This window comes from Ochotona princeps, chromosome 2 (assembly GCF_030435755.1).
Source record: "Ochotona princeps isolate mOchPri1 chromosome 2, mOchPri1.hap1, whole genome shotgun sequence".
Lineage (NCBI taxonomy): Eukaryota > Metazoa > Chordata > Mammalia > Lagomorpha > Ochotonidae > Ochotona > Ochotona princeps.
The window spans coordinates 7,943,045-8,013,471 of record NC_080833.1 but is presented as its reverse complement, the minus strand read 5'-3'; the positions used below and the strand labels follow the sequence as shown (position 1 = coordinate 8,013,471).

The following is a 70,427-nucleotide window of genomic DNA, read 5'->3' as shown; positions in this document are numbered from 1 at the left end:
TCCCAGCCACAGCTCCCTCAAATGTCAGGTGGGGTTCTGTCAAGTGGGATTTGTGGTCCAGCTTGGCTCAGCCCATCACCACTCCCAGCTCTCTGCACAAATCAGTGGGTGCTCTAAGCCCACAGTCCCATACAGAATCTGCCCCCAGGTCTGGTGCTCTCCTGTTATGGTGAGTGCTGTGGTACAACCTGACATGGCCCACTCCCTGTCTCTATACTCATGGATAAGTACTGTGGCTTAACCCAGCAATGCATGCCTCCACGCTCCAGCCTTTGTGTGCACCAGTAGGCTGCAGGTAATGCTGTTTAATCCAGCTTCGGTCTCCCATGTGAGTGGGTGCATTGGCCTGAACAACATGCCCTCCACCTTCTCCACTTCAAAACACTCCATCCCCGCTCCCTCCCCTACCTACAATTGCCGTGGTCTGGTTTGTGGAAGATGCTAGAACTCACTCCTGCCCTGTCAAACGCCCTCAGTCACTCCCACTCCAATGCTTCTCCATATCCCCTTCCCTGGGCAATCTACAGCACCTCCCCACCCACTCTGGGGGCCAAGCTGACATGTCCTGGCCAGCATTCCACAACTTCCATACTTAATTTTTTTTAACTTGGGTTTTTTTTTTTTTTGTTTTTGTTTTAAGTAAGACTGAGCATAAGCAACTAGGCTGGGATACTGTTATAGTTAACACTAATTTGGCATTAAGCTGGCCCAGAATGCCCACCAGCTACTGGGGCTTTTCTCCCAGCAGTGTCACACTTGCCTACACACAAGGCAACCTTGGCAGCTTTGCACAGCTGGAGTAAATCTGAAAGAGCCAATCACAGGGGCAGATGTCATGTTAGGGACCAGTCTGTGGCAGAACAGGCTAAGCAGATGTATCCCAATGGCTTGCTGTTGTTGTTTTTCAAAATTTACTACAGCAACAATAAGCCAACATTGTTGCTGCAAACATGATATCTGCCCTCATCGGATTGGCTGTATCAGACCTTGCTTTGTAGCCTGCGTGCTTGCATTGTGTTGGGAACCAGCCCTGTGACAACCTGAAACACCTGGATCCTCTATGAGCACCAGTTCAAGTTCTAGCTGCTCCAGTTTCAACTCAGCTCCCTGCTAGCACACCTGGAAAAGCAGCAAAGGATGGCCCAAGTGCTTGTCCCCTGCCAGATTCTGGCACACCTGGATGACATCCCAAGATCCTGACCTCAACCTGGCCCAGTCCTGGTCACTATAGACAACTGGGAAGTGAACCACTGGGTGGAAGGTCTCTGTGTGTCTCTCTCTCTCTTTCTCTGTTTCTCACTCGTTCTCCACTCTGCCTTTTAAATAAACAAGTAGATTTTACAAAAAAAAAAAAAGAAGAGGAAGAAGAAGAAGCAGCAGAAAAAGACAAACCGAAAGTGAATAGCACTAGTTTTCAGGTAAAGCAATTTTTTAAAATTGTATTTCGCCTCCATTTATTTCAAGATTTCTTTATTTATATATAGAGAGGAGGAGAGACAGACAGGAAGATCTTCTGTCCGATGATTGACTGCCCGAGAGGCCACAATGCCAAGAGCTGAGCCAATACAAAGCCAGGAGGCAGGAACTCTTTTGGGTCTCCCACGCAGGTGCAGGGTCCCAAGGCTTTGAGCCGTCCTGGACTGCCTTCCCAGGCCATAAGCAGGGAGCTGGATGCGGAGTAGGGGGGGGTGTCTCCAGTGGCAGCACACTATGTGGGAGCCCCTTTGAGTCCTAATTGTTCTACTGCTGATCCAGATCTCCACTTATGGATTGGGAAAACAGCAGAGGATGGTCCAAGTTCCTGGCTCTCTTCACCCATGTGGGTGACTCAGAGGAAACTCCTGACTCCTGGCTTTGGTCAGGCCCAGCCCCAGCCATGGTGCTATTTGGAAAGTGAACCAGTGTGTTGGAGGACAATGAGTGGATCTCAAAGTAATGGGAACAATTGATTAGATACACAAAGCTAAGAGACAGATTTTCAAGCAAGGATGTAGAAACAATTGATAGGTTCCCTAGACAGGCTTATGAGAACTAGGTGAGCTCCTCAATATCTCCTCCCTTATCCTATGTGACCCTCAGTCTATAAAAGCCCGAAGCCACTAACAAGCTTTGGCCACCGACCACCGACCACACTCAGTAGTGTGTTATTGTGGGCCCCATCTCTTTCTGTCTCTCCATGGGATTCTGCTTTTCAAATAAAGACATCTTACTCTTTTTTAAAGATTTCACTTATTTTATTGGAAAGACAGATTTACAGAGAGTGAGAGAGAGAAACAGAAAGGGTCACATTCCTGGACCTCTGTGTGCCTCATCCTGATTGGGCTGTGGTTTTCTTCAGAGGAAGCTGATTGGATGAGACACAGAAGGAGTTAGGGGTGGCCTGGAAAGCAAAGACTCTGAGCCCACACCACCAACTGGGTTTTACACTTGAGTGACACCTCAGAGAGGAACGGAGAGAAAACGCTGCGGCCCCTGCCTTCACACTGCACCTGTTCCCTCTGGGGCTGACCCTTGCTCAGACCTGCAGGCAGATGTGTGAATCCTAGAGGAGAGCTGCACGCAGCTGGAGGTTTCTACAAATAGGTCCCTGCCTGGAGGATTGTTCTTGGGAAGGTCTTAGAGGCTCTGCTCCTGCACAGCTGCATCTCCAAAGCCAGCCAGCCCAGGACAGAAGGAGCATCACTCCTCATGGGTGGCTGCTGTCTGGCCCATCTGCTCCCTCCCCGCTTCCTGCCGCTGGGACCTAACCATGCCTCCCACAAGGCAGAGACAAGATGTTTTCCTAGACGACTAGTCTTGCTGGCACTATGAACAAATAAACTTGTTTTCTCCAGTGGCTATAATGCCTCACTCTCAAGGTACTGGCTTTCTCAAGCACGCAGTTAGTGAACCAGTCAAGAGCAGGCTACTCTGCTGAGTCCAGCTGGGTTCTAGCAAGTGCTGGAACTCTCTTTTGTTCTGAGGCCTTTCCTTCAAGCTCCCTGAAACAGTGACCCTGCCCTAGCCCCACTCTGTTGCTTCCCTGTTGAGGCAAACGTCCCTGTATCTGGGGTCACTGGAGCCACCGTGAAGCCTCTGCCTGTGATGCTGGCATCCCACACCTGGCCCGGCTCCCTGACGCTGCATCTGGGCAAGCAGCACAAGATGGCCCAAGCACTCGGGTCCCTGTACCCGCATGAGACCTGGATGGAGTTCTGGGCTCCTGCTTTCAGCCTGGCTCAGCCTCGGTCTCTGAGACCATCTGCAAAGTGAACAAGCAGGTGGAGGATCCTTCTCTCTCTGTCTGCTTTTTCTGTGACTCTGAAATGTGGGCTCCATGGGCCATGTGACACCCCAGTGAGGAGGGGGAGGGACCTCATGGGGTCCCCCAAAGAGCTCCTACCCTCCCTTTGGGTCACCAGTTGGGGTGCATCACTGGTCCCTGACGAGCTGAGGGGTTCAGGCTGGGAAAGGTGTAGAGTTTGCATGCTCTTTAGATGCTCATGTTATTTAACACTATTCGTCTAGTGAGTACTTTTGCTTTCTCGATGACTTATCTAGAACCAAACCTATTTCTTTCTCCCAAGGCAGGGAGGAGCAGTGCAGGATGGGCACCTGTGGTTGTCTCTGCTCCCTCACAGACCCTCCTTTGTCACACAGGGGCCAGTGTTTCCTTCGGAGCAGTGCAGCTTCACCCAGGTGGCCTGGGTCTGAGGCTGAGTGGGGCCTGCCTTGTTTGATCTGGTCATAGGGAGGCCAGCCCTGAGGCGTCGGCTGTGTTCATGGACCTCAGGGTCTCCTGGCCTGGGCTCACTCCCTCTGCACTGGCACTGCAGCGAAGGCAGGGATATCCGGGGTGTTGTGCCATTTGAAGACTCCCAGCTGGGAGCATCCTGGAGATAGACCAGATGCACAACTTGAGATTGGCGCTATGATGCTTTATTTATTGCCACTGAGGACAATGCAATGTTGAGAACATAACATGAAATGCAATAGATAGCCTTCTCCACATGAAAACACAAGAACAACCTGGGCTCTGGCCAGATTATCCCATTCCAACTTTCCCAGCAACCCTCCCTGCCAGAGTCCAGCTCCAGCTGAGTTCGGAGCTCGGGAAGGGTGCTTGGAGTCGGCGATAAAGAAAGACACAGACACTGACACTTGCTGCGTTCCCACCACAGCCCAAGAAAAAGCTGTCCTTTTTATTTACTCAGATACCTCACACACCTCTGCACAAGCAACTAATTATTTTATTTTTACTTCATGACTCAGGGGGCATGTACAGACATTTGTTCACTCCGTCTGCACTTCAAGGCTAAGCGGTGTCTCAAAAGATAATTCTGCAAAATACTGTATTCATATTTTTTAAAGCAAGCCATCATTCACTCTTTAACAGTAGCTATGGAGCAACAGCCAGGACTCCAAGGCCAAGGCGCACGCGACCATCCGCCAACCAGTGGCACATTCTCACCACATTTTTCACTTCCACAATCCATCCATCTTCAAACAGGCCACAAGGGACAAAACCTAAAATCCAAAACAGAAATCCCAAATACAGAATCCCCCCATAACTACAGACTTCACAACCCCACAAACAATGAGACAACAATCAAAAGTATCCTTCCCTAACAAGAGCATTCCCATCCCTCCAGCCAAAAACCACAGAAGTGGCTAAAACAGTTACACTATCCATGCTCCAAAAAGTTGCAAAGACAGGCTAGCCCCTGAGTCAACAACAACCACATTCATTGCCATAGCAGCCTCAGCTCTCACTCCCATCACTTCCATTACTTTGTAAAATTCTTATCAAGCCATTTCCCAGAAGGCATGCTGTATATCTGGGCCCGATTTCAGGGCAATGGGTAAGTACACAATAAGGTGTCCAGAAATGTCATGGGTTTACTTGTACTCCTATGCGCAGTTAAAGGCCCACTCACCAAAAATATTATCAATAACATTAACTCTGAAGCTCACATTACTTGCCAAAGCCATCTCACATGGGGCAAACAATGCCTCAATAAATTACAGAATTTTTTTTTTAAGATTTATTCATTTTATTACAGCCAGATATACACAGAGGAGGAGAGACAGAGAGGAAGATCTTCTGTCCGATGATTCACTCCCCAAGTGAGCCGCAACGGGCCGGTGTGCGCTGATCCGAAGCCGGGAACCTGGAACCTCTTCCAGGTCTCCCACGCGGGTGCAGGGTCCCAATGCATTGGGCCGTCCTCAACTGCTTTCCCAGGCCGCAAGCAGGGAGCTGGATAGGAAGTAGAGCTGCCGGGATTAGAACCAGCGCCCATATGGGATCCCGGGGCTTTCAAGGAGAGGACTTTAGCCACTAAGCCACGACGCTGGGCCCGATTACAGAATTCTTAATGGGGTGCTTGAGTGTCCATGCAAAAAGGAGGTGAGATTGCATCAAGGGGGTGAGAGAGAAATCTGCCGGGCCCTGCCAAACAGCTGGAAGCTCCCCTGGGCCCTGCCAAACAGCTGGAAGCTCCCCCGGGCCCTGCCAAACAGCTGGAAGCTCCCCCGGGCCCTGCCAAACAGGGGAGCTGTTCTCTTCAGACCTTTGTGCCGTCCACACCTACTGCACGGACGCCAGCACCTCCCTACTCAGGTCAACCCATGGGCCTGGCATGCCCCGCATCCCAGGCTGCTTTGACCCTTCTCGCTGCAGCTAGAGTTTGAGCCTGTCTGAAACACACTCATCCCAGTTCTTTGTTGGAAAAAATCTGGAGAGAAGATCTTGACATGTCTACCCAATTAGTCCAGCAGGTAGCAATCACACCAATTATGGTGATTATAGCCAAACACCATTTGTTGTGCACAATTCCCGCAGGGTTCTGTGCTAAACACAACCTTCTTAGGCTCTCTAATTCTTTCCAGGATGCCCATCAGCTGTGTACAGAGATGGAAAAACCTTCCCCGCTGGACAATGCCCTGGGTGTTGCAACTCTCCAGTGGAGCTGGGTACTGCTCCACTCTCAGAGCACTGAGGTTGCCTGTGTGCTCCAGCAGCTCCTCCATCATGGCTATGGAGATTCTGTTCCCCCAAAAGACTTAGGGTGGTGAGCTGGTAGCACTGGCTCAGGGTAGGCAGGATGGCATTGAGATGGGAGTCGTTGATCTCACAGTCCATTAAGTTCAGGGTCATGAGGTTGGCTGCCACTCTCTCCAGCAGAACTCGAAGGGGCTCAGGGCTGATGTGGGTCAATGGGACACGACTCAGGTGCAGGTGTTGGAGCTTGCTGAGTTTTGGACACTGGGACAGATAGCAGACATCAGCTTCAGAGAGCTGGCAGGCCGTTACAGAGAGAGTCTCCAGGGGGCTCTTCAGGCACCTGGGGAGACACCAAGAATGAGTCCTGCAGCATGACACCAAGGTGGGAGACATCTGTTTGGGCCAAACCCCAAAGCATCAGATCCCACTCACACCCACCCTCACCAACACCCAGTGTGTTCCAGCCCGAGTGCAGACCCATCCTTCAAGTTAACCACTCTCAGGCTGAGGCCTCCCACCATCACTGGAGTGACTGGGTCCAGCTCACAAAACCTCTCAAGGTACCTTTGCTCACCTGTCCAGCACAGTGCCACTTGTCTGGGCTATGAGTGCCCAGGGGAGACATGGATAAAGCTCAGGTTCAGGTCAGGCACAGCATCAACCCTGTGGGTGCCCTCCCAAGAGGCCTCACTCACAGCCCTGGACCCCAGGACGACCTGTCACCTTCCACATGCATTTCTCAGAGGTCACACACCTCCCTGGGGCCCAGGCACCAGACACAGGCTCACCCTGTCCACACAGGTGCTGAGTGGACAGCTGACATTTTAAGGTGCCTAATTCACTGACTTACTATTCCAGACACAATTCTTGAAGAATTCCCAAACTCACCCTTATGATCAGAACCTGCTCCCACCACCAGGCTGCTGGCTTTCTGTCTAAGCCATATGCCCACTGGTACCCTCTTCTTCTGTACTCAGCCTCAGGATGAAGTAGGAAGCCTCACGCATGGCTCGCTGGCATATGGCTGGTGGCTGAACAACGATCAAAGCCCACTCTGCCTTTCCAAACAATTTGCCTTTGATTCTCACCTGAGCACCTGGTCCAGGTTGTCCTCCAGGAAGTCGACAGAGTCCATGTGAAGGCTGCGAAGGTGGGGCATCTTGGCTAGCTTGGAGCTGAAATGTGAGTTGAACTGCACCTTGCCCTCTAGGGTGATAGGGGTTGGGAACCAGAGGTGGCAGAGATACAATGTGTGAAGGCTGCTCATCCGGCCCAGGTAGGGAGCAAACTTGGCCAGGGTGGGGAGTTGCCAGACAGAGTTCACATGCACCTCCTGGATGCAGCCAAGCTCCAGAATGTCCAGAAATTTACTCATGCTGTGGGTGAGACTTGCCGAGATCATCAGGTTGTGACAGCACAGGTGCACCAGGCTGGCTCTCTCCTTCACCCACTGAAGCAGGTGGGTGAGAAACTCCTGGAGGACCAAGGTAGATGTGGCATGGACTAGGCAAGGTCTCAACCCCTACTGAGTCATTTGTGAGTCGTATGTGGGTATGGACGAGCCATGGCTGGGCTGAAACATCCAATAGCAAGAACCAGAATGGGTTGAAGGCCAATCCCGAAAAGCCACTGTTCCTGCTAGGACAGGAGGTGAACTGAGTAGGGCTGGCTCATGGACCCCCTGGTATGCACAAAATCTGGCATTGGGAGGGGTTCTGATGAAGGAGCCTGGGCAACTCCTCTGGCAGGACACAGTCCCTGCAGGTAAGCTCAAGAAGCATGATAGGAAACAGCCCAGAATAGGCCATGGAAAGTTTACCACTGGCTTACATTTGGCATGGGTGGGGGCAGACCAGGCTGAATCAGCTCATGCCACTGGCAAATCCAAGCATAAGAACAGAGTGTGGGTCAAGCCAGGTTCGGTCGCGACAAAAACCAGTGCACAATATGAAATGCCAAGGTGAGGTTGCCTGTACCAGATGTGACTGCAGCACCCAACAGCACATGTGAGAACCAGGAAGGGAGGGGCAGAGCTGGCAGGGGGAATATGGGGGTGGTTCCCTTGCTGGACACCTACTCCCACTGGAGAGCGTGAGCTGGAATGGGGGCAGACCAGACTAAGCAGGGCTAAAACACCTGTGCGCCTCATGTGGACTAGATTAGGGAAAAGCCAGGCTGGGCTGATTATTCCTACTGGTGCAAGCATACATTAGAGTGGGTGAGGGTTGTTTGAGCTTAGCCACAGCATCAGCTGGCAGAAGCTGGCACTGGGGGCTAATTCTGTCAAGTCTAACCACAGAACCACCTGAAGAGTACATAATCCAGCAGTGAGAGAAACATGGGAGGGAAATAGTGGGCTCCTCCCTCTTGGGTTACTACTCCCATGGGAGGGCATGAAAACTAGGACGGGGGCTGGGGTGGCTAGACAGAGAGGCACTCAACAACATTCATGAGGGCTGGGTAGTTGAGCTGGTTAGATAGAACTAAGCTGCAATACTCATCAACATGTACGAGAGTCGGGTGGGATGTGGGACAGACTGGGCTAGTCTGCTGCACATGCTGGCAAACCAGGGTAGGGGGCGGGCCTGGTGGGGGTTATTGCGGGTCACTCTGACTAGGTTACAGCTCCCACTGGTTTATGTGAGGGCCGAGCATGTGCTGGGCAGAACCAGGCTCGACTGCAACACCCATTGGTTCCAGTGGAAGTCGGGACTGAAACCAGAACCAACCCAGCAATTGCGACCACCAGCTGATCGGCGTGATGAACTGTGCCAGGCCCTATGCTTGCTAGAACACACAATAATCTGGTCTGGGAACACCTCAGACTAAGTTTCTTTGGGTATCTCCCCAATCGAAATGCCGGACTCAGAACGCTAACCAAGAAAGGACAGAAGACAGAACAAGTCAATCAATCACCTTAGCTATATGTTGGCAGCGAAATACTCGGCAAACGGAGACTCTATGATGGACTATGTCAATCAGTGGATTCTTCAACGACCTCATCATGCTAGGAGTGGTGAGATTGGCAGCAATTCATATCTGGTGAACTGTCAAAACCACTTGAGCAAGGATCTCAGAGCGTGCCCCACATCCGGGACTTGGGTTGGGTGGGAAACCAGGTGGGGCTTTTCCCTTGATATCCCCCTTTGCCTCAGATACATGAAGAAAACAATATGGACATAATAGTCTTACCCACTTCCCTATAGCCCTTGAACCTGTTTCCCCCCAATCAACTATGTAAAGATTGTCAAAAATAAAATTAGAAAAAAAAAAAAAGGCACCTGACCTACCACTACTACAGTTCTTGATCTGCTGGCCGTCAGCTCTGAGGGCTACCCAGACCTGCCTTGGGTGGAACCTGTAGAATGCCACATCATTGCGGTTCACTTAGTCAGAAATGAGTTCACTCCCAGCTCAACATATGCTCAGTCTTTCCCTTGCCTTTGTCTCCTTATGCAAAATGGCGCCCAAGTCAGCTCTAGGGGATGATTGGGCTGTGAAATCCACCCTGTTCTCGCACTGCCCATCTGACATCTGCTGCTCTGTCTCTGCTCCTGGTCAAATTAAACAGACCAGCGGGACGGACAATTGTTTGTCTGGGTTCACCTCCCAAGCTCCCAGTGAAAGTCCCTTCCCACCTGGTTGCTGGTGGAGTTCCGGCTGCTGGTGGAATTCAGATTGCCTGTTAGCTGAATGCCGCTGGAGTATCAGTCACTGCAACACCACACCGTTGTGTTTGCTGCTTTCCTGTGTCTGTCAGTCTCCAGGTACCCCTCTGTTGATGTTCTGTCCTTTTCTATTTCCTGAAATATGTCCTCTCTGCTTCATCCTGATTAAATGTTTTTCTGTCCGTTTAAACGTGCCTTTGCCCTATTCCGCCATCTTGATTCTTCTCAGGTACTCCATTTTTCAGAGTCATCTTCTATTTCCTTTTTAAATGTCTTACAGTTTTCGTCATAGAGGTCTTCCACATATTTATTTAGCTTAATTCCTAGGTATTTAAGATTTTTCTCCTCTATTTTAAAGGGGACTGTACTTACAATTGCCTTCTCATCCATGGAATTATTTGTGTACACTAGTGCCATCGATTTGTGTTCAGTAATTTTGTATGCTGCTACTCTAAGGCAGTAGGATTAATAATGATAACAGTTGATAAGTCTTTACACTGCTTTACAATGTAATGGGATCCCAGTGATCTTTCTTATTCTGAATGTTAGTTTGGAACTTTGATTAACTGACCAACATTCCATTATTGTCATCACTTAAAATAATTCATATATTTTTAAAGATTTACTTATTTTTATTGCGAAGTCAGATATGCAGAGAGGAGGAGAGACAGAGAGGAAGATTTTCCATCTGATGGTTCACTCCCCAAGTGAGCGCAATGGCTGAAGCTGAGCCAGTCCGAAGGCAGGGGCTTCTTTTCAGTCTCATGTGGGTGCAGGGTCCCAAGGCTTTGGCCCGTCCTTGACTGCCTTCCCAGGTCACAAGCAGGGAGCTGACTGGGAAACAAGGCCACTGGGATTAGAACCAGTGACCATATGAGATCCCGGCGCATGCAAGTTGAGGACTTTAACCACTACGCTTTGCGTCAGCCCCCAATAATTTGCATTTTGACATTAGCCCACAGTATTTTAAAACGTGGTTTGCTATTCTGAAGCTTCTTATTTATTTATTTTCAAATAAGTGAGGAATTGTAAAGTTTGGCGACTTACCTCTTTCGAATTGTGAAAATAAACCTTTATAATGCGATGTGAAAGGAATTCCTACTTCTTGGAATTGAATCTATGTTAGAACATGTTATACGGTGATGTTATATCGGAAATCTTGCGTTGTAAAAGTTATTGTCACTGAGTGCTATGTTTAGCTCCTACTGGCTTCTTAACTTATCCGGCGCTCATCATTTCACCACACATAAAGTCTTACCATTCTCGGAACGTGAACGACTTCTCAAGCCTTGTTATCATGCACTTGTGCTTCTGTTGCTGAAGTAGAGGCGGGTCTGTGGGGTGTTCTGTGCTGGAGCGGTGCAGAGGCACAGCGTACATTGAGGTTCATCTTAAAACCCAGTTTCCAGAATTCCTGAGAAACACACTGTCTGAATTGTGGAGAGAAACAAAAAATAAATTCTTTTCCCTTTTTGGAAAAAAAAAAAATTAAAGCAAAACTTTGGTTAAGCCATAGCAAGTCGGCACATTTATAGGGTTGCAGTGTGTAGCATTTCACCAAATAGCACTGCCTTGTGATTTCCTCCTTGCTTTTTCTTCCTTTTTCTTGAAAGATCCATTCATTTGGAAGGCAGTTACGGGGAGGGAGAAACTTGTGTCCTTGCTGGTTCACTCCCCCAATGAGATAAGGGTGTTGCAGTTGGATCTGTGTGCTGGCCATATTCAATTGGATGATTTGGTTGTAGTGTTGGGTCTCTCAGGGTTATGTAGTGGATAGTAACACTTTGGTTTGGAAATGCTTTCTTACATGATCTTCGCTGCATTTCCATGAGTGATGTTTCCCAGCTTTCCCGAGTCCCATTGTCTATTTTTGCTTTTGTTGCCCGTATTGTTGTGATCTGATCCAGGAACCACTGCCTAATCCCACGCCTTGAGTTGTTTCCCCAGGGTTTGACACTTCTGGTCTTACATGTAGGTCTTGGAGCATTAAATTATCTTCTTCTTCTTTTTTTTTTTTTTAGTTTCCTTAACGTTTGCATTTATTGGAAAGGCAGATGTACAGGGAGAAGGAGACACAGAAAGAATCACTAGTTGGTTCTGCATGTGGCCACAATGGCCAGAGCTGAGCCGATCTGAAGCCAGGAACCAAGAGCTTCCTCTGGGTCTCTCACACAGGTTCAGGGTCCCAAAGTCATGGGCCATATTCTACTGCTTTCCCAGGCCACAAGGAAGGAGCTGGATGGGAAGGGGAGCAGCCTGGATACAGAGCAGAGCCCCTATGGGATCCTGGTGTTTGCAAGGCAAGGATATGGACACTAGGTTACTGTTGCTGTTGTTATTATTAGTATTAACTGTTTCACTTGAAAGCCAGAGAAAACAGTCATATATTCAGTCCCTTAATCCCCACTAACTACCTGAACAGTTGGAATAGAACTAAATTCAAACCTCCCACATGAGTGGCTGGGACCCAGGAAGCTGGGCTATATTCTGCAACTTTACAGAACTCAGTTACTAAATCACTTTTTTGGCTGGAGTCTTGTAATTACTTATTGTAGCATTTTGTATTTGTTTTATTCTTGAAGCACTATTAGGCTAATTTAAGGTCGTCCTATTTTGTAAACCGTATTTGTATAGGGATTTATTTATTTTTATTAGAAAGTAAGATGGGGCCTGGCGGCGTGGCGTAGCAGCTAAAGTTCTCGCCTTCAATGTGCTGGGATCCCATATGGGCGCTGGTTCAATTGCTGCAGCTCCACTTCCCATCCAGCTCCCTGCTTCTGGCCTGGGAAAGCAGTCGAGGATGGCCCAAAGGTTTGGGACCCTGCACCTGTGTGGGAGACCTGGAAGAATCTCCTGGTTCTTGGCTTTGGATCGGCATAGCACCGGCCGTTGTACTAACTTGGGGAGTGAATCGTTCGATGGAAGATCTTCCTCTCTGTCTCTCCTCCTCTCTGTATATCTGACTTTGTAATGAAAATAAAATCAATCTTTTGTTAAAAAAAAAAAAAGAAAGAAAGAAAGAAAAGAAAAAAAAAAGAGTAAGCTGTGCATTGCCCAGCGCAGTAGCCGAAAGTCCTTGCTTTGCAAGGTCCGGAACCCACAAATTCGACAATTTTAATCTCAGTGGTCCCACTTTCCAAAAGCTCCCTGCTTGTGGTCTGAGAAAGCAGTGGAGGATGGTACATAGCCTTGGGACCATGCGCCCGTGTGAGACTCATGGAAGAAGCTCCTGGCTTCTGGTTTTGGATCAGCGCAGCTCTGGCTGATGCAGGTGCTTGCGGAATGAATCATTGTATGGAAGATCTTCCTCTGTATCTCCTCTTGTCTGTATATATAATTTTTCAATATAAAATAAATCTTTAAGAACAAAGAAAAGAATATATGCAAAAAGGGGGGGGGACAGGAAGATCTTCTGCCAGCTGATTCACTCCCCATGTGGCATCAATGTCCAGACCTGAGCTTATCCATAGTCAGGAGCAAGCGGCCAGGAGCCAGGGAGTTGTAGAGGTCTGCCATGCAGATGCAGGGTCCTAAAGCTTTAGGCCATCTTCGACAGTTTGCCCAGGCCAAAATCAGGGATCCGGCTGGGAAGTGGGGCATCCATATGGGTTTTTGGTGCGTGCAAAGACTTTCGCAACTAGGCTACCACGCCAGGCTGTAGACACTTTTCTTATTGACTTCCCTCCTAGTCTTCTATGGAAGAGACCACATGAGGCACTGCCTGTGCTATGATGGGGAAAAAAGACAGTCCTTAGCCTTTCAGGCCTGAAGAATTAGTATTGGAGGGCCGGGCAGCGTGGCCTAGCGGCTTAAGTCCTCGCCTTGAACACGCCGGCAAACCATATGGGCACCGGTTCTAACCCAGCAGCTCCACTTCCATCCAGCTCCCTGCTTGTGGCCTGGGAAAGCAGTGGAGGACAGCCCAATACATTGGGACCTTGCACCTGCGTGGTACATCCAGAAGAGGTTCCTGGTTCCTAGCTTTGGATTGGTATGCACTGGCTGTTGCGGCTCACTTGTGGAGTGAATCATCGGATGGAAGATCTTCCTCTCTGTCTCTCCTCCTCTCTGTATATTTGACTTTGTAATAAAATAAATAAATCTTTTAAAAAAAAGAATTAGTATTGGAGCCCAACATGGTAGCCCAGCGGATAAAGTCCTACCCTTCCAGGCACCAGGATCCAACCCAGGTTCTAATACCGGCTCTAATCTAGGTTCTAATCCCAATGTCCCACCTCCCATCCTGCTCCCTGCTTATGAGCTGGCAGAGCAGTGGAGGACAGCCAAAAGCCTTGGGACCCTGCACCTGCCTGAAGACCAGGAAGAAGCTCAGACACCTGGCATTGGATCAGCTCTGCTTCCACCGTGACAGCCACTTGGGGAGTGAATCAACGGACTGAAGATGTTTTCTCTGTCTCTCCTCCTGTCTGTTTATCAGAGTTTCCAATAAAAATAAATAAAAATTATAAAAAAGGAAGAATGTTAATCAGTTTGACTTAGTCATATTTAACATGCATGTTATGGTTATTGTATCAGGTCATCCACACAACACGGTAATGAATCAAAAACTGTTTTTACCTACACCCCTTCTTAACTTCTTACCTTTTTTGTTTTTTATTTTTTCAGTTAAGTTTTAAGTATATTTTATTATTTGATTGTCAAGGTAACTGTTGTAACTTGTCTACAAGTTAAGGCAGTGCTTGGGATGCCCACATGCCCTGAGTGCCTGCGGTGGAGTCCCACCTCTGCTTCCAGTTGAACTTCCTGCTGGGGCACCTGGGAAAGAGCAGCTTCAGGCCCCAGTGCTTGGAGCCCTAAGACCAGCTTGATGAAGACTGGGGTGGACCTGGCTCTCAGCAAATCTGTCTCTTCCTCCTCTCTGCCACTCTGCCTTGTCAAAAGTGTGTCTGAGTGGATTGGCAGTGTGGGCCACCTGGCATGACTGATTCTGTTGCTTTAGGGTCTTGAATGATGGTCAGACAGGTTCCTTCCAGGGAGAGGGCATTTGCAGGCTGCCTCACTGGTCCTCACCTTGGTGACATAGTACAGATGGACTCTGGACTCATTACAGCCACCTCAGGGCCTAAGGACTGTCGGAGTGTTAGGTGAGGCTGAGGTGTGAAGTGTGGTCAAGAGGCACAGAAGAGAATTGGGGTGACTCAGCAGTCCTGCACATCCGTGACGGCAGTCTGAGATGGGGTGCTACACTTGGCGACTCAGGGCTTGCTTGGAGCTCTCCTGAAAGGTCTTTTCTCCCCGGATGTTTCCCCAGGGTTGTCACTGAGCACTCAGCAGGATGAGTGACATGTCCCCACCGAGACTCCTGCACTTGGCACAGAAGAGCCTGCTGGGTCATGAGGCCTTGGCCATCCTTAGTCTGGAGCAGCTTCCCAGAGAGATGTTCCCTGCACTGTTCCTGGAAGCCTTCAACAGGAGGCTCCTGAGCATGCTGAAGGCCATGGTGAGGGTCTGGCCCTTTGAGTTCCTCCCTCTGGGCGCCCTCATGAAGAGGTCACAAGTGGACATCTTGAAAGCTGTGTTGGATGGCCTCTATATGAAGTACACCCAGAAGTCTGACTGCAGGTAACTGACACAGAGGTCCAGGAAAGAAAGATGGGCTCAGGAAGGGTGGAGGGCTGCACGCTCCAGAAGCTTCTTTGGATAGCAAGGGAGTCAGGTGATATAGGTCAGGTCCCCTAAAACCCTTCGGTTAAAGGCTTCCTTGAGGTGCTAGAGCAGATACATACTTGCTTCTTCCCAAAGGTACTTCAAGGTTCTGGGTAGTGGGGTCCAAGCTGGAGTTGACCAGAAATGGGGATGAATGAAAGACAGACATAGAGGAGAGGAGAGGGCCCCTTCCCTCCCTGCAGACTCAGGGCTTTCAGCCCTCCTCCCCTCCCTGAGCCTCTACATCCTTACCAGAGGCCTACAAGGGTCTGCAGTCACCATCTCCTCACCTCTGCAAGGATCAAGAAAAAGGATAGATGGCAAAATATATGATTAAGTATATAAATCAATCAAAGAAGAAAGCCAGTCGCAACGGTGTGAGGTGTGGGCTCCCCAGCTCAGAAGTCCCCTCTACCTACTCTCTGAGTCTTCCCTGTTTTACCCCCAGGAGAGGGAAGCTGCACGTGCTGGATTTACGGGATGCTGGTCTGAATTTCTGGAATGTGTGGGCTGAGAGCATGGATGATGCCTGCTCTCCTGAGCCCAAGATGAGGAGACAGCCAGTGGAGCACTAGGGGCCCAAGTCAGCCTTGAAGGTCATAGCCAACATCTACCTCACCACAGCCACCCCCGATGAGTTCCTCACACACCTGCTTCAGTGGGTGAAGGAGAGAGCCAGCCTGGTACACCTGTGCTGTCACCAGCTGAAGATCTCGGCAAGTCTCACCCACAGCATGAGCAAATTCCTGGACATTCTGGAGCTTGGCTGCATCCAGGAGGTGCATGTGAACTCTGTCTGGCAACTCCCCACCCTGGCCAAGTTTGCTCCCTACCTGGGCCGGATGAGCAGCCTTCACACATTGTATCTCTGCCACCTCTGGTTCCCAACCCCTATCACCCTAGAGGGCAAGGTGCAGTTCAACTCACATTTCAGCTCCAAGCTAGCCAAGCTGCCCCACCTTCGCAGCCTTCACATGGACTCTGTCGACTTCCTGGAGGACAACCTGGACCAGGTGCTCAGGTGAGAAATAAAGGCAAATTGTTTGGAAAGGCAGAGTGGGCTTTGATCATGGGTCAGCCACCAGCCATATGCCAGCGAGCCATGCGTGAGGCTTCCTACTTCATCCTGAGGCTGAGTACAGAAGAAGAGGACACCAGTGGGCATATGGCTTAGACAGGAAGCTAGCAGCCTGGTGGTGGGAGCTGGCTCTGATCTTAAGGCTGAGTTTGGCAATTCTTCAAGAAGTGTGTTGAAATAGTAGGTAAGTGAAGAGGGCACCTTAAAATGTCAGCTGTCCACTCAGCACCTGTGTGGACAGGGTGAGCCTGTGTCTGGTGCCTGAAGCCCCAGGGAGGTGTGTGACCTCTGAGAAATGCATGTGAAAGGTGACAGGTGGTTGTGGGGTCCCGGGCTGTGAGTGAGGTCTCGCGGGAGGGCACCCACAGGGCTGATGCTGCGCCTAGCCTGAACCTGAGCTTTATCCATGTCTCCCCTGGGCACTCATAGCCCAGACAAGTGGCACTGTGCTGGACAGGTGAGCAAAGGTACCTTGAGAGGTTTTGTGAGCTTGACCAATCACTTCAGTGATAGTGGGAGGCCTCAGCCTGAGAGTGGTTAACTTGAAGGATGGGTCTGCACTCGGGCTGGAACACACTGGGTGTTGGTGAGGGTGGGCATGAGTGGGATCTGGGGCATTGGGGTTTGGCCCAAACAGATGTCTCCCACCTTGGTGTCATGCTGCAGGACTCATTCTTGGTGTCTCCCCAGGTGCCTGAAGAGCCCCCTGGAGACTCTCTCTGTAACGGCCTGCCAGCTCTCCGAAGCTGATGTCCGCTATCTGTCCCAGTGTCCAAAACTCAGCAAGCTCCAACACCTGCACCTGAGTGGTGTCCCACTGACCGACATCAGCCCTGAGCCCCTTCGAGTTCTGCTGGAGGGAGTGGCAGCCACCCTCATGACCCAGAACTTAATGGACGGCAAGATCAACAACTCCCATCTCAATGCCATCTTGCCTGCCCTGAGCCAGTGCTACCAGCTCACCACCTTAAGTTTTTGGGGGAACAGAATCTCCATGGCCATGATGGAGGAGCTGGTAGAGCACATGGGCAAGCTCAGTGCACTGAGAGTGGAGCAGTACCCAGCTCCCCTGGAGAGTTACAACATCCAGGGCATTGTCCAGCGGGAGAGGTTTTTCCATCTCTGTACACAGCTGATGGGCATCCTGGAAAGAATTAGAGAGCCTAAGAATGTTGTGTTTGGCACAGACCGCTGCGGGAATTGTGCACAACGGATGGTGTTTGGCAATAATCACTGTAATTGGTGTGAATGCCAGCTCCTGGACTAATTGGGTAGACATGTCAAGATCTTTCCAGATTTTTGCAACAAAGAACTGGGATGAGTGTGTTTCAGATGGGCTCAGCCCCTAGCTGCAGGAGGAAGGGACAGAGCAGCCTGGGATGCGGGGCTTGCCAGGACCAGGGTTGGCCTGAGTGGGGAGGGTTGCTGGGAAAGTTGGCATGGGTTGGTCTGGAAGGAGCTCAGGTTGTTCTTGCGTTTTCATGTGTATTAGGCTATCTATTGCATTCCATGTTCTGATCTCAACATTGCATTGTCCTTGGTGCCAACCAATAAAGCATCATAATGCCAATCTCAAGTTGTGTATCTGGTCAACCTTCAGGATGCTCCCAGCTGGGAGTCTTCAATGGCACAACACCCCGGATATCCCTGCCTTTGCTGCAGTGCCAGTGCAGAGGGAGTGAGCCCAGGCCAGGAGACCCTGAGGTCCATGAACACAGCCGACGCCTCAGGGCCGGCCTTCCTTTGACCAGATCAAAGCAGGCCCCACTCAGCCTCAGACCCGGCCACCTGGGTGCAGCTGCACTGCTCCAAAGGAAACACTGGCCCCTGTGTGACAAAGGAGGGTCTGTGAGGGAGCAGAGACCCCCACAGGTGCCCATCCTGCACTGCTCCTCCCTGCCTTGGGACTGCCAGCCATCAGTGCCCTGGGCAGTTCAGGAATGCAGCCAGCCCAGGCTGCCTGGCTCCTTGTTCCACAAGATGCAAGAAACAAGGCTTTTCCCTGCCAAGGTGGGAGGCTCACTAGGCTTTAGGCCAGCAGACCTGGTCTGGGTTCTATAGCAACTCCTCCCGCAGCTTTTTGGGTGTTTGAGAACATTAGCTCTCTGCAATATTGACAACAATTTGATGTGCCTGTGTAACCAGCTGAGAATGGCCCAAGATGCAGGCAGAGTTCTGGGTGTCAGGCTTCCGCTAGTCTATCCCTGGCTGTCTGATCATTTGAAGAGTGAGGCAGCCCATGGAAGATCTCTCTTTCTGTCTCTCCCTTTCTCTCTCCGTCTGTCATTCTCCCTTACAAATAAAGACCTATAAATCTTTGTAGAAAAGGGATGGGGTTGGATGTGGTGCCTGAAGTCTTGTGGCGCGCTGCCCACCCCTCCCTGGTAAGTGTTCTTTCTGGTTTTCCTCTTGGTTCTTGTGCTGGAAGGTGGCGCCATCTCTGCCTGTGTTCAGCCCAGTGTAACAGCATAAATGCTGACACCTGGTGGATTCATCTTAATAAATCTTGGCAGGGCAGTGTGGCATGCCCTAGCGACTTAAGTTCTCGCCTTGAACATGCCGGGATCTTACATGGGAGCCAGTTCTAATACAGGCAGCCCCACTTCCCATCCACCTCCCTGTTTGTGCTCTGGAAGGCAGTCAAGGTCAGCCCAAAGCTTTGGGACCCTGCACCTGTATTGCAGTACTGGAAGAGTTTCCTGGTTTCTGGCTTTGGATTGGCACGCACCGGCCATTGCCGTCACTTGTGGAGTTAGTCATCGGATGGAAGATCTTCCCCTCTCTCCTCCTCTCTGTATATCTACCTTAGTAATAATAAATAAATAAATCCTTAAAAATAAGAAAATAAAAAATATAAAGATGAAAAAAGATAATAAAATTCCTGAGTTTTGGTGACGTCATACTGTATCAAGCAATTATTGGGATATTGTTCATTGAGTCTCTAACATATGGAGGAAAGGCTTGGTACCACAAGATGATGTCTCTCTTCCCCTTGATTATGCTTTTAGCTGTAGTCACACCATTTACCACACTGGGCTCTCCTGAGACCTGGGAATAGAGTTCCTACCCTGGTTCATACTTGAAAGTGAAAATGCAAGAGAAAGAAAGAGGTTTCTTCCTAGATAAGTCATCAACAAAGCAAAAGTAGTCACACAGAGAATTTAGTCTGAAGTAACATGAGCTAAGCATTTTAACAGCTGAAAACTCTATTCCTTCCCCAGCCTGAACCCCTCAGAATGTCAGGGACTAGTAATACACCCAAGTGGTGACCCAAAGGAACGGGTAAGAGCTCTTTGGGGCATCCACCTCCTCACTGGGGTGTCACATGGCCCATGGAGCCCACACTTCAGAGTCACAGAGAAAGCAGACAGAGAGAGAGGGATCCTCCACCTGCTTGTTCACTTTGCAGATGGTCTCAGAGACCGAGGCTGAGCCAGGCTGAAAGCAGGAGCCCAGAACTCCATCCAGGTCTCATGCGGGTACAGGGACCCGAGTGCTTGGGCCATCTTGTGCTGCTTGCCCAGGTGCAGCGTCAGGCAGCCGGGCCAGGTGTGGGATGCCAGCATCACAGGCAGAGGCTTCACGGTGGCTCCAGTGACCCCAGATACAGGGACGTTTGCCTCAACAGGGAAGCAACAGAGTGGGGCTAGGGCAGGGTCACTGTTTCAGGGAGCTTGAAGGAAAAGCCTCAGAACAAAAGAGAGTTCCAGCATTTGCTAGAACCCAGCTGGACTCTCCTAACCAGTTCACTAACTGAGTGCTTGAGAAAGCCAGTACCTTGAGAGTGAGGCATTATAGCCACTGGAGAAAACAAGTTTATTTATTCATAGTGCCAGCAAGACTAGTCGTCTAGGAAAACATCTTGTCTCTGCCTTGTGGGAGGCATGGTTAGGTCCCAGCGGCAGGAAGCGGGGAGGGAGCAGATGGGCCAGACAGCAGCCACCCATGAGGAGTGATGCTCCTTCTGTCCTGGGCTGGCTGGCTTTGGAGATGCAGCTGTGCAGGAGCAGAGCCTCTAAGACCTTCCCAAGAACAATCCTCCAGGCAGGGACCTATTTGTAGAAACCTCCAGCTGCGTGCAGCTCTCCTCTAGGATTCACACATCTGCCTGCAGGTCTGAGCAAGGGTCAGCCCCAGAGGGAACAGGTGCAGTGTGAAGGCAGGGGCCGCAGCGTTTTCTCTCCGTTCCTCTCTGAGGTGTCACTCAAGTGTAAAACCCAGTTGGTGGTGTGGGCTCAGAGTCTTTGCTTTCCAGTCCACCCCTAACTCCTTCTGTGTCTAATCCAATCAGCTTCCTCTGAAGAAAACCACAGCCCAATCAGGATGAGGCACACAGAGGCCCTCCAGGAATATGACCCTCTCTGTTCCTCTCTCTCTCTCTCTGTAAATCAGTCTTTCCAATAAAATAAATAAATGAAATATTTTAAAAAGAGAAAGGTTGGCATGGGGTTTTGCTCCTTTGCAGGAGAGTTTTTGGTAATATTCACTGTGCCTTTGTCTCTTCTTTTGCTCTTGATCATTGTACTTCTGCTTAGCAGAGTCTTCTCCTTGGGGCAGGTTTCTAAGCTGTGTCACCCACAGGTCTACAATGCGATTTTACTTATTGCGGTTGGTGTACAACTTATTGCTTGCAGCCACTTGTGCCACAACCTCCAGCGAGTTCCAGGTCCTGATCCGTATGTTAGATTTCCACCGTGGTCTCCACAGCCCCAGCTCCTGGCTCACCACTCTCCACCTCCTGTGATACCGTGCTAAGGCTGCACCATTGTCTATACAACCTTTCTCCCACATCTGGTTGGAGCAGGTCCCAGGATTAGAGAGACAACAGGTGTCCTATAAAATTAGGTTGTTGGTGGCTCTGATCTTGCCAGAACCTGTTGGAAATTAGGTCTAGGTGTCACATGCACCTATTTTGACCAGTACGATGGCACAGTCTGTATTATTTTCCTGCGGGACCAGTGCAATCCACGGAACTCAGCAAGTTCTCCCGAGCACAGCACATGCACAGTTCATTGTTGTCCCCTGTAGTGCTAAAGCTATTGCCAGGATGCGCAAAACGGCACCTATGTACCACTACTTCAGTTCTTGATCTGCTGGCCATCAGCTCTGAGGGCTACCCAGACCTGCCTTGGGTGGAACCTGTAGAATGCCACCTTCCTGCAGTTCACTGAATCAGAAATGAATTCACTCCCGGCTCAGCCTTTGCTCAATCCTTTCCCTTGCCTTTGCCTCCTTATGCAAAATGGCGCCCAATTCAGCTCTATGGGGCTGACTGGGCTATGAATTCACCCTGTTCTGGCACAGCCTGTCTAGGATCTGCTGCTCTGTCTCTGCTCCTGGTCAAATCATCGGACCAGCAGGACGGACAGTTCTTTGTTGGGGTTTACATCCCAAGTTCCCAATGAAATTCCCTTCCCACCTGGTTGCTGGTGGAGTCCGGCTACTGGTGGAGTTCAGATTGCCCGTTAGCTGAATGCCGCTGGAGTATCAGTCACTACAACACCACATCATTGTGTCCGCTGCTTTCCTGTGTCTGTCAGTCTCCAGGTACCACTCTGCTATTGTTCTTTGCTTTCCTATTTCCTGAAATATGTCCTCTCTGCTTCATCCTGATTAGATGTTTTTCTGTCCTGTTAAACATGCCCTTACCCTATTCTGCCATCTCGATTCTCCCTCCATTGGCATTCTTGAGGCCTTGTAAGAATACCAAGGAATTGCGCCCGGCGGCATGGCCTAGCAGCTAAAGTCCTCGCCTTGAACGCCCCGGGATCCCATATGGGTGCCGGTTCTAATCCCGGCAGCTCCACCCCCTATCCAGCTCCCTGCTTGTGGCCTGGGAAAGCAGTCGAGGACGGCCCAAAACTTTGGACCCTGCACCCACGTGGGAGACCTGGAAGAGGTTCCTGGTTCCCGGGTTCGGATCGGCGCAGCACCGGCCAGTTGCGGCTCACTTGGGGAGTGAAACATCGGACGGAAGATCTTCCTCTCTGTCTCTCCTCCTCTCTGTATATCTGACTTTGTAATAAAATAAATAAATTAAAAAAAAAGAATACCAAGGAATGCCCTAGAGTTTGAAACTTTTCCTGATGTCCTTTAAAAGATTACTGAAAGCATCTTTGCTATAGAAATTCCAAGAGGTTTAATACAATTCTGAAAAAGTTGAAATCCTAAATAGTTAAATGGAGAAACAAGTTGTATTTTTCTGGGTTTATAGCTAATCTTGCCTCAACTGAAAGGAGAGACGTTGAAGTAGCTCCTGTAAATCTTTCACAGCTGCACCCAGATCTAATGGCGCTGATGGTACAGGCAGCACAGAGGGCTCCAGGCCTGGCTTGGCACACGCTCTATGGGCACATGCTCTACAGGTGGAGGATCCTTGGCAAACTCACTTCTGTCCTCTTCCCTTTCCTCCTCCTCAGAAGAGAACCACAAATCTTTGCGCAGTTTCTCCAGGCATTGTCTGTTCTGAGGTTCCTGCTCTTTTTTTTTTTAACCCTGGTTTGGGGTCCCCTCTGTCTTCTTACTCTGGTTTGGGGTTCTTTCTTTCTTACCCTGGTTTGGGGTTCCCTTCCGCTTCTTACGGGTAATTTTTCAAGGAAGGGTTGCACCACCACTTGAGGGGATGACAAAACAATTTTTACCAAGCACCAGAGGAAAAAAGTGGCTACAAGGAGAGCAAACCATGGGGATACATCACAGACAGTTTCAATGAACTTCTGCAAGGCCTTAAGCTTAGTGTTGGTGTTTTGTGATTGGAGCAGAGCTTTGATTTCCTTAATCATCTGCACTTTTATGAGTTGTTGCCGCATGATAAATTTTACTTGTACCCCTGCAAAATATTTCATTCTAAATTACCTCCAGATTTCTGGGGTCACTCAGATCATCCCTCATGCCCCAGGATGGGGAGAGGGTCTGGGGATGAAATCATTAATGCCCTTGCAAATATTTTTAAGCTTGCCTTTGAGGGTCCAGGGAACCCTCAGATTGTCCCTTGGTCTGGACCCCCATTGGGCACCATTTGCTCTGGCCAGCAGCGCCAGTAATGTGGACAGGGAGAGGGTCTGGGGATGAAGCACCAACAGGAGACCAGTGATGGTGGAAGTCTCTGTGAAGTCTCACTCTATTGTTCTTTCACCTCTCCTTATATACTCCCCCCCTCCACCCACATCCTCATTTAGCAGGATATTGGCCACAGATGAGTCCAATTAGTCTAGGTGTTTTAAGCCAGAAGCCCAGTTCCTGTTCCTGCCCAGGCCAACGAATGCTAATCAACTCCTTAGCCCACAACACTGATATGAAGCCAGGAGCCAGCAGCCTCTGGCTCCTGGCTTCACATCTGCTGAGCTCCAGCCATTGTGGCTGCTTGGAGAGTGAATCACTGGATGGAAGATTTTCCTCTCTGTCTCTGCTCCTCTCAGTATATCTGACTTGCAATAAAAATAAATACATCTCTAAAAAAATTATTTTCAATGGAATGGCTAATTTATGGAAAGACACGGAGAAGTCTTCAATCTGCTGGTTCAGTCCCCATGTGGCCACAATAGCCGGAGCTGAGCTGAACTGATGCCAGCAGCCAGGAGCTTCTTCTGGGTCTCACATGCAGGTATAGGATATCAAGGTGTTGGGCCATCCTCCATTTCTTTCCCAGCCACAAGCAGAGAACTGGATGAGAAGTGGAGCAGCTGGGACACAAACCGGCACCTCTATGGGATGCTGGCACCACAGAGTAGAGGATTAGCCTATTGAACTGTCGTGCTGGTCCCAGGAAACAATCTTGTGAGAAAGGACTATGTGAAAAGCTGACCACAGGACTAAGTTTGTATTATAATTAACTTTCATGGGAAAGGCTGATTTACACAGTGATGGAAGATTTTTCCATCTGTTGGTTCACTCCCTAGATGGCCAAAAAGACATTAACAGGAAGTTGGACTAAAAGTGAAGATTCAAGGACTTGAACTGGCACTCTGATAGGGGATGGCAACCCCCACTGTGCCAGAATGCTGCTCCCCAGTAGTAAGTCTCAGCTCTGACCAGGGGTTCCTCAGTTTTCAGCTGAGACAGTCTGAATTGCAACGATTGACAAGCACATATAATCCTGCCGTGTTGAAAAGCCTATGTCATACATGTCTTTTTCATAAATATACATGTATACACATAATGGTATTTAACTGAATTATATATGCATGTAACATACGTACTTGTAATACATGGATATATATGAATATATGTATATAGATATATATTGATACAGATATGTATGTAAAACTTGTAACCAAAAGCAGATTTGCAGAGCAAAGAGCTCAGGCAACAGATTGCTTGTTTCTAGGTGCAAATCTTCAGTTTGATGGCTGAGAAAATTCTGATTTTTCAGGTGGAAGTGGGGTGAGGTGTGATGTGGTAGGTAGCTCTAAAGGCTAATTGCCCTTGCGGCGCCAGCATCCTGCTGGGCACTGGTTTCAGTGCCACTTGGTGCACTCTGATCCAGCTCCCTGCTAATGGCCTGGGGAAGGAGCAGTTGAGGATGGCTCTAATCCTTGAGACTCTGCACCCATAGGGAGAGCTGGAAGAAGCTCCTGGCTCCTGGCTTCAGATTGGCTCAGCTCAGCACCTGCCCATATGGCCATCTGGGGAGTGAACCAGTGGATTGAAGATCTCTTAGTCTTTGCTTCTCTAACTCTTGCCTTTCAAATAAAAATAAGTAAATCTTTAATTTTTAAATTTATTTTTATTGCAAAGTCAGATACATATAGAGAGAAGAGACAGAGAGGAAGATCTTTCATCCATGATTCATGCCCATGTGGCCGCACTGCTGGAGCTAAGCGTATCTGAAGCCAGGAGCCAGGAGCCTCCTCAGGGTCTTCCACACAGGTGCAGGATCTCAAGGCTTTGAGCCATCCTTGACTGCTTTCCCAGGCCACAAGCAGGGAGCTGGACAGAAAGCAGGGCTGCCGGGATTAGAATCAATACCAATAGGGGATCCTGGCGAATGCTAGGCAAGCATTTTAGGTGCTAGGGTATCACGCTGGAACAAATCTTTAAATAAAATAATTTTTTTAGCAGAACTAGATCATTTCAGTTAACTAAAATGAAGTTACAATAGATTTGATTTACCAGCTATGAAAAATGACTAAACATACCAAACCAGTGAAACTGAAAATATGAGGGGACTTCAAAAACTCCTCTTTACAAGGAGCCTTTCAAATCATAAAAAAATCCATGCATAATTATGCACTAAAGAACTTTCCAGCAAGTAACCAAAAACATGTCATTTATTTATTTTTTTTAAAGATTTATTTCTTATATTGCAAAGTCAGATATACAGAGAGGAGGAGTGACGGAGAGGAAAATCTTTTGTCCAATGATTCACTCCCCAAGTAAGCTGCAACATCCAGTGCTGCTCCGACCCGAAGCCGGGAACCAGGAACCTCTTCCGGGTCTCCCTCGCGGGTGCAGGGACCCAGTGAGTTGGGCCGTCCTCTTCTTCTTTCCCAGGCCACAAGCAATGAGCTGGGTGGGAAGTGGAGCTGCTGGGAATAGAACGGGCACCCATATGGGATCCCGGGGCGTTCATGGCAAGGACTGTAGCCGCTAGGCCACGCTGCCAGGCCCAAAAATGTCATTTTATAACAACTTCTGAAGTTTTATCACTCATGGGACCAGCATGGCAGATTGGGACTGTGTCTGAAGTGAACGCATCTCATGCGTGCTCTAGTTTGAGTCTCAGCTGTTCCACTTCAGAGCTGGCTCCCGGCTAACGCACCTGGGAAAGCAACAAAAGATGGCCGGAGCCCTTGGGCTCCTGAACCCACATGGGAGACCTGGAGGAATGGCTCAGCGTGGCCAGTGGAGCTACTCGGGGAATGAACCCACGGATGGAAGATGAATCTCCCTCTGCTTTGTCTTTCAAATACATTAATTAATAATCCTTTTGTAAAAAGCCTTCCAAAATAAAGTAATCTTTAAAAACCACATTTGTCATCAAAACACTCTAACGCTTCCAGTCTGATTTGTGCTATTCATTGATTGTTGGTGTACAGACTCTAGATTTCTTCTTGTATTTCCATTTTGTCTTGCAAGTTATAGAACCCTAAAAACAGTTGGGCTAATGGGATTCAGGTCACATTTTGGCAAGATTCTTTATTCTTTTGTGGTTTTCAAATTATTTTGTTTATTTTAAAAGATTAATTTATTTTTATTGCAATGTCAGATACACAGAGAGGAGCAGAGACAGAAAGGCAGATCTTCCTTCCTATGCTTCACTTCCTTAGCAGCTGCAATGGCTAGAGCTGAGCAGATCAGAAGCCAAGAGCCTGGAGCTTCTTCCAGGTCTCCCATGTGGGTGCAGGGTCCCAAGGCTTTGAGCCATCCTCGACTGCTTTCCCAGGCCACAAGCAGGGAGCTGGATGGGAAGAGGGTCCAGTGACATTAGAACTGGTGCCCATATGGATTCCTGGGGCATTCAAGGCAAGCACTTTATCCACTATGATATGGCACCTGGTCCAAGTACCAATACTCTTCAAGCTCAAGGTGCACAGGTGGCAGCTGCCTTGACACTGGGGTCGAGCCCTCACCCAGGCTGGTGACTCTGTGGCATCCTCAGGAGCCTGCACCTGCCAGCATCAGTGGCTTTCAGTCTGGAGAAGGGCTGACACAGTGCTGCCTGTCCAGCTCCCAGCAGCCCAGCTCTCACTGCCTTGCCTCAGGGCCGCTGTGAGGTGAGGAGTCCCCATGGTCTCCTGTGGACCACTCCCCTCATATTCTCATCACTCCATGCAGCTAGAGCCTCCTGACACTCCACTCCTCACAACCACCACCCAGAAACCAAGTGCTTGGCACTTCCAGAGTGTTGCAGAAGAACCTGGAGCTGCAGTGTGAAGTGTGGTCAAGAGGCTCAGAGGAGAATTGGGGTGACTCAGCAGTCCTGCACATCCGTGACGGCAGTCTGAGATAGGGTCCTTGACTGGGCGACTCAGGACTTGCTTGGAGCTCTCCTGAAAGGTCTTGTCTCCCCGGATGTTTCCCCAGGGTTGTCACTGAGCACTCAGCAGGATGAGCAGCATGTCCCCACCGAGACTCCTGCACTTGGCACAGAAGAGCCTGCTGGGTCATGAGACCTTGGCCATCCTTAGTCTGGACCAGCTTCCCAGAGAGATGTTCCCTGCACTGTTCCTGGAAGCCTTCAACAGGAGGCTCCTGGACACCTTGAAGGCCATGGTGAGGGTCTGGCCCTTCAAATTCATCCCATTCGGTGTCCTGATGAAGAGTCCTCACGTGGACATCCTGAAAGCTGTGTTGGATGGTCTCAACATGCACCCAGAAATGTCATTCCAGGTGACTCACACAGAGATCCAGGGAAGAGAGTTGGGCTCAGGAAGGGTGGAAGGCTTGGACGCTCCAGGAGCTTCTTTAGATATCAAGGGAGTCAGGTGAGAGAGGTCAGGTCCCCTGAGTCCGTCTGGGGAACGGTTACCCGCGTAAACAGAAGTGACATGTACCTGCCTGTTCCCAGGTGTACCTGAAGAGACTGCGTAGTGTGGACCAGGCAGGAGCTCTGCGCAAATGGGGATGAGTGACAGACATAGAGGAGAGGGGAGGGCCCCTTCCCTCCCTGCAGACTCAGGGCTCTCAGCCCTCAGCCCCTCCCTGAGCCTCTCCATCCTTACCACAAGGGTCTGAGGTCCCATCCCCTCACCTCTGTAAGCATCAAGAAAAAGACTGAAGTGTAAATTAACACACTAACTAACTAAATGAATACATAAATAAATAAATAAAATTCCGAGTCATGGCAAATGAGTCTGTCCCTTTGCCACCATCTTGCCTGTCCAGATGGGAATTCCTCCTGTCTCTCCTCCTCCAGATCTAAATACCCTTTCGTGGAAAATACAAACCAGCAACAACAAGAAAAACCCTACAAAGGTGAATCCTATCAGCCGCATTTCCCTCAGGCAGCATACTTGACAGAATCAAGGCAGACAGAGTCAAGGTCCAATCAGGAGCAACTGGGTGGGTCAGGAGGCCCTAAAGAGTCATCTAGTGATTGGAGGCAGCAATGGGTGTGGCAGCAAGGAGGGGCCAGGAGGAGAATATAAGGCCCAAAGGAAGCCACCACCTGGTGAAAAGCACTACTCACAGCCAAGGGTCCCAGCACCTGTGCCTGCTCCCTCCAGAGCTCAGGGTGCTCTCCCAGTTTCGTCCACAGCCAGGAAGTTGCCGCCCTCCACGGGGCTCCCCAGCAGCCTAGGCTCCATCTCCAGGGAGGACACAGCGCCAGAAGGTAAGAGCCATTTCTCCCTTGGCTTCCTTTGACCCCAATGCTACAGGTCTCTTTGAAACATTGTCCCAAGATTCTCCTGGATTTCAGCATGTGGTTGGGAGTGTTGGGGCTGGGAGGGCAATCTTAGAATTGGATATCTTAGGGCTTAAATCAGTTGCCTGAGATAGGATGTGTTCTGCTTTTCCAATTCCTTAATAATCTGTTCATGTATGTGAAAGGCCAAGTGTGAGAGAGAGAGACAGAGAAATCTTTCCATGTGCTGGTTCACTCCCCACATGTCCACAAGTGTGGCCGGGTCAGGCTGAAGCCTGCAGCCCAGGAATTGTGTCCCAGTCTTCTTCCCATGTGGGTACAGGACACCTAAGCACTTGGGCCACGTTCCTCTGCTTTCTTAGACACACTAGCAGGGAGCTTGCTGGCAAGTGGAGCAGCCGGGACCTGACAGCAGGTGGGTCAGAGGACTTGCTGGTGTTGCAGAGGGCTGCCTATCCTGCTGCTGAACAATATTGGCCTATAGTTTAAGAAAATAATAATAACCTTTTTTGTAAAGATTTATTTGCATTAGGAAGTCAAATATACTGAGAGGATGAGATTTATTCCCCAAGCAGTTGTAAAGGCTCAAGCTGTGCACATATGAAGCCAGGAACCAGGAGCCTCTTTCAGGTCACCTGAGTTGATGCAAGGTCCCAAGGCTTTGGGAAGTCATGGACTCCCCTCTCAGGCCACAATTTGGGACCACAATTGAGAGTGAGACACTCATATTAGAACGAGTGTCTATATGGGATCCTGCCGTGTATAAGTTGAGCAATTTAGTTTGCAAGGTACTCCAGTGGGTCTTTCATTTTTAAATTTATTTTTGTTGTTTTTTTTTAAAGATTTATTTTTATTACAAAGTCAGATATACAGAGAGGAGGAGAGACAGAGAGGAAGATCTTACATCCGATGATTCACTCCCCAAGTGAGCTGCAACTGGCCGGTGTGCGCCGATACGAAGCCGGGAACCAGGAATCTTTTCCAGGTTTCCCACACGGGTGCAGAATCGCAATGCATTGGGTCGTCCTCGACTGCTGTCCCAGACCACAAGAAGGGAGCTGGATGGGAAGTGGAGCTGCCGGGATTAGAACCGGTACCCATATGGGTTGCCGGCGCGTTCAAGGCGAGGACTTTAGCTGCTAGGCCACGCCGCCAGGCCCGTATTTTTAAAATTTTTCAGAGAAACTTTGGTTAAGCCATAGCAAGTGGGCACATTTGAAGAGTTGCAGTGTATAGCAGTTGAGCAGTTGTGTACAGGACGGCCTGGCCTGGTCAGGGTAACGAGAATTTCTCTGTGTTTGGAGCCCTTGAACTCTTCTCTTGCGGGGCTTATGTACAGAGTCCCTCACTCTGAACTTGAGGCTCCCATCATGCTGTGGGACACTGTGACTCCTTCCCTCCTCTCACTTTTAGCACTTGCTACCCAGCCTCCTCCCTCACCCCTACCAGCCTCTAATCATTGCTCTCACACACCTGGACTCACCTCCCTGAATCACCACAGCTGATTTCTGGGTCTGGCTCATTTTACTTTTCGAGTCCATATCATAGTTGTCTCCATGGTGTTACAAATGACAAGATTTCATTCTTTATCACCAAATAGCACTCCCTAGAGATTTCCTCCTTCCATTTTCTTCCTTTTTCTTGAAAGATCCATTCATTTGGAAGCAATTACAGGGAGGGAGAGAGACTTGTTTTCTTGCTGGTTCACTCCCCCAATGAGATAAGGGTGTTGCAGTTGGATCTGTGTGCTGGCCCTATTCAGTTGGATGATTTGGTTGTAGTGTTGGGTCTCTCAGGGTTATGTAGTGGATAGTAACACTTTGGTTTGGAAATGCTTTCTTCTTGTATGATCTTCACTCCAGTTCGTTGAGTGACATTTCCCAGCTTTCCAGAGTCCCATTGTCTATTTTTGCTTTTGTTGCCCGTATTGTTGTGATCTGATCCTGAACCACTGCCTAATCCCACGCCTTGCGTTGTTTCCCCAGGGTTTGACATTTCTGGTCTTACAGGTTGGTCTTGGAGCATTAAATTATCTTCTTTTTCTTCTTTTTTTTTTTTTTTTTTAGTTTCCTTAATGTTTGAATTTATTGGAAAGGCAGATGTACAGGGAGAAGGAGACACAGAAAGAATCACTAGTTGGTTCTGCATGTGGCCACAATGGCCAGAGCTGAGCCGATCTGAAGCCAGGAACCAAGAGCTTCCTCTGGGTCTCTCACACAGGTTCAGGGTCCCAAAGTCATGGGCCATATTCTACTGCTTTCCCAGGCCACAGGGAAGGAGCTGGATGGGAAGGGGAGCAGCCTGGATACAGAGCAGAGCCCCTATGGGATCTTGGTGTTTGCAAGGCAAGGATATGGACACTAGGTTACTGTTGCTATTGTTATTATTAGTATTAACTGTTTCACTTGAAAGCCAGAGAAAACAGTAATATATTCAGTCCCTTAATCCCCACTAACTACCTGAACAGTTGAAATAGAGGTGAATTCAAACCTGGCTACGTGAGTGGCCGGGACCCCAGTAGTTGGGCTATATTGTGCAACTTTATGAATCCATTCATGAATTCTTTGGGTAGATTCTTGTAATTACTTATTGTAGCATTATTGTGTTTGATTTGTTCTTCAATCCTATTAGTCTAATTTAAGGTCCTTCTATTAATAAAAAATTCTATCTTTAAAGATGTATTTATTTTCATTAGAAAGTAAGAAGTGGGCCCAGCGGCGTGGCCTAGCGGCTAAAGTCCTTGCCTTGAATGCGCCAGCAACCCATATGGGCGCTGGTTCAATTGCTGCGGCTCCACTTCCCATCCAGCTCCCTGCTTGTGGCCTGCAAAAGTACGGCCCAGAGCTTTGGGACCCTGCACCTGCATGGGAGACTTGGAAGAAATTCCTGGTTCCCGGCTTCAGATTGGCGCAGCACTGGCCATCGCAGCTCACTTGGGGAGTAAATCATCAGACGGAAGATCTTCCTCTCTGTCTCTCCTCTCTGTATATCTGACTTTGTAATAAAAATTAATAAATCTCTTAAAAAAAAAAAAGAGTAAGATGTGCAGGGCCTAGCACAGCAGTCTGAAGGATAAAGCCCTTGCCTTGCAGGCTCTGGGATACCAAATGTTCAACGGCTTCTAATCCCAGTGGCCCCGCTTTCCACCAGCTCCCTGCTTGTGGTCTGTGAAAGCAGTGAAGAATGCCCCAAAGCATTGGATCTCAAGGCAAGAGACCCAGAGGCTCCTGGCTTCTGGCTTTGGATCAGTGCAGCTCTGGCTGTTGCAGCTGCTTGGGGAATGAATCATTCTATGGAAGATCTTTAATCTGTCTCTCCTCCTGTATGTATATACAATATTCCAATATTAATAAATGTTAAAAATAATAATATATGCAAAGAGGGGGAGAGACAGGAGGATCTTCTACCAGCTGATTCACTCCTCACATGGCATCAATGTCCAGAGCTGAGCTGATCCAGAGCCAGGAGTCAGGGATTTGCACAGGTGTGCCATGCAGATGCGATGTCCCAAGGCTTTAGGCCATCCTCGACAGCTAGCCCAGGCCACACGCAGGGATCCGGTTGGGAAGTGGGGCATCCATATGGGATTCTGGTGTGTGCAAAGCAAGAACTTCTATCACTAGGCTTGAGTGCTGGGGTGTAGACACTTTTTGATGTAGACTTTTTTCTTAGTCTTCTATAGACGAGACAGTGGGAGGCACTGCCTGTGCTCTGATTTGGGGAGAAAAGATAGTCCTTGGCATTTTAGGGCTTAAGAATTAGTATTGGAGCCTGGCACAGTAACGTAGCGGCTAAAGTTCTTCCCTTGATGGCACCGGGATCCCATAGAGCTAATTCTAATCTAGGCTGAGGCACTTCCCATCCTGCTCCCTGCTTGTGTGCTGGGAGAGCAGTGGAGGACAGCCATAAGCAGAGAGCTGGATGAGAAGTGGAGCTGCCGGGATTAGAACCGGCACCCATGTGGGATGCCGGGGCGTTCAGGGTGAGGTATTTAGCTGCTAGGCCACACCGCCGAGCCCAATTTTAGGTAGATTTTAAAATTTGACTTTCAAGGTAAGAGATGAAGCTTGCTTGCCAGTTAAAGCACTGCTTGGGATGCCCACATGCTCTCTCAGTGCCTACAGTGGAGTCCCACCTTTGTTTCCAGTTAGGCCTCCTGCTGGGGCACCTGGAAAAGAGCAGCTTAAGGCCAAAGGACTTGGATACTCATGGCCCGCTTGATCAAGATGGGAGTGGATCCTGCCTCCCGGCTTTGGCCTGGCACTGCTCCAGTGTTGTTGGCATTCAGAGAACAGAGCAGTTACCAGGAAAGTCTGTCTCTTCCTCTCTGCCACTCTGTCTTTTCCAAGTGTGTCTGAGTGGATTGGCAGTGTGGGCCACCTGGCATGACTGATTCTGTTGCTTTAGGGCCTTGAATGATGGTCAGACAGGTTCCTTCCAGGGAGAGGGCATTTACAGGCTGCCTCACTGGTCCTCACCTTGGTGACACAGTGGTCAGTACAGATGGGCCACTTGTCACCCTTACAGCCACCTCAGGGCCTGAGGAGTGTCAGGTGAGGCTGAGGTGTGAAGTGTGGTCAAGAGGCTCAGAGGAGAATTGGGGTGACTCAGGAGTCTTGAAGATCCATGAGGCAGTCTGAGATGGGGTCCTTGACTGGGCGACTCAGGGCTTGCTTGGAGCTCTCCTGAAAGGTCTTTTCTCCCCGGATGTTTCCCCAGGGTTGTCACTGAGCACTCAGCAGGATGAGCAGCATGTCCCCACCGAGACTCCTGCACTTGGCACAGAAGAGCCTGCTGGGTAATGAGGCCTTGGCCATCCTTAGTCTGGAGCAGCTTCCCAGAGAGATGTTCCCTGCACTGTTCCTGGAAGCCTTCAACAGGAGGCTCCTGGACACCTTGAAGGCCATGGTGAGGGTCTGGCCCTTTGAGTTCCTCCCGTTGGGCGACCTCATGAAGTGGCCACAAGTGGACATCCTGAAAGCTGTGTTGGATGGTCTTGACATGAATTACACCCAGAAGTCTGACTGCAGGTAACTGACATAGAGATCCAGGGAAGAGAGATGGGCTCAGGAAGGGTGGAGGGCTTCTTTGGATAGCAAGGGAGTCAGCTGAGAGAGGTCAGGTCACTTGAGTCCCCTCTGGGGAAGGGCTTCCTGAGGTGACAGAGGGGACACATTCCTGCCTCTTCCCAGGTGTACAGGAAGACATTGGGTAGTGGGGACCAGGCAGGAGTTCTGTGCAAATGGGGGTGACTGAGACACAGACATAGAGAAGAGGGGAGGGCCCTTTCCCTCACTACAGACTCAGGGCTCTCAGCCCTCCTCCCCTCCCTGAGCCTCTCTCTCCATCCTTACCAGAGGCCCACAAGGGTTCTTCAGTCACCATCCCCTCACCTCTGCAAGGATCAAGAAATATATCAAGACAAAATAATTAAATAGATAAATCAATCAAAGAAGAAAGCCAGTCGCAACGGTGTGAGGTGTGGGCTCCCCAGCTCAGAAGTCCCCTCTGCCTACTCTCTGAGTCTTCCCTGTTTTACCCCCAGGAGAGGGAAGCTGCATGTGCTGGATTTACGGGATGCTGGTCTGAATTTCTGGAATGTGTGGGCTGAGAGCATGGATGATGCCTGCTCTCCTGAGCCCAAGATGAGGAGACAGCCAGTGGAGCACAAGCAGCCCAAGTCAGCCTTGAAGGTCATAGCCAACATTGACCTCACCACAGCCACCCCCGATGAGTTCCTCACCCACCTGCTTCAGTGGGTGAAGGAGAGAGCCAGCCTGGTGCACCTGTGCTGCCACCAGCTGAAGATCTCGGCAAGTCTCACCCACAGCATGAGCAAATTCCTGGACATTCTGGAGCTTGGCTGCATCCAGGAGGTGGAAGTGTTCTGTGACTGGCAACTCTCTGCCCTGGCCAAGTTTGCTCCCTACCTGGGCCAGATGAGCAGTCTTCGCAAATTGAGTCTTGCTAACATAAATGTTACATCGCTCGTCACAATAGAGGTAATGATGGAGTTTGTCTTCCTATTCGCCTCCCAGTTTGCCAAGCTGCCCCACCTTCGCAGCCTTCATATTCGCTCCTTTTACTTTGTGTTTAACCACCTGGATCAGGTGCTCAGGTGAGAGACAAGGCAAAGTGTCCTGGGAGGGCAGAGTGAGCCTGGCTCATGGACCAGTCAGAAGCGGCGGATTAGTGAAGGACAAGCAAGGCTTGCTACTTCATCCTGATCATGAGTACTGATGTAGCAGGCCCAGTGACAGGAAGCTAACTGCCTGGTGGAGGGAGGGAGCAGGTTCTGATTTTAAGGGTGAGTTTGGCAATTCTTCAAGCAGAGTGTCCAAAAATGTAGTTCAGTGACCTGGGCAACTTAAAATGTCAGCTGTCCGCTCAGCACCTGTGTGGACAAGGTGAGCCTGTGTCTGGTGCCTGGAGTTCCAGGGAGGTGTGTGACCTCTGAGAAATGCATGTGAAAGGTGACAGGTGGTTGTGGGGTCCCGGGCTGTGAGTGAGGTCTCGCGGGAGGGCACCCACAGGGCTGATGCTGCGCCTAGCCTGAACCTGAGCTTTATCCATGTCTCCCCTGGGCACTCATAGCCCAGACAAGTGGCACTGTGCTGGACAGGTGAGCAAAGGTACCTTGAGAGGTTTTGTGAACTTGACCCAGTCACTCCAGTGATGGTGGGAGGCCTCAGCCTGAGAGTGGTTAACTTGAAGGATGGGTCTGCACTCGGGCTGGAGCACACTGGGTGTTGGTGAGGGTGGGCATGAGTGGGATCTAAGGCATTGGGGTTTGGCCTAAACAGATGTCTCCCACCTTGGTGTCATGCTGCAGGACTCATTCTTGGTGTCTCCCCAGGTGCCTGAAGAGCCCCCTGGAGACTCTCTCTGTAACGGCCTGCCTGCTCTCCGAAGCTGATGTCCGCTATCTGTCCCAGTGTCCAAGCCTCAGAGAACTCAAACACCTGCACCTGAGTCGTGTCCCATTGACCCACATCAGCCCTGAGCCCCTTCGAGTTCTGCTGGAGAGAGTGGCAGCCAACCTCCTGACCCTGGATTTGATGGACTGTGAGATCACTGACTCCCAACTCAATGCCATCCTGCCTGCCCTGAGCCAGTGCTACCAGCTCACCACCTTACGCTTTTGGGGGAACAGAATCTCCATGGCCATGATGGAGAAGCTGCTAGAGCACATGGGCAACCTCAGTGCACTGAGAGTGGAGCTGTACCCAGCTCCCCTGGAGAGTTACAACATCCAGGGCATTGTCCAGCGGGGAAGGTTTTTCCATCTCTGTACACAGCTGATGGGCATCCTGGAAAGAATTAGAGAGCCTAAGAAGGTTGTGTTTGGCACAGGCCACTGCTGGAAGTGTGCACAACGGATGCTGTTTGGCCTAAACCACTCTAATCAGTGCCACTGCTACCTGCTGGACTAAGTGGGTGCACATTTCCACATCTTCCTGCCAGACCCTTGCACTGAGGACCTGGGATGGGAGTGGGTAGCATGGGCTCAGACTCTAGCTACAGCGGGAAGGGGGAAAGCAGCCTGGGAAGCAGGAATTGCCAGGAACAGTGAGTTGGCCTGAGTGGGGAGGGTTGCAGCAAGTCAGAATGGGATGACCTTAGGTTCTTGTGTTTTAATGTAAGTAGGCTCTCTATTGCATTCCATGTTCTGATCTCAACATTGCATTGTCCTTGGTGCCAACCAATAAAGCATCATAATGCCAATCTCAAGTTGTGTATCTGGTCAACCTTCAGGATGCTCCCAGCTGGGAGTCTTCAATGGCACAACACCCCGGATATCCCTGCCTTTGCTGCAGTGCCAGTGCAGAGGGAGTGAGCCCAGGCCAGGAGACCCTGAGGTCCATGAACACAGCTGACGCCTCAGGGCTGGCCTCCCTATGACCAGATCAAAGCAGGCCCCACTCAGCCTCAGACCCAGGCCACCTGGGTGCAGCTGCACTGCTCCAAAGGAAACACTGGCCCCTGTGTGACAAAGGAGGGTCTGTGAGGGAGCAGAGACCCCCACAGGTGCCCATCCTGCACTGCCCCTCCCTGCCTTGGGACTGCCAGCCATCAGTGCCCTGGGCAGTTCAGGAATGCAGCCAGCCCAGGCTGCCTGGCTCCTTGTTCCACAAGATGCAAGAAACAAGGCTTTTCCCTGCCAAGGTGGGAGGCTCACTAGGCTTTAGGCCAGCAGACCTGGTCTGGGTTCTACAGCAACTCCTCCCGCAATTATATGGGTGTTTGAGAACATTAGCTCTCTGCAGTATTGATAACAATTTGATGTGCCTGTGTAACCCACTGAGAATGGCCCAAGATGCAGGCAGAGTTCTGGGTGTCAGGCTTCCCCTGGTCCATCCCTGGCTGTCTGGTCATTTGAAGAGTGAGGCAGCCCATGGAAGATCTCTCTTTCTGTCTCTCCCTTTCTCTCTCCGTCTGTCATTCTCCCTTACAAATACAGACAGATAAATCTTTGTAGAAAAGGGATGGGGTTGGATGTGGTGCCTGAAGTCTTGTGGCGCGCTGCTCAGCCCTCCCTGGTAACTGTTCTTTCTGGTTTTCCTCTTGGTTCTTGTGCTGGGAGGTGGCGCCATCTCTGCCTGTGTTCAGCCCAGTGTAACAGCATAAATGCTGACACCTGGTGGATTCATCTTAATAAAACTTTTCAAGGCCCCGTGGCTTGGCCTTAGGACTTAAGTCCTTGCCTTGAACATGCCAGGATCTTATATGTGTCCGGGTTTAATCTTGGCTGCCCCACTTCCCATCCAGCTCCCTGCTTGTGCCCTGGGAAAGCAGTTAAGGACGACCCAAAGCTTTGGGACCCTGCACCTGTGTGAGAGACCCCAAAGAGATTCCTGGTTTCTGGCTTCAGACTGGCACAGCACCAGCCATTGCCATCACTTGTGGAGTTAATCATCGGATGGAAGATCTTCCTCTCTCTCTCCTCCTCTCTGTATATCTACCTGTAATAAAAAAAATAACTCTTTTCAGAAAAGCTCTGATTTTGAGTGACGTAATACTGTGTCAACCAATTATTGGGATATTCTTCACTGAGTCTCTAACATATGGAGGAAAGGCTAAGGTACCACAAGATAACATTTTTCTTTCCCTATATTATGCTTGTAGATGTAGTCACACCATTTACAGCACTGGGCTTTCCTAAGACCTGGGGAATACAGTACCCACCCTGGTTTACACTTTAAAAAGCAAATGCAAGAGATAGAATGAAGTTTCATTCTAGAGAAGTCATCGACAAAGCAAAAGTACTCACTACAGGATTTATTCTAAAATAACATGAGCTAAGCATTTACAGAGCGAGTTCACCATTCAGGGAAAGTCCTGCTAACTATACTACTAACCAGACGGGACCCCTCAGCACGTCAGGGACCAATAATCCACCCGAACTTGTGACACAAAGGGAGGGTAGGAGCTCTTTGGGGGACCCCATGAGGTCTCTCCCCCTCCTCACTGGGGTGTCACATGGCCCATGGAGCCCACATTTCAGAGTCACAGAGAAAGCAGACAGAGAGAGAGGGATCCTCCACCTGCTTGTTCACTTTGCAGATGGTCTCAGAGACCGAGGCTGAGCCAGGCTGAAAGCAGGAGCCCAGAACTCCATCCAGGTCTCATGCGGGTACAGGGACCCGAGTGCTTGGGCCATCTTGTGCTGCTTGCCCAGATGCAGCGTCAGGGAGCCGGGCCAGGTGTGGGATGCCAGCATCACAGGCAGAGGCTTCACGGTGGCTCCAGTGACCCCAGATACAGGGACGTTTGCCTCAACAGGGAAGCAACAGAGTGGGGCTAGGGCAGGGTCACTGTTTCAGGGAGCTTGAAGGAAAAGCCTCAGAACAAAAGAGAGTTCCAGCATTTGCTAGAACCCAGCTGGACTCAGTATGAGTAGCCTGCTCTTGACTGGTTCACTAACTGTGTGCTTGAGAAAGCCTGTACCTTGAGAGTGAGGCATTATAGCCACTGGAGAAAACAAGTTTATTTATTCATAGTGCCAGCAAGACTAGTCGTCTAGGAAAACATCTTGTCTCTGCCTTGCGGGAGGCATGGTTAGGTCCCAGCGGCAGGAAGCGGGGAGGGAGCAGATGGGCCAGACAGCAGCCACCCATGAGGAGTGATGCTCCTTCTGTCCTGGGCTGGCTGGCTTTGGAGATGCAGCTGTGCAGGAGCAGAGCCTCTAAGACCTTCCCAAGAACAATCCTCCAGGCAGGGACCTATTTGTAGAAACCTCCAGCTGCGTGCAGCTCTCCTCTAGGATTCACACATCTGCCTGCAGGTCTGAGCAAGGGTCAGCCCCAGAGGGAACAGGTGCAGTGTGAAGGCAGGGGCCGCAGCATTTTCTCTCCGTTCCTCTCTGAGGTGTCACTCAAGTGTAAAACCCAGTTGGTGGTGTGGGCTGAGAGTCTTTGCTTTCCAGTCCACCTCTGGTCCTCCAGGAATGTGACCCTCTCTGTTCCTCTCTCTCTGTCTTTGCTTTGTATATCCAATCAATTGTTCCCATTACTTTGAGATCCACTCATTGTCCTCCAACACACTGGTTCACTTTCCAAATAGCACCATGGCTGGGGCTGGGCCTGACCAAAGCCAGGAGTCAGGAGTTTCCTCTGAGTCACCCACATGGGTGAAGAGAGCCAGGAACTTGGACCATCCTCTGCTGTTTTCCCAATCCATAAGTGGAGATCTGGATCAGCAGTAGAACAATTAGGACTCAAAGGGGCTCCCACATAGTGTGCTGCCACTGGAGACACCCCCCCCTACTCCGCATCCAGCTCCCTGCTTATGGCCTGGGAAGGCAGTCCAGGACGGCTCAAAACCTTGGGACCCTGCACCTGCGTGGGAGACCCAAAAGAGTTCCTGCCTCCTGGCTTTGTATTGGCTCAGCTCTTGGCATTGTGGCCTCTCGGGCAGTCAATCATCGGACAGAAGATCTTACTCTCTGTCTCTCCTCCTCTTTATATATCTGACTTTCCAGCAAAAATAAATAAATCTTGAAAAAAAAGAGGGAGAGATACAATTTTAAAAATTGCTTTACCTGAAAACTAGTGCTATTCACTTTCGGTTTGTCTTTTTCTGCTGCTTCTTCTTCTTCCTCTTCTTCTTCTTCTTTTTTTTTTTTTTTTTTTTTTTTGTAAAATCTACTTGTTTATTTAAAAGGCAGAGTGGAGAACAAGTGAGAAACAGAGAAAGAGAGAGAGACACACACAGAGACCTTCCACCCAGTGGTTCACTTCCCAGTTGTCTATAGTGACCAGGACTGGGCCAGGTTGAGGTCAGGATCTTGGGATGTCATCCAGGTGTGCCGGAGTCTGGCAGGGGACAAGCACTTGGGCCATCCTTTGCTGCTTTTCCAGGTGTGCTAGCAGGGAGCTGAGTTGAAACTGGAGCAGCTAGAACTTGAACTGGTGCTCATAGAGGATCCAGGTGTTTCAGGTTGTCACAGGGCTGGTTCCCAACACAATGCAAGCACGCAGGCTACAAAGCAAGGTCTGATACAGCCAATCCGATGAGGGCAGATACCATGTTTGCAACAACCAATGTTGGCTTGTTGTTGCTGTAGTAAATTTTGAAAAACAACAACAGCAAGCCATTGGGATACATCTGCTTAGCCTGTTCTGCCACAGACTGGTCCCTAACATGACATCTGCCCCTGTGATTGGCTCTTTCAGATTTACTCCAGCTGTGCAAAGCTGCCAAGGTTGCCTTGTGTGTAGGCAAGTGTGACACTGCTGGGAGAAAAGCCCCAGTAGCTGGTGGGCATTCTGGGCTAGCTTAATGCCAAATTTGTGTTAACTATAACAGTATGCCAGCCTAGTTGCTTATGCTCAGTCTTACTTAAAACAAAACAAAACAAAACAAAAAAAAAAACCCAAGTTAAAAAAAATTAAGTATGGAAGTTGTGGAATGCTGGCCGGGACATGTCAGCTTGGCCCCCAGAGTGGGTGGGGAGGTGCTGTAGACTGCCCAGGGAAGGGGATATGGAGAAGCATTGGAGTGGGAGTGACTGAGGGCGTTTGACAGGGCAGGAGTGAGTTCTAGCATCTTCCACAAACCAGACCACAGCACTTGTAGTTAGGGGAGAGAGCAGGGATGGAGTGTTTTGAAGTGGAGAAGGTGGAGGGCATGTTGTTCAGGCCAATGCACCCACTCACATGGGAGACCGAAGCTGGATTAAACAGCATTACCTGCAGCCTACCTGTGCACACAAAGGCTGGAGCGTGGAGGCATGCATTGCTGGGTTAAGCCACAGTACTTATCCATGAGTATAGAGACAGGGAGTGGGCCATGTCAGGTTGTGCCGCAGCATTCACCATAACAGGAGAGCACCAGACCTGGGGGCAGATTCTGTATGGGACTGTGGGCTTAGAGCACCCACTGATTTGTGCAGAGAGCTGGGAGTGGTGATGGGCTGAGCCAAGCTGGACCACAAATCCCACTTGACAGAACCCCACCTGACATTTGAGGGAGCTGTGGCTGGGAGAAGACCAGGCCAGGCCAGGCTGCAGCACCTGCTGGCACAAGCAAAGGCCAGGACTAAGGGAAGACCATGCCAAGCAGGGCTGCTGCAGCTGATGGCATGTGTGAGTTGCAGGGCTGGGAGCAGATCTGGCAGTAGAGCATGACAAGATCCCCACTAGGCTGTTGCTTCCACTGGGAAACATAAAAGCCGGGGTTGAGGGACAGGTCAGACCATGCAAGGCTGAAGCATTTGTCAGGGTTGTGCAGACGGAGTCTAGGGACAGGCTAAGTTGGGCCAAGCTGAGCACCTGCTGGCATGCAGAAGAGGCAGAATGGGATGTGGGCCATGGCCATGCAGCTGGACTGAGCTGCATACCCACCAACAAACACTGAGACTGCAGGTGGGCCATGCCTCACTGGCTTGAGGCACCCACCAGCAAGCACAAGACCCAGGCCTGGGAGTGAGCCCCTGCTGGGCTCCAGCTCCCACTGCTGAGTGCAAATGCTGGCACCGTGGCTTGACCAGGCTGGGCAAGGCATATGTTTGGACTGGGTCTGGGGCTGGGCCAGACTAGGCTTGGCTCGAGCATGCCCTGGAGATTGTGAGAACCAGAACCAGTGTGGGACATCTGGGCTAGGCCATGGCATCTGCCAGGTCACCTAAGAGCCAAGTCTTGGGGAGGTCCAGTTGGGCTAATCCATAGTATCCACTGGAACTGGGGCCATAGCACCAGGTCGAACCTGCAAGCTCCATTGCTGGGAGCCAGCCTGATGGGGAACTTGGAGAATTCCCCTGCCAGGTCACAATATGGCTGGTATGCACAAGAGCTGGGGCTCCTGGCGAATGTTATGAGCAGATGAGCACACTGGCTCCATTGTGGGTGGGAGGCTCAACAGACTTTCAAGATGACCCCATAATGGAGACCATGTTATTTGACCTGCAGAGGTATCTCTAGCCAGGTGGTGTCTTGCCCTTGGGAGGGTTCCCACAGCAGGCCCTCAAGACCTCCGACTTGGAGGCTTTTTGACCCTGGTGAAAGATACAAGCAGCTGAGCACACTGGCTCCCTTGCGGGAAGGAGGCTCAGCTGCCTTCTGGGATGACCTCCGTCCTGGAGGCCAGGGATTTTGACCTGCAGAGGTACCTCTATCCAGGCAGCCCGGGCTCCTATGGTTAAGGGCAAAGTACCATATGGGGGGCCTTTTTGGGGTTCTCACTCATGGTTAGAGTATGAGTGGAGGAAGTAGCCCATCCCACTGCTCTGGATGCTTTTTAGCCATCCGCTATCATCTTTATTCCATGGGGACCAGTGTACCCATTGGGCACTGGGCTTTGTCCACTGGCCACTCGTCTTTACCTCTGGGGACTTGGGGATGATGATACATTACCTAGGGATATCCATGGATACAGACACCATATGTGTAAGTGAGGAATGAATCCTGAGGGACACCTATCAACAGGGCCACTGTACTGGCTGCTAAGTGAGGGGACTGAGACCTGGTGGTATCGAGGGGAGTGACTGGAAGATCTATATGGGTCAGACTGATTCATCAGCGCACATGGGAGTCCTGAGATGAGCTTGTAAGCGCAGAGCATCACTGACCATCACACGCCATAGCACACGAAAGCTATGGCTGGGGGCTGTCTTGCAGACCTAGATCCAAGTAGCTGATTGAGTGTTGGAACAGGGGACAGGTCACATTAGGCAGGGCCATGACACTAACTAGCACATGAGAGAACCAGGCCCGAGAGGTCGATTCTGTGGGGGATAATTGGGCCTAACCCTATGGAAATATAAGTCCCACTGGTTAGCTCAAGAGTTGGGGTGGGGACTGGCTAAACTAGGAGTGAACTTGGAATGCTCCAACACTCACAAGAATCAGATCTGGGATCACCTCAGATGAAGTTTCTTTGGGAATCCCCCCACCTGAACTGATGGACCAGAACGCCCACCATGGAGAGAACTGCAGGTTCCAAGGTCTGACCGTGGAGTGCATGTGTCAGAGCTGGGCCTCCTCAGTGGCTTAGATGGAGCAGTGGACAGCACATCCAGGTGCACATGTAGCATACGGCAGTCCATTGGACCCTGTAGAGGATGCCTGGTACCATACCAGAGGACAGAGGATGGAACAAATTGATCAACTACCAAGCCAAGTGTTGGCAGTGAATATCCAGGGAAACGGATACACAAAGGTTGACTATGTCAGCCAGTGGAGTCCGGAGAGGTCTCATCGTGCTTGGAGTGGGAAATCGGCAGTAATTCAGAACTGTTGAGTTATCACAACCTCTTGAGCCGGACCCTCAGAGCATGCCCCACACTGGGGACCCTGGGATGGTGTCAGGTGGCTGCCTTCCATCACAGGGTACAGAGGCATTTGGGAGGCTGAGTGTGACTTCTCCCCTTATCTCCCTCATGATCTCAGATACAGCAAGGAAAACAGAGAATGTGGAAATAGTGGCTTCACCCACCTTCCCGCAGCCCTTGACCCTTATCATTCTAATCAAACATGTAATCATCATCAAAAATCAAGATGAAAAAAAAGCTTGTGGGGTTGGAGGAGGTCACAGCCTGTGTGGGGATGCACATCCAGGGCCTGTTAAGTGGACTGGCCTACAGTAGGAACTCAATCAATGTGTTGGACATCCTTCCCAACACTCTAGCATTCCAACATGCATCATCCTGCAGGAACTGGGTGCCAGCAGGTGAATCTGTCTCTGACCACAGCACTCTGCTTCCATCTGCTGGCCGAGTCCGGTGGTGCATGCCAGTGTTGCCAGCCCCATCACCAGGGTCCCTGTAGTATCCCCTGGGGTTTGCTAGGCCATGGTGTCTAGTTTCCCAGCTGATGCAGACCCTGGAATGTCACAGCACCTACTTGTGTCATTGGCTGCCTGTTACTCACGTGGAGGTTCTCTGTGGCCCTGGGGCTTTGGCCATGCCCAGGCTGTGTCTCAAACCAAAGACAAAAACAGGATAAAAGCTCTGCTACTTTGTCCATGTGATCTGAGACAGCATATTTGTGTTGAACTTTGCAGGCATATCACAGATATCAATCACACTTACTTTTCTTTTTCCCCAAAGTAATTGTTGCTCTAGCTTCGATTGACACGTGGTCCCGGTGCCAGTTTGTAAGGTATATCATGCTATTTCAGCACATGCCAGCAGTGTGCCACACTCAGATCAGAGCATCAGCATGTCTGCCTCAGATGTGTCTCATTTATTTGTATTGGGGACATGTAAATCGCTTATTAAAACTATAAAGTAAATGTCATGCTTGAATTTTTCTCAAAATATTTATTTGTTTTTACTTGAAAAGCAGATTTACCAAAAGAGGAGAGACAGTGATTGCCCACTCACTGGTTCAATGCCAAAATAGCTGGGCCTGTCTGAAGTCAGGAGCCAGGATTTAGGGGCCAGGAGGCAGTGACCAGGATCCAGGAACCAGGGGCCAGGGGCCAGGAGCCAGGATTCAGGGGCCAGGGGCCAAGAGGGAGCAGCCAGGAGGTAGTCTGAAGTCAGGAGCCAGGAAGCAGGGGCCATGTGCCAGGAACAAGTGCCAGGATCCAGGGGCCAGGAGCCAGAAGCCAGGAGCCAGGGACAGTGGCTAGGAGCCAGGGACCAGTCTGAAGCTAGGAGCAAGGGGCCAAGACACAGGAGGCAGGAACTTGGAGCCCAGAGCCAGGGGACAGGGGCCAGGAGCCAGAATCCAGGAGGCAGGAGGCCGGATCCAGGTGCCAGAAGTCAGTGGACAGTCTGACACCAGAATCCAGGACCAGGAACCAGGAACCAGGATAGAGGAGGCAGGGCCAGGAGTCAGGAACCAGGGCTCAGGAGCCAGGAGCCAGGGACCAGTCTGAAACCAGGAGCCAGGTGGCCAGGAGCCAGGGGCCAGGAATTTCTTCCTGGTATCACATATGTGTGCAGAAATCCAAAGTTTTGGACCATTCTCCATTGTTTTTCCAGACACATCTGTGGGGAGCTGGATCAGAAGTGGATCAGCCAGGACATGAACAGGCACTCATTTGGCATGCTGGCACCACAGATAGAGGCTTAACTTACCATGCCATGGCACTGGCCTAAAATTCAATATTTTTAAGAATTGTATGTGAATATCCAAACTGTTCAACTTGGTCAGAACTCTCATGGGAAATGAGACAAAAACTGATTCAAATGCATGAAGAAAAGGTTGTTTTTGTTTTCTGTTTTTGTTTTTTGTTTTTGTTTTTGTTTTGTTTTTTTGAAATAGGTTTGAGAATTCTGCACGGAGTTGCCTCTTGGGACATCTGCACCCTGATTCTGAAGCCTGGTTGCACGTCCTGGCTCCTCCTCTTCTCATCGGATGCAATGCACGCACTGGGAGGAAGCAGGTGATGACTCAAGTGCTTGGCTGCCTCTGCCTGCACGCCAGGCTCGGGCGCAGTTCTGGGGTCTTGACTTTGGCCTGGTGCAGCCATCTTTTCTCAACCCTCAGTGCCATCCTCTCTGGTAACTTATCCTCATCCACTCACAAGCCGGCCCTCTAGCAGTCTCCAGTTAAAACATGAAGCACAGGAGAAGACACGACCCTTGTTTCCCACCACACTCTTCTCTGCTCTCATTTCAGCTCTCCTGCTTCACAGCACGACTCCAAAGAGCTTGTAATATTGCCCGTCTCTGCCTCCCGATCTCACACATACGCAATGTAACATTCCACATCCTCCCCAAAGCAAGCTGGGTTGGGGCTGCTGCAGTGGCTAAGCCTCTGCTTGCTTGTGGCCTCCGCATCCCATCTGGTGCCGATTCTAGTCCCAGCTGCTCCACTCCTGATTCAGCTCCCTGTTCATGGGCTGGGAAAGCAGTGGAGCTTGGTCCAAGTCCTTGGGTACCTGCACCCACGTGGGAGACCCAGAGGAAGCTCCTGGCTCTGGTTATCTCAGCTCTGGCCATTGCAGCCCCTCTGGGAGGGAGCGGGTGGAAGCAAGATCTTTTTATCTGACTCTCCTTCTCTCTGTAAATCTGCCTTCCAAAAAATACATAAATATTTTTAAAAATGCCCTTAGTAAAATATATTCTTATACCACCTCATCATTTAAAATATTTTTTTAATTTTATTTATTTATTACAAAGTCAGATATATGGAGAGAAGCAAAGACAGAGAGGAAGATCTTCTGTCCAATCATTCACTCCCCAAGTGAGCACAACGGCTGGGCTGTGCCAATCTGGAGCCAGGAGCCAGGAACTTCCTCCAGGTCTCCCTCGCGGGTGCAGGGTCCCAAGGCATTGGGCCGTCCTCCACTGCTTTCCCAGGCCACAAGCAGGGAGCTGGATGGGAAGTAGAGCTGCCGGGATTAGAACTGGTGCCCATATGGGATCCCGGGGTGTTCAAGGTGAAGACTTAAGCCACTAGGCCATGCTGCTGGGCCCACATTGAAAGTTTTAATTAGAAGAAAGTGTTTTGAAGAGATGAAACCAACAGAATACAACAAAACCCATGCTTTATAGTTTCCGCTGATCTTTGTTGGTGAAGTGTGTCTCCTCCAGACAATAAACAGATGGGTTTTGTTTTTTAATCCAATCTGCTAATCTATGACTTTTGATTGAACTTAAGCCATTTACATTCAGAGCTTAATATGTATGGGTGCTATGTTGGTCCTGTCCTTTTAGGAATGGGTTGTTCATTGGTTTAATCTTCTGTTGTCATTTTACTGGGATGTTCTTCCCATTTGCCTTTGGTTTTGGTAGGTGCAATTCCTCTTCTCTGTCAAGAGAACATCTTTTTTTTTTCTAGTTTTTTTTTAATTCATTGATTACATTGTATTATGTGATATAGTTTCATAGGTACTGGGATTCTCCCCACCCCTCCCCGCACAAGAGAACATCTTCAAGTATCCTTTGTAGGGCAGGTTTGGAAGAGGCAAATTCTTTTAACTTTTCTTTACTGTGGAAGAATTTTATTTCATTTTCAAAGACAAAAGAAAGCTTTGCAGGATATGTTATCCTAGACTGAAAATGTTTTTCTTTTAGAATCTGGAATCTGTCACTCCATTCTCTTCTTGCCTGTAGAGTTTCTTGTGAGAGATCTCCTGTGAGCTTAATTGGCTTTCCTTTATACGTCAATTAATTTTTTCACATGCACATTTAAGGGTCTTTTCCTTATGTTCAATTGAAGAGAGCTTGATAATCTTGTGTCTTTGCATTTTGAGGGGGTTCTGTAGGTCTTGTCAGGAGCCCTCATCCAACTTCAGGTTTGCAGACTTACACCTTCAGAATCCTGACTTTGAGACAGGAACCGGGTGTAGAGTGAGTAAAGAGTTGTGAGGTATAGGACACAATAGCACACTCACGCCTAACAGTGCTGGCGCACACAACACTAACACATAGCTCCTCACAGGGAGCTTTACAACACAACCACTAAGTATTCTCCTTCAGTTTAGAGACGTCTCGGTGATAAGACCATTCAGAAACCTCCTAGACATGTTAAAGCCTCTTATGCTTTGGTAGTTTTCTTTTTTCTAGGAGTTCCAGGGGTCTATAGACATTACACTGTCAGCTTCTAATTCTGGGCCAGGGCATAATGGCTCATTTTCAATATATTTTAAACGTCTACTTTCATCTTTAACCATCTTTTTGAGGGGCGACTCTTCTTAGTTGTAAAATGGAGCCTGTGGTTTTGCAACCAAGATATGACAGCAGTTCTAGACAATTGCTAAGAAGTTGTTCATAAATGTGATCCACTACCAGTTTCTTGTCACCTCATCAAATCACAGAATCCTTATGATGATCAAACATCACTATCTCAGGTTTAGCAATGGCTTAACAATGCCAAAATGGAAATAATTGTTTTTCCCTCAATTGATACACAGAGTTTCATTATGTGTCTACTTAACACCTACTGAGAGACACTAAGAAAATAAGCTATATTTTTCTACTGTTATTGAATGACCACATTAACAGATGTGAAGTATTACTTCAAGCAAAAGTTTTGAGTGTCTTAGTACTACTGTCTGCCTGGACTCACAATTAGGCCATTCTTAATGTAGTCATCCACTGAACTCACCAGAAAGGTTCTGCTACTTTCTTAATTTTCTATTCTGACTTCATATGTAGCAAACAAATCTAGTCTTATAGATTGCTACCAGCAAATATAAGAAAAAGAGACATTAAGCAATCTTGCTACATACTTACATATGCATGTCTTAGGAAGCAGCCATAGAACTTGCCACAAATGCTAAAATCACATACTTGCCATGATCAAGTTTATATCTTTTGTTTTGCAAATAAACTAATGTCCCTTCTTACCATTTCAATGTAATGTGAAGATATTAATGTGTTGTCTCAACTTTCAAAGTTTCTATATTCATAAGGATAAATACATGTGACCTGGCTTGCTAAGGATGTTTATAATTAGCATAGACTTCCCAACAGTACAATCCTTGATTAAAGATTGTTAAAGCATTACTAATAGGGGTTGGTCTAACTGTTCTTGGGAAAACAACAGAGTGAACCTTGACAAAGGAAAGAATAGGAGAAGGGGGATAATGTGTATCAAACTTGGCCTGGCAGGACAGGAGTGAAACAGCCCAGTCCAGATCACCACACATCAAGCACTGTAGATTTTCAGAAGAATAGGGAGTAACTATAGGTGGGGGTAGATTACCATTATGTTTTAATAATTTCATAATTCTAAGCTTGCCTCCGGATTTCTGGGGTCCCTCAGATTAACCCTCGTGCCCAAGACAGGGAGAAGGTCTGGGGATGAAATCAACTATGCCCCTCCAGAGTTCCAGGTGTCCCTCAGATTATCCCTTGTGCTCCAGGACAGGGAGAGGGTCGGGATGAAATCACTTACGCCCCTGCAAAATTTTTCTTAGAAATGTCCGAGTCACTAATATCTAGGATCTACAAAGAGCTTCAGAAACCCAAGGATAGTGAAAATATAAACCCTGTAGCAAAATGGGCAAAGGAAATGAACAGACGTTTCTCAAAAGAACAGATACAAATAGCTAATAAATATATGAAAAGATGCTCAGGCTCTCTAGCCATCAGAGAGATACAAATGAAAACCACCTTGAGGTACCACCTAACTCCTGTGAGACTGGCCTACATTCAGAATTCGAAAAACAACACATGCTGGTGTGGATGTGGGGAAAAAGGTACCCTCCTTCACTGCTGGTGGGAGTGTAGGCTAGTACAATCATTGTGGAAATCCATATGGAGAGTGCTTGGAAAATTGCAAATAAACCTGCCATATGACACAGCAATCCCGCTCTTAGGAATATACCCAACAGAAGTGAAATCTGCATACGAGAAGGGGATCTGTAATCTTATATTCACAGCAGCACAATCCACAATAGCAATGTCATGGAAACAAACCAGATGTGCGTCTAAGGAAGAATGGTTAAAAAAAACTGTGGTACATCTATTCAATGGAATATTATTCAGCTGTCAAGAAGAACGATATTCTATTCAAATCCAGGTGGTCCCAACTAGAAACTATTATGCTCAGCGAAATGAGTCAATCACAAAAGAATAAATACCATATATTCTCTCTTATATAAGAAAGCCAACATGGAAAGGTAGAGTTCATCAAGTGCCCATGGAGTTCTGATCTAAATATAGATTGCTGCAAGTCAGGTCCCACGGCAAGAGATGGTGAAAATTCTCTGTTCTAGGCATGTTGGCATTTCGTGGATGAAGTTACAGCAGAGTATATTTAGCATGTTGTGAACATGAATATGGCAAACTGGCAGTTTTCGTCAGTTGCTGGCAATAGTTTAGAGTGATGACAAATATTATTTTGATTTTTTTGTGTGTTATTTAGTTATGAGGAAAGTGTATGGTAAGCAGTCCATTTGATGGTTTACTAATTGCCTTGTTGTTGAGAAGTCCAAGTTGATTATGTATTTAATATGATAACAATTTGTGTGCTGTGAATTGCATGAAGAGTTAGGTAGGGCAGAGATGATGCCTACTAAATGTACAAAATGGATTGATGAGATTAGCCAGTTAATTCTTTTCACCAGTAAGGCACTCAACAGCCCATGAGATAGTTATTAAAAATGTCATGTAAATCCTCTTATTTTTGTATCACAGTGTCAAATAGAAGTAAAATAAACATGTTAAGATCCTTAATCTACTGCTATGTTTCACTGTAAAATTTACCTTTGTTACAATTTGCTTCTGTTCAAATTTGTTGAGATCGCACGTAAAAGTATCCTAATATTACTTTGGCTGGTATTTTCTAATTACTGTATAATATTTTGGGAATGTAAATTTTATTTGAATGTCAACTACAGTTAAGCATGTGCCGTTTGTTTTTCTTGCTCAGGTTTTGTAATTTGATTGAATGTTTTTATTATAGTTTAATAAATGTCTGCTTTATTTAAAAAAAAAAAAAGAAAGAAAAAAAAGAAATGTCCGAGTCAATTATTGACTTACCTTATTTGCTTTGCACCCCAACCGCTTTGGCCGAAGTCTTCACTGCGAGGTTCCTCAGTAGCTCCATCGTATCAAGTTCCCCATACGGGCCACCAATTTGTCCCAACCTGCAGGACACGGCGCTCAAACCCTGAGGGTAGACTGGGAATGCCAGGCTGCTAGTCCCGGGCTGCTGGCCCAAGAAACACACGGACACCCATACTTGGTGGAAAAGAGTGCCCCCCTCTCTCTTTTTTACTCCTCATATATATATCTTCTTCTCTAGGGGAGGAGGAGAAGGGGGGGTGTTTCCTGGGAGTAATTATCTTCACTGAAGCAGGGAAGGAACTAATCATCTACATTGAAACAGGGAGGAACTAATTATCTGAACAGGAACAAGGGTGGAGGTTCTATTCTGCTTGCTCTACACAGGATGTTCTGGCCTAATATCCTGCTTGCTGTGGCCCTGCTTGCCCAAGGCAGGCTTTGCAATGCAACAGGCTATCAGGTAGGCCAAGTCTAAGGCCCATAAATAAGTCTGTGGCTCCTAACACATGGTTCTCTCACGTGCTGGTTAGAGTCTTGACCCTGCCAAGTATGACCTATCCACGGTTCTACCACCCAATAAGGTACTGGTACCTAGCCCTGCCAGACAGGCCCCCATCCATAGCTTTCATGTGGACTGGTGTGTGGCAGTCAGTGATGCTCTATGCTAACAGCCCATCTCAGGATTCCCATGTAGGCTGGTGAGTCAGTCTGGCCAAAGTAGATCATTATGAACTCTCCCCTCCAAACCACCAGGTCTCAGTCCCCATGCTTGCCAGAAAATTTCGTGACCCCATTGTGGGGATGTGTGGACTAAATATTGTGGAAATACTAGTTCTGCTGGTTCTCTCAAGAGTTGGGTGGTGGTGGGCTGAGCTAAGTGTGACCATGGAACCTACCATCACTCATTGGTAAAGGAACCAACAACAGACTGAGCAAGTCAAGGCAGTAGCACCTGGATATCCATCCTAAGACAGGTTGTGGGCTTGGCTGGGCTGCAACATCCACCAGCTCATACAAGGTTGAGGTTCCCATTGATGAGTGTTAGGGCCTGAGTGGGCCAGTGTTCTGGTCTGAGTATGGCTGAAGTGTCCCTTGGCACAAGTGTGGACTGGGACTGGGCGCACAGAGCCAGGCTAGACTCCATTCAGCACCCTCTGGAGCTCTGGAGGACCAGGGTAGATGTTGGACAGATTAGGCTAGGTCTCTGCCTCTACTGAGCCATGTGTGAGCAGTGTCAGGGTATAGACAAGCCTTGGCTGGGCTGAAACATCCAACAGTAAGAATCGGAGTGGGTTGAAGTCCAGTCAGGAAAGGCCACTGTGCCTGCCAGGACAGGAGGTGGACTAAGTAGGGCTGGCCCATTGACCTACCAGTATGTGCGAGTTCTGGCATTGGGAGAGTTCTGATGGAAGAGCTTGGGATACTCCTCTTTCAGGACACAGTTGCTGCAGGTGAGCTCAACAACCATGAAAGGGGGAAGCCCAGACCAGGCCAGGGCATGATACCCTGGCACACATTTGGCACAGGTTGGGGGCAGACCAGGCTGAACCAGTTCACATCACCTGATGGAGAATCCAAGTACCAAAACAGTGTGGGTCAGGTCAGGAAAGGTTGCAACACATACCAGTACACAATACAGATGGGATTGGGTGCCTGCTGGTCTGGGCTAGAATGTAACCCTCATCAGCATCAGCTGGACGTGGGTATAGACTAGGCCAGGCCAGTTTATAGCATGACTGGCAAGTGCCAAGGTGATGGGGCCATGCCAGACTGGCCCCCAGTAGACAACCAGCACATGGGAGAAATAGGAGGGAGGGGGCATAATTGGTAGGGGGAACGTTGAGGTCTCCCTTGCTGGAACACAACTCCCCCTGAAAGGCGTGAATTGCGATGGGAGCAAATCACACCAGGCAGGGGTACAACACCTGTGGGCCTCAGGTGAGATAGATCAGGGAAAAGCCAGGCTGGGCTGACTGTTGCTAGTGAACAAACATAAATCAGAGTAGGTGAGGGCTGGTAGAACTTCACAGCAGGATCAGCTGGCAGGGACTGGCACTGGGGGCTTAACCTGTCAAGTTAAACTGCAGGATCACCTGGAGAGTGCATGATCCGGGAGTGGGAGTGGCCTAGTAGGGAAATAGTGGGCACCTCCCTGTTGGGTTAACACTCCCACTGGAGAGCACGAAATCCAAGACAGGGGCTGGGGTTGCTAGACAGAAAGGCAGCTGCGAGTATGTGTATGAGCTGGACAGTAGGTTGGTTGAGTTGAACTAGGCTTCAATGCCCATTGACAAGTACAAGAGCTGAATGGGATGTGGGACAGACTGAACAAGTCTGTAACATACCGGCATGCGTGGGAACCAGGGTAGGGGAAATCCTGGTGGGGGTTATGGGGAGTCTCCCCAATTAAGCTGCAGCTCAAACTGTTTTGCATGAGGACCGAGTATGAAGTGGGTAGCATCGAGCTGGACTACAACACACATTGGTTCAAGTGAAAGACAAGGCTGGAAACAGAACTGACCTAGTAATTCCAACGACCAGCATGTGCATAGGCTGAGTGGGGCAATGAACAGTGCCGGAACTTTAGTGGCTAACACACAAGAATCAGGTCTGGGATCATCTCAGATGAAGTCTCTTTGGAGATCCCTTCAACTGAACGGCTGATCTCAGAACCTCACCCATGAAGAGACTATGTCAGCCAATAGATTCTGAATAGGTATCATCGCTATTGGAACGGCATGACTGGCAGCAATTCAGAACTGTTGAACTATCAAAACTGCTTGAGCAGTGCCCTAGGAGCATGCCTCACATCGAGGATTTGGGCTTTGCTGTTTGTTTCTCCGCTTACCCCAGATACAGAGAAAAAATGATGATATTAGTGTGGAAACAATGGTATTAGCCACTTTCCTGTAGCCCTTGACCGTGTGTACCATTTTCAACCAAGTAAGATTATGAAAAAAAATGAATTTTGAAGAGAGCTAATGTTCTCAAACACCCCCAAAAGCTGCGGGAGGAGTTGCTATAGAACCCAGACCAGGTCTGCTGGCCTAAAGCCTAGTGAGCCTCCCACCTTGGCAGGGAAAAGCCTTGTTTCTTGTATCTTGTGGAACAAGGAGCCAGGCAGCCTGGGCTGGCTGCATTCCTGAACTGCCCAGGGCACTGATGGCTGGCAGTCCCTGGGCAGGGAGGAACAGTGCAGGATGGGCACCTGTGGGGGCTCTGCTCCCTCACAAACCCTCCTTTGCCACACAGGGGCCAGTGTTTCCTTTGGAGCAGTGCAGCTGCACCCAGGTGGCCTGTGTCTGAGGCTGAGTGGGGCCTGCCTTGTTTGATCTGGTCATAGGGAGGCCAGCCCTGAGGCGTCGGCTGTGTTCATGGACCTCAGGGTCTCCTGGCCTGGGCTCACTCCCTCTGCACTGGCACTGCAGCGAAGGCAGGGATATCTGGCCATCTTGTGCCCATCAAGTCTCCCAGCTGGGAGCATCCTGAAGGTTGCCCAGATGCACAAATGAGATTGGCATTATGATGCTTTATTTATTGCCACTGAGGACAATGCAATGTTGAGATCAGAACACGGAATGCAATAGAGAGCCTACTTACATTAAAACACAAGAACAACCTGAATTCTGGCCAGACCACCCCGTTCAGACTTGCTGCAACCCTCCCCACTCAGGCCAACTCCCTGCTCCTGGCAATTCCTGCTTCCCAGGCTGCTTTCCCCCTTCCCGCTGTAGCTAGAGTCTGAGCCCATGCTACCCACTCCCATCCCAGGTCCTCAGTGAAAGGGTCTGGCAGGAAGATGTGGAAATGTGCACCCACTTAGTCCAGCAGGTAGCAGTGGCACTGATTAGAGTGGTTTAGGCCAAACAGCATCCGTTGTGCACACTTCCAGCAGGGGTCTGTGCTAAACACAACCTTCTTAGGCTCTCTAATTCTTTCCAGGATGCCCATCAGCTGTCTACAGAGATGGGAAAATCTCCCTCCATGGGCAATGCCCTGGGTGTCATAGCTCTCCAGGGGAGCTGGGTACAGCTCGACTTTCAGTGCACTGAGGTTGCCCGTATGCTCCACCAGCTCCTCCATCATGGCCATGGAGATTCTGTTCCCATAAAAACTTAAGGTGGTGAGCTGGTAGCACTGGCTCAGGGCAGGCAGGATGGCATTGAGATGGGAGTCATTGATCTCACAGCCCATCAAGTCCAGGGTCAGGAGGTTGGCTGCCACTCTCTCCAGCAGAACTTGGAGGGGCTCCAGGCCGATGTTGGTCAATGGGACACGACGCAGATGCAGGTGTTTGAGTTCTCTGAGGCTTGGACACTGAGACAGATAGCAGACATCAGCTTCGGAGAGCAGGCAGGCAATTACAGAGAGAGTCTCCAGGGGGCTCTTCAGGCACCTAGGGAGACACCAAGAATGAATCCTGCAGCATGACACCAAGGTGGGAGACATCTGTTTAGGCCAAACCCCAATGCCTTAGATCCCACTCATGCCCACCCTCACCAACACCCAGTGTGCTCCAGCCCGAGTGCAGACCCATCCTTCAAGTTAACCACTCTCAGGCTGAGGCCTCCCACCATCACTGGAGTGACTGGGTCAAGTTCACAAAACCTCTCAAGCTACCTTTCCTCACCAGCAGAGTGCCACTTGTCTGGGCTATGAATGGCCAAGGGGAGACATGGATAAAGCTCAGGTTCAGGCTAGGCGCAACATCAGCCCTGTGGGTGCCCTCCCGCGAGGCCTCACAGCTGCGGAGCAGAAAATCACCTGCACTTCTCACAGGTCACACACCTCCCTGGGGCTCCAGGCACCAGACACAGGCTCACCTTGTCCACACAGGTGCTGAGTGGTGCCCAGGTCACTGACCTACTTTTTCTGACACTCTGCTTGAAGAATTGCCAAACTCACCCTTAAAATCAGAACCTGCTCCCTCCCTCCACCAGGCAGTTAGCTTCCTGTCACTGGGCCTGCTACATCAGTACTCATGATCAGGATGAAGTAGCAAGCCTTGCTTGTCCTTCACTAATCCGCCGCTTCTGGATGGCCCATGAGCCAGGCTCACTCTGCCCTCCCAGGACACTTTGCCTTGTCTCTCACCTGAGCACCTGATCCAGGTGGTTAAACACAAAGTAAAAGGAGCGAATATGAAGGCTGCGAAGGTGGGGCAGCTTGGCAAACTGGGAGGCGAACAGGGAGACAAACTCCATCATTTCCTCTATTGTGACGAGCGATGTAACACTTATGTTAGCAAGACTCAATTTGCGAAGACTGCTCATCCGGCCCAGGTAGGGAGCAAACTTGGCCAGGGCAGAGAGTTGCCAGTCACAGAACACTTCCACCTCCTGGATGCAGCCAAGCTCCAGAATGTCCAGGAATTTGCTCATGCTGTGGATGAGACTTGCCGAGATCTTCAGCTGGTGACAGCACAGGTGCACCAGGCTGGCTCTCTCCTTCACCCACTGAAGCAGGTGGGTGAGGAACTCATCGGGGGTGGCTGTGGTGAGGTAGATGTTGGCTATGACCTTCAAGGCTGACTTGGGCTGCTTGTGCTCCACTGGCTGTCTCCTCATCTTGGGCTCAGGAAAGCAGACATCATCCGTGCACTCAGCCCACACCTTCCAGAAATTCAGACCAGCATCCCGTAAATCCAGCACGTGCAGCTTCCCTCTCCTGGGGGTAAAACAGGGAAGACTCAGAGAGTAGGCAGAGGGGACTTCTGAGCTGGGGAGCCCACACCTCACAACCTGCTGCTGGCTTTCTTCCCCTTTAATTTGTTTATACACTTACTCATATATTTTGCCATCAATGTTTTTCTTGATCCTTGCAGAGGTGAGGGGATGGTGACTGCAGACCCTTGTGGGCCTCTGGTAAGGATGGAGAGGCTCAGGGAGGGGAGGAGGGCTGAGAGCCCTGAGTCTGCAGGGAGGGAAGGGGCCCTTCCCACTCCCCAGTGTCTGTCTTTCACTCATCCCTATTTGCACAGAGCTCCTGCCTGGTCCCCACTACCCAGTGCCTTCAAGTGCCCCATGAGAACACTAAGGTCCATGTCCCCTCTGTCACCTCAGGAAGCCCTTCCCCAGAGGGACTCAGGAGACCTGACCTCTCTTAGCTGCCTCCCTTGCTATCCAAAGAAGCTCCTGGAACAACCTTGAGCCCTTCACCCTTCCTGAGCCCAACTCTCTTTACGGGACTTCTGTGTCAGTTACCTGGAGTCAGAGTTTTGGGCGTACAACATTTCGAGCCCATCCAACACAGCTTTCAGGATGTCCACCTGGTACGTCTTTATCAAGGTGCCCAGTGGGAGGAACTCAAAGGGCCAGACCCTCACCATGGCCTTCAAGGTGTCCAGGAGCCTCATGTTAAAGGCCTCCAAGAAGAGCGCAGGGAACATCTCTCTGGGAAGTTGGTCCAGACTAAGGATGGCCAAGGCCTCATGACCCAGCAGGCTCTTCTGTGCCAAGTGCAGGAGTCTCGGTGGGGACATGTCACTCATCCTGCTGAGTGCTCAGTGACAACCCTGGGGAAACATCCGGGGAGAAAAGACCTTTCAGGAGAGCTCCAAGCAAGTCCTGAGTCGCCCAGTCAAGGACCCCATCTCAGACTGCCGTCACGGATGTGCAGGACTCCTGAGTCACCCCAATTCTCCTCTGAAGCTCTTGACCACACTTCACACGTCAGCCTCACCTGACACTCCTCAGGCCCTGAGGTGGCTGTAAGGTGACAAGTGGCCCATCTGGACTGACCGCTGGGTCACCAAGGTGAGGACCAATGAGGCAGCCTGCAAATGCCCTCTCCCTGGAAGGAACCTGTCTGACCATCATTCAAGGCCCTAAAGGAACAGAATCAGTCATGCCAGGTGGCCCACACTGCCAATCCACTCAGACACACTTGGAAAAGACAGAGTGGCAGAGAGGAAGAGACAGACTTTCCTGGTAACTGCTCTGTTCTCTGAATGCCAACAACACTGGAGCAGTGCCAGGCCAAAGCCGGGAGGCAGGATCCACTCCCATCTTGATCAAGCGGGCCATGAGTATCCAAGTCCTTTGGCCTTAAGCTGCTCTTTTCCAGGTGCCCCAGCAGGAGGCCTAACTGGAAACAAAGGTGGGACTCCACTGTAGGCACTGAGAGAGCATGTGGGCATCCCAAGCAGTGCTTTAACTGGCAAGCAAGCTTCATCTCTTACCTTGAAAGTCAAATTTTAAAATCTACTTAAAATTAGGGGCTCGGCGGCGTGGCATAGCAGCTAAATACCTCGCCTTGAACGTGCCGCAATCCCATAATGCGCCGGTTCTAATCCCAGCAGCACTACTTCCCATCCAGCTCCCTGCTTGTGGCTTGGGAAAGCAGTCTAGGATGGCCCAAACACTTGGGACCCTGCACCCGCGTGGGAGACCCGGAGGATGTTCTTGGTTTCGGCTTCGGATTGGCTCAGCACCGGCCAGTTGTGGTCACTTGGGGAGTGAATCATTGGATGGAAGATCTTTTCTCTGTCTCTCCTCCTCTCTGTATATCTGACTTTGTAATGAAAAATAAATAAATCTTAAAAAATTTAACCGAACAACAAAAATAAATAAGTAAATAAATAGATAGATAGATAAACAAATAAAAGGGAAGTAGCTACTGCCAGGTGTGTAGTGAAATCAAGTTTTCCATTCATTACCTGGATGTGTGGAAGACCTGATATAATACCCATAACATGCAGGTTAAATATGTTTGATTCAAACTGATTAACAATCTTGCTTTATAACGAGTTTAATTTATTTTTATTGGAAAGTGAGATATACAGACAGGAGGAGAGACACAGAGGAACATCTTCGGTCCGTGATTCACTCCAAGTGGCTGCAACGGTGGAAGCAGAGCTGATCCAATGCCAGGTGTCTGAGCTTCTTCCTGCTCTTCAGGCAGGTGCAGGGTCCCAAGGCTTTTGGCTGTCCTCCACTGCTCTCCCAGCTCACAAGCAGGGAGCAGGATGGGAAGTGGTGCAGCCTGGATTAGAATAGTCAGCTCTATGGGATCCTAGTGCCAGCAAGGGAAGAACTTTAGCTGCTACGTTACTGTGCCAGGCTCCAATACTAATTCTTAAGGCCTGACAGGCCAAGGACTATCTTTTCTCCCCATCAGAGCACAGGCAGTGCCTCATGCGGTATCGTCCATAGAAGATTAGGAGTGAAGTTAACAAGAAAAAGTGTCTACAGCCCAGCGCTGTAGCCTAGTGACAAAAATCCTTCCCTCGCAGGCAGCTCAATCCCACATTAGTGTCCCACTTCCCATCTTGGTTCTTGCTTGTGGCCTGGGAAAACTGTCGAGGATGGCCTAAAGCCTTGGGACCCTGCATCTGCATGCCAGACCTGTGCAAATGCCTGGCTCTTGGCTCCTGGCTCGGGATCAGCTCAGCTCTGGACATTGATGCCACGTGGGGAGTGAATCAGCTGGCAGAAGATCTTCCTGTCTCTCCTCCTCTTTGCATATATCATTGTTTTTTAACATGTATTTATATTGGAAAATTGTATATACAAATAGGAGGAGATACAGAGAGAAGGGTCTTCCATCGAATGGTTCATTCCCCAAGCAGCTGCAACATCCATAGCTGTGCTGATCCAAAGCCAGAAGCCAGGATCCTTTTGTGAGTCTCTCATGTGAGTACAGGTCCACGCTTTAGGGCATTCTTCATGGCTTTCTCAGACCACAAGCAGAGAGCTTTTGGGAAACGAGGCCACTGGGATTAGAACCGTTAAACATTTGGGATCCCAGTGCCTGGAAAGCAAGGACTTTATCCTTATGCTGCTGTGCTTGGCCCTGCACACCTCACTTTTCTTTTTTTTAAAGATTTATATGTTTTTATTACAAAGTCAGATATACAGAGAGGAGGAGAGACAGAGAGGAAGATCTTGCATCTGATGATTCACTCCCCAAGTGACCACAACAGCCGGTGCTGAGCCGATCCGAAGCCAGGAACCAGGAACCTTTCCAGGTCTCCCACGCGGGTGCAGGGTCCCAAATGTTTGGGCCGTCCTCCACTGCTGTCCCAGGCCACAAGCAGGGAGCTGGATGGGAAGTGGAGCTGCCGGGATTAGAATTGGGGTCCATATGGGATCCAGGCGAAGTCAAGGCAAGGACTTTAGCTGCTAGGCCATGTTACCGGGCCACATCTTATGTTCTAATAAAAATAAATAAATCTTTAAAGATAAAAATTTTTTTTAAATAGGAAGACATTAAATTAGCCTATTAGGATTCAAGAACTAATCAAACACAATAACGCTACAATAAGTAATTACAAGACTCCAGCCAAAGAAGTGATTCAGTAACTGAATTCTGTAAAGTTGTAGAATATAGCCCAGCTACCTGGGTCCCGGCCACCCACGTGGGAGGTTTGAATTCAGCTCTATTCCAACTGTTCAGGTGGTGAGTGGGGAGTAAGGCACTGAATATCTAACTGATTTCTCTGGCTTTCAAATGAAACAATTAGTGATTCTTTCTGTGTCTCCTCACTGTACATCTGCCTTTCCAATAAATACAAACATTGAGGAAACTTAAAAAAAAAAGAAAATTTAATGCTCCAAGACCTACATGTAAGACCAGAAATGTCAAACCCTGGGGAAGCAATCAAGGTGTGGGATTAGGCAGTGATTCCTGGATCAGATCACAAGAATGCGGGCAACAAAAGCAAAAATAGACAATGGGACTCTGGAAAGCTGGGAAATGTCACTCACGGAAATGTAGTGAAGATCATACAAGAAGGAAGCATTTGCAAACCCAAGAGTTACTATCCACTACATAACCCTGAGAGACCCAACACTACAACCAAATCATCCAATTGAAATATGGCCAGCACACAGATCCAACTGCAACACCCTTATCTCATTGGGGGAGTGAACCAGCAAGGACACAAGTCTCTCTCCCCCTCCCTGTAACTGCTTCCAAATGAATGGATCTTTCAAGAAAAAGGGAGGAGGAAATCTCTAGGGAGTACCATTTGGTGATAAAGAATGAAATCTTGTCATTTGTAACACCATGGAGACAACTATGATATGGACTTGAAAAGTAAAATGAGCCAGACCCAGAAATCAGCTGTGGTGATTCAGGGAGGTGAGTCCAGGTGTGGGAGAGCAATGATTAGAGGCTGGTAGGGGTGAGGGAGGAGGCTGGGTAGCAAGTGCTAAAAGTGAGAGGAGGGAAGGAGTCACAGTGTCCCACAGCATGATGGGAGCCTCAAGTTCAGAGTGAAGGACTCTGTACTTAAGCCCCACAAGAGAAGAGTTCAAGGGCTCCAAACACAGAGAAATGCTCATTGCCTGACCAGGCCAGGCCGTCCTGTACACACCTGCTCAACTGCTATACACTGCAACTCTTCAAATGTGCCCACTCACTATGGCTTAACCAAAGATTCTCTGAAAAATTTTAAAAATATAAGATCCAGGCCCGGTGGCGTGGCCTAGCAGCTAAAGTCCTCGCATTGAACATGCCCCGGGATCCCATATGGGTGGCGGTTCTAATCCCAGCTGCTCCACTTCCCATCCAGCTCCCTGCTTGTGGCCTGGGACAGCAGTGGAGGATGGCCCAAACACTTGGGACCCTGCACCCGTGTGGGAGACCTGGAAGAGGTTCCTGGTTCCTGGCTTCGGATCGGCGCAGCTCTGGCCATTGCGGCTCACTTGGGGAGTGAAACATCAGATGGAAGATCTTCCTCTCTGTCTCTCCTCCTTTCTGTATATCCGGCTTTCCAATAATAATAAATCTTAAAAAAAAAAAAGAAACTAGGTTAAAAAAATATATATATATAAGATCCAGCGCAGTAGCTTGCTGGCTAAATTCCTCACCTTGTACACAGCAGGATCCCATATAGACACCTGTTCTAATATGAGTGGCTCACTCTCAATTGTGGTCCCAATTTGTGGCCTGAGAGGGGAGTCCATGACTTCCCAAAGCCTTGGGACCCTGTACCCACACAAGATACACAGAAAGGCTGCTGGTTCTGTTCTTCATATATGCACAGCTCGAGCCTTTAGAACTGCTTGGGGAATAAATCTCATCCTCTCAGTGTATTTCACTTTCTAATAGAAATAAATCTTTACAAAAAAAATGCTTTTTTTATTTTTTAATATAAGCCAAAATTGTCCAGCAGCAGGATACGCAGCCATCTGCAACACCAGCAAGCCATCTGATCCACCTGCTGTCAGGTCCCAGGTGCTCCACTTGCCAGCAAGCTCCCTGCTAGTGTGCCTGGGAAAGCAGAGGAACGTGGCCCAAGTGCTTAGGTGCCCTGTACCCACATGGGAAGAAGACTGGGACACAATTCCTGGGCTGAAAGCTTCAGGCTAGCCCGGCCACACTTGGGGCCATATGGGGAGTGAACCAGCACATGGAAAGATTTCTCTATCTCTCACTCGGCCTTTCACATGCATGAACAGATTATAAAAGAATTGGAAAAGCAGAACACATCCTATCTCAGGCCTCTGATGTAAGCTCTAAGATGTTCAACTCTAAGATTGCCCTCCCAGCCCCCACACTCCCAACCACATGCTGAAATCCAGGAAAATCTTGGGAGAATGTTTTTTTTTTAAAGATTTATTTATTTTTATTACGAAGTCAGATATACAGAGAGGAGGAGAGGCAGAGAGGAAGTTCTTCCGTCCTATGATTCACTCCCCAAGTGAGCCACAATGGTCGGTGCTGTGCCAATCCGAAGCTGGGAACCAGAAACTTCATTCCTCCGGGTCTCCCACGCGGGTGCAGGGTCCCAAGTGTTTGGGCCGTCCTCGACTGCTTTCCCAAGCCACAAGCAGGGAGCTGGATGGGAAGCGGAGCCGCGGGGATTAGAACCAGCGCCCATATGGGATCCTGGCGCCTTCAAGGTGAGGACTTTAGCCGCTGCTAGGTTACGCTGCCGGGCCCGGGGAGAATGTTTGTAAGAGACCTGTAGCATTAGGGTCAAAGCAAGCCAAGGGAAAAATGGCTGGTACCTTCTGGTGCTGTGTCCTCGCTGGAGATGGAGCCTGGGCAGCTGGGGAGCCCCGTGGAGGCCAGTGACTTCCTGGCACTGGGCGAAGCTGGGAGGGCACCCTGAGCTCTGGAGGGAGCAGGCACAGGTGCTGGGACCTTTGGCTGTGAGTAGTGCCTTTCCCCAGGTGGGGGCTTCCATTGGGCCTCCTGGTTGCCACACCCATGGCTAGGTGACTCCTAAGGCCTCCTGACCCACCCAGTTGCTCCTGATTGGACCTTGACTCTGTCTGCATTGATTCTATCTAGTATGCTGCCTGAGGGAAATGTGGCTGATAGGATTCACCTTTGTAGGGTTTTTGTTGCTGGCGGTGGTGGTTTTGTTTTTTGGGGTTTTTTTTTTGGGGGGGGGGTTGTTTAATGAAAGGTTAGTTCCCATTAGAGGAGGAGATACGTGGGAAACTTCCACCTGCACAGGCAAGATGGCAGCAAAGGGACAGAGTCATTTCCTATGACACAGAATTTTATTTATTCATTTAGTTAGTGCGTTTATTCACACTTCAGTCTTCTTCTTGATGCTTACAGAGGTGAGGGGATGGGGACTGCAGACCCTTGTGGACCTCTGGTAAGGATGGAGAGGCTCAGGGAGGGGAGGAGGGCTGAGAGCCCTGAGTCTGCAGGGAGGGAAAGGGCCCTCCCCTCTCCCCTCTCCTCTGTGTCTGTCTGTCACCCGACCCCATTTGCGCAGAGCTCCTGCCTGGTCCCCACTACACAGTGCCTCGAGTGCCCCATGAGAATGTGAGAGGAGTCAGACTGGGTAGTAGGCAGTTAGAGTTTTCTGGGTCCCAAAGTCATTTTTTTCTCAAATATTAAGGGGTATTTTCCCCACATGTCTTGGATTCACCAGAACACTTCTCTCCCAAGACAAATGCATATTTTAACTTATGAGGAGTGCTTCCCCAGACAAGGGCGACATTAACATATCTGTTCCCCACCTGAAGCCTCCACCCAATTCTGTCTCCAGCCATTGCCAAGGGGGAGGGCTTCAGACTGGCCTCTTTATCACTGTAAATGGACCAAGGAAGTTGGCCAGTGACACCTTTGTATCCTTTTGTCCCAAGGCCAGGTACCATGGAAACCAGCAATTTTCTTTGTTTATGGAGAAACATCTTTGAGGGGAACCTTTATAAGATGCTTTCCCCACCACTAATACGGGTCTTTCTTTTTACTTTTCCTCCTGCCACTATGGCAGGGGACTAGGGTCCTTTCTATCTCAGACGCCCCTCCTGTCACTAGGACGGGAGTCTCCTCTCTCAACTTTTCTAATAAATCTTAGTTTAAAACTATACTGTGTCCGCATGAAAATTCTTCTTTCCTGCGAGACAAGAATTTGAGGTTGCTGCCGTATTCGGGGTCAAAAACCCTACAACAAGAACACTAAGGTCCATGTACCCTCTGTCACCTCAGGAAGCCCTTCCCCAGAGGAACTCAGAAGACCTGACCTCTATCACCTGACTCCCTTGCTATCCAAAGATACTTCTGGAACATCCTTGAGCCCTTCACCCTTCCTGAGCCCATCTCTCTTCCCCGGATCTCTGTCAGTTACCTGCAGTCAGACTTCTGGGTGTACTTCATACAGAGACCACCAACACAGCATTCAGGATGTCCACCTGCGGCCACTTCATGAGGTCGCCCAACGGGAGGAACTCAAAGGGCCAGACCCTCACCATGGCCTTCAAGGTGTCCAGGAGCCTCATGTTAAAGGCCTCCAAGAAGAGCGCAGGGAACATCTCTCTGGGAAGCTGCTCCAGACTAAGGATGGCCAAGGCCTCATGACCCAGCAGGCTCTTCTGTGCCAAGTGCAGGAGTCTCGGTGGGGACATGCTGCTCATCCTGCTGAGTGCTCAGTGACAACCCTGGGGAAACATCCGGGGAGAAAAGACCTTTCAGGAGAGCTCCAAGCAAGCCCTGAGTCGCCCAGTCAAGGACCCCATCTCAGACTGCCTCATGGATCTGCAAGACTCCTGAGTCACCCCAATTTTCCTCTGAGCCTCTTGACCACACTTCACACGTCAGCCTCACCTGACACTCCTCAGGCCCTGAGGTGGCTGTAAGGTGACAAGTGGCCCATCTGGACTGACCGCTGGGTCACCAAGGTGAGGACCAATGAGGCAGCCTGCAAATGCCCTCTCCCTGGAAGGAACCTGTCTGACCATCATTCAAGGCCCTAAAGCAACAGAATCAGTCATGCCAGGTGGCCCACACTGCCAATCCACTCAGACACACTTTGGAAAAGACAGAGTGGCAGAGAGGAAGAGACAGACTTTCCTGGTAATTGCCTGTTTCCCAAATGCCAATTGCAGCTGGAGTGGTGCCAGCCAAAGCCAGGAGGCAGGACCCACTCCCATTTTGATCAAGCGGGTCGTAGGGCTCCAAGCACTTGGGCCATAAGCTGACTTTCTCAGGTGCCTCAGCAATAAGCTGAGCTGGACTCCATGCCATGCAGTTACCTTGAAATCAAATTTTCAAATATACTTAAAGTTTAACTGAAAGTCAACAAGCAAAAATAGATATGAAGCTACTGCCAGGGGCGTCATGAATTAAACAGTTTTCCATTCATTACCTGGATGTGTCGAAGACCTGATACAATACCTATAATATGCAAGTTACATATGACTAAGTCAAACTGATTATCATCTACCTTTTTTATGATTTTTATTCAAAAGTCAGAAAGACAGGTGGATATACACAGAGAGGAACATCTTTGGTGCGTTGATTCACTCCCCAAGTGGCTGCAACGGTGGAAGCAGAGCTGATCCAATGCCAGGTGTCTGAGCTTCTTCCTGGTCTTCCAGGCAGGTGTAGGGTCCCAAGGCTTTTGGCTGTCCTCCACTGCTCTCCCAGCTCATAAGCAGCGAGAAGGGAGCAGGATGGGAGGTGGGCCATAGGGATTAGAACCATCACCTAGATGGGATCCCGGTGCCAGCAAGGCAAGAAATTTAGCTGCTGGTCTACCATGTTGGGCTCCAATACGAATTCTTTTTTTTTTTTTAAACATTTATTTATTTTATTACAAAGTCAGACATACAGAGAGGAGGAGAAACAGAGAGGAAGATCTTCCGTCCGATGATTCACTCCCCAAGTGAGCCGCAACGGCCGGTATGTGCCAATCCGAAGCCAGGAACCAGGAAGCTCTTCCAGGTCTCCCACACGGGTGTAGGGTCCCAAATCTTTGGGCCGTCCTCTACTGCTCTCCCAGCTCACAAGCAGGGAGCAGGATGGGAAGTGGTGCAGCCTGGATTAGAATAGTCAGCTCTATGGGATCCTAGTGCCAGCAAGGGAAGAACTTTAGCTGCTACGTTACTGTGCCAGGCTCCAATACTAATTCTTAAGGCCTGACAGGCCAAGGACTATCTTTTCTCCCCATCAGAGCACAGGCAGTGCCTCATGCGGTATCGTCCATAGAAGATTAGGAGTGAAGTTAATAAGAAAAAGTGTCTACAGCCCAGCGCTGTAGCCTAGTGACAAAAATCCTTCCCTCGCAGGCAGCTCAATCCCACATTAGTGTCCCACTTCCCATCTTGGTTCTTGCTTGTGGCCTGGGAAAACTGTCGAGGATGGCCTAAAGTCTTGGGACCCTGCATCTGCATGCCAGACCTGTGCAAATGCCTGGCTCTTGGCTCCTGGCTCGGGATCAGCTCAGCTCTGGACATTGATGCCACGTGGGGAGTGAATCAGCTGGCAGAAGATCTTCCTGTCTCTCCTCCTCTTTGCATATATTCTTTTATTTGTTTAAAAAGAAAGATTTACTTTATCGGGGCCCGGCGGCATGGCCTAGCAGCTAAAGTTCTTGCCTTGAACATGCCGGGATCCCATATGGGCCCCGGTTCTAATCCTGGCAGCACCACTTCCCATAGAACTCCCTGCTTGTTTCCTGGGAAGGCAGTTGAGGATGGCCCAGTGCTTTGAGATCCTGCGTCCGTGTGGGAGACCTGGAGGAGGTTCCTGGCTCTTGGTTTCGGATTGGCACATCACCAGCCATTGCGTTCACTTGGGCAGTGAATCATCGGATGGAAGATTTTCCTCTCCTCTCTGCCTCTGTATATCTGACTTTGTAATAAAAATAAATAAATCTTCAAAAAATGATTTATTTTTATTGGACAATTGTAGATACAGAGAGGAGGAGAGACAGATAGAAAGATCTTCCATCCATTGATTCCATCCCCAAGCAGCTGCACCAGCCAGAGCTGTGCTGATCCAACTCCAGAAGCCAGGAGCTTTCACATCTCTCACAAGTACAGGCTCTCCAGGCTATGGACCATCCGCCTTTGCTTTCCCAGACCACAAACAGGAAGCTGGTGAGTGCAGGGCCACTGTGATTAAACTGTCGAAATTGTGGGATCTTGGCACTTACAACGCAAACACTTTATCCTTTAGCCTACTGTGTTTGGGTCTTGTACCTCTTACTTTGTAATAGAAGTAAATACATCGTTAAAGAAGGGGTGTCTACGGGCCCGACATGATAGCGTAATGGTTAAGGTCCTTGCCTTGAATGTGCCAAATCCCATATGGGCGCCGCTTCTAGCACCTGTGGCTCCACTTCCCATCCAGCTCCCTGCTTGCAGCCTGGGAAACCAGTTGAGGACAGCCCAAAGCCTTGGGACCCTGTACCCATGTGGGAGACCTGGAATAGGTTCCTGGTTCCTGGCTTCAGATGGGCACAGCAACAGCTGTTGCGGCCACTTGGGGAGTGAATCATCGGATGGAAGAAAGATCTTCCTCTCTGTACATCTGTCTTTCCAATAAAATAAATAAATCTTATATTTAAAAAAAAGAGAAAGGTTGTCTAAAAAATAGGAAGACCGTAGTTTACACTAATAGTGCTTCAAGCAAATCAATCACAAAAATGCTACAATAAGTAATTAAAAGACTCTACCTAAAGAAGTGTTTCAGTAATAGAATTCTTTAAAGTCACAGAATATGCATGAACTACATAGGACCTGGTCACCAACGTGCCAGGTTTGTATTCAGTTCTATTCCAACTGTTCAGGTAGTTAATTGGTAGTAAATTGTCGGCAACACCCGCGTCACCGTGTACCCCGAGCCGAGTGGAGGTACTAGGGTTACAAAAAGACAACACAAGACAACACGCAGTGGGTCATTCTTGTAAAGAGAATGCCATTTATTTGAGGTTAGCCTGCCTATTTTTATAGTCTGCCCAGTTCCTCCCAGTATTTTCCCAATGCTCAAGCAACACCTAAGCTCCCAGGGGGGCATCTTAAAAAGGGGGAAGCAGGAAGAGGGAACTTACTGTTAAGCCAGTGGCCAAGACTGCCCATCCTGTTATCCCTTAGAAACAAGCTAAGCTGTGGAGTTAACCCTTGGGAGCCTGGAGCCTACATATCCCCCTTTTTTGTTTTAATGGACGCCTGTTAGGTTGTCCAGCAGTCAGTTGACGCCTTACCCATCATGGGGAGCCCCACCCAGGGCACGTGGAATCCCTGTCTTAGGTTGGTCATCAGCTCTGCCAGATCTTACCCATCTCTGGCTGCCCATCACACGATGCTCAACCAGACTTGAGCGCTAGGGTTTTCCACAGCCAAGGCCGTCATGGTTTGTCAAATGATGACCTGCTCCCGGGCTTGTTGCCTAAGTAGGCAGCAGAAAAGAGGAAACAATACTGCAATCGTGGCCCCGACCATCAGTCCCAAGGCTACGACTCCGTTCCATTCCTTTAACATCCATGCTGCCAGTCTAATGCCATTTAGAATAACTTTCCCCGTCATGAGGGGTACTGAGGTCTTAACAATGTACAAGTATTGTTAAAAACACTAACATTTAAGAATCCCATAGTGCTAAGATATTACATGTACACAAGACAATTTTACCCGGAACCGGAGACCCTAACTGCCTATCATCCCATCTTGCTGTTACATTTCCAGAGAAATGGACCCCAAAGGTTTTAGGGTAAAGGGGCATCATTGTCCACTCTTAGCTACTTCCCGCTGAGAGGGGGTGCTGTGGGGAAACAGCAGCAGTAGGGGGTCCATGTAGTAGTTCCTGGTAGAAGGCAGAAGTCATCGGGTGTTTGTTGTACATCATGGCACTTGAAAGGCTTCTCTGTTGAAGTCCTGAGTAGTAAGTCCTTTGAATACATTCAGAACTATTCAGCTGCAGACATTGTAGGTCCTGAGAAAACAGAAACAGACATGCCTCTCCAAGAGCTTAATTGTGTATCCATACATTATTTTCGAAAGGAGTTAGCTTAGCAATTCACATTTAAGAATATTTTCATCTATAAGCCAATTAAGATAGACTACATAAACATGTACATGTGTATCAGGTAACACATATTATAAAACAAAACAGCTTTTGTAACAGCTACTTGAGAATTCTTTAAAGTGTGTTAAAGGTACCAATTGTTTAGAATTACATTTTGCTCTTAATAATCTGAATAAACCATACCTATAGTTTACTATTGAACTTTAGCAATGAGCCCCATTCTTTTTTTTTTACAGATCGAATCAGTTGTCTGTCCTGTAAGGCCCCCCAACAGGGAAAACCTTCCCATCTGTCTCGAGAGTGAGTTTCCCCAATGACCACCAAAGATGAGGCTTGATGCAAAAGCAAGAGGCTTTATTCGATCACCAGCGCGCTGGGGCCGGGGCCAGTTCCTCACCCAGGAGGCTAGGCATCGACCCCAGTCATGGTATAGCATCCTTTTTAAAGGCTAAACCAAGGCTAAAAATCACAAAACCATAAAACCTTGAACAGGGAAGGGGAACCATAAACATAAACAGAGAGCGGGAACCCTAAACATAAACAGGGAGGGAGCCAGGCAATTGGGGTGGGGGCTAGTTGCAGGTGCCCCTTATCTCTCAGGCTCCCAGGCTCTATCTAAACTTAATCATGAAATATTCCTTCAGCTATTCACTGTTTTCTACTGCAAGCCAAATACAGAAAGCAAAGAAAAAGCAAATTAAATCCTTCTGTCCTTCCAATCCCAAATGTTCCCTTTCAGTCCTACAATTAACTTAAGCAACTGAATGATACAACCTTTGAAGCACATTCTTCTGAGTTTGAGGCTGCTAGTGTTATAGGGTTTTTGAACCCCGAATACTGCAGCAACCTCAAATTCTTGTCTCGCAGGAAAGAAGAATTTTCATGCAGACACAGTTTAGTTTTAAAGTAAGATTCATTAGAAAAGTTGAGAGAGGAGACTCCCGTCCTAGTGACAGGAGGGGCGTCTGAGATAGAAAAGGACCCTAGTCCCCTGCCATAGTGGCAGGAGGAAAAGTAAAAAGACCCTAGTCCCCCTGACATAGCGGCAGGGGGAAAAGCTAGAGAGAAAAAACCCATATCAATGGTGGGGAAAGCATCTTTTAAAGGTTCCCCTCAAAGATGTTTCTCCATAAACAAAGGAAATTCCTGGTTTCCAGGGCACCTGGCCTTGGGACAAAGGCCAGAAAGGTGTCCCTGGCCAACTTCCTTGGTCCCTTTCTAATGATAAAGAGGCCAGTCTGAAGCCCTCCCCCTTGGCAATGGCTGGAGACAGAATTGGGTGGAGGCTTCAGGTGGGGAACAGATATGTTAATGTCGCCCTTGTCTCCTGGGGAAGCACTCCTCATAAGATATGCATTTGCCTTGTGTTCTGGTGAATCCAAGACATGTGGGGAAAATACCCCTTTATATTTGAGAAAAAATGACTTTGGGACCCAGAAAACCCTAACTGCCTACTACCCAGTCTGACTCCTCTCACACTAGGGGCCCACGTAGAAATCTCAAAACCAGAAGAATTTAATCTATTAAATGTGCCAAGAGGCCTTAAAGTATCGGATCAAAGATTCTTCATCCATCCTTTTAGTCAAACTGATTCA

The 70,427-nt window shown here is 49.2% G+C and overlaps 3 protein-coding genes across 3 annotated transcripts; 2 read left to right on the top strand and 1 right to left on the bottom strand.

Moving 5' to 3' along the window:
• The first annotated feature begins 16,055 nt into the window (after positions 1-16,055).
• Positions 16,056-17,666, top strand: LOC131479650 (PRAME family member 12-like). The gene is made up of 2 exons (XM_058661018.1): positions 16,056-16,342; positions 17,090-17,666. Exons 1-2 carry the CDS (start codon positions 16,056-16,058, stop codon positions 17,664-17,666), a joined length of 864 nt encoding a protein of 287 aa, XP_058517001.1.
• Positions 17,667-33,437: 15,771 nt separating this feature from the next.
• LOC131479649 (PRAME family member 12-like) lies at positions 33,438-36,139 on the top strand. The gene is made up of 3 exons (XM_058661017.1): positions 33,438-33,736; positions 34,252-34,824; positions 35,563-36,139. The coding sequence occupies exons 1-3, from the start codon at positions 33,450-33,452 to the stop codon at positions 36,137-36,139; spliced, it is 1,437 nt and encodes a 478-aa protein (XP_058517000.1). The 5' UTR covers positions 33,438-33,449.
• Positions 36,140-54,435: 18,296 nt separating this feature from the next.
• On the bottom strand, positions 54,436-57,106 carry LOC101534405 (PRAME family member 12-like). Its single transcript, XM_058661016.1, has 3 exons — positions 56,820-57,106; positions 55,711-56,283; positions 54,436-55,012 (listed from the first exon to the last, which is right to left on the bottom strand). The coding sequence occupies exons 1-3, from the start codon at positions 57,104-57,106 to the stop codon at positions 54,436-54,438; spliced, it is 1,437 nt and encodes a 478-aa protein (XP_058516999.1).
• Between the last annotated feature and the right edge of the window lie 13,321 nt (positions 57,107-70,427).

Excerpts from the sequence above, each read along its gene's own strand:
- LOC131479649 (XM_058661017.1), top strand. The coding sequence starts at position 33,450 with ATGAGCAGCATGTCCCCACCGAGACTCCTGCACTTGGCACAGAAGAGC. Across the intron at positions 33,737-34,251 it reads ACCCAGAAGTCTGACTGCAG|GAGAGGGAAGCTGCATGTGC; the intron begins GTAACTGACATA and ends TTTTACCCCCAG. Across the intron at positions 34,825-35,562 it reads CACCTGGATCAGGTGCTCAG|GTGCCTGAAGAGCCCCCTGG; the intron begins GTGAGAGACAAG and ends GTGTCTCCCCAG.
- LOC101534405 (XM_058661016.1), bottom strand. The coding sequence starts at position 57,106 with ATGAGTGACATGTCCCCACCGAGACTCCTGCACTTGGCACAGAAGAGC. Across the intron at positions 56,284-56,819 it reads GCCCAAAACTCTGACTCCAG|GAGAGGGAAGCTGCACGTGC; the intron begins GTAACTGACACA and ends TTTTACCCCCAG. Across the intron at positions 55,013-55,710 it reads CACCTGGATCAGGTGCTCAG|GTGCCTGAAGAGCCCCCTGG; the intron begins GTGAGAGACAAG and ends GTGTCTCCCTAG.
- LOC131479650 (XM_058661018.1), top strand. The coding sequence starts at position 16,056 with ATGAGCAAATTCCTGGACATTCTGGAGCTTGGCTGCATCCAGGAGGTG. Across the intron at positions 16,343-17,089 it reads AACCTGGACCAGGTGCTCAG|GTGCCTGAAGAGCCCCCTGG; the intron begins GTGAGAAATAAA and ends GTGTCTCCCCAG.